Source organism: Mus musculus, chromosome 6 (assembly GCF_000001635.26).
Source record: "Mus musculus strain C57BL/6J chromosome 6, GRCm38.p6 C57BL/6J".
NCBI classification, from domain to species: Eukaryota; Metazoa; Chordata; class Mammalia; order Rodentia; family Muridae; genus Mus; species Mus musculus.
The window spans coordinates 132667575-132739663 of NC_000072.6; the positions used below are offsets into that span (position 1 = coordinate 132667575).

Below are 72089 nucleotides of genomic sequence, written 5' to 3' on the forward strand. Positions count from 1 at the left end.
CTCCAGTTTGGGTGCACCTCCCTCACTGGGAAATAGAAGACTTCTTCTCATGGCTGAGCTTTGAGAAGAAGTTTCTGGTATGCTATTTCATGGGCTAATACTGTACCAGCTCCATTTCAATCATCTTGGTAAATTATGTAGGTCATCATTTGTATAGGCAGACCAAATTGTGCTCTCTTGCCTCAGCTAATATTCATCCTTCTTGTTCTTCTGTAAACCTTCCTGATTTGACAAAATTTACCAATTTAACCCCAGTCTTGTTTCTGGAGATTCATTTTTGGTATTTTTATTCAGAATAGTGATTCAATAATAGCTTCATAGGGATTTTTTTTTACTGTATTGCTTTTCTTTTAAAATTGATTATCTTTTTTATTTACAACCCAAAATGTTGTCGCTATTTCCTGGTCCCCCTTCCCAGAATGCATCTCTCCTGCCCCCTTTACTTCACCTCTGAGAATTCCTTGGCATTCTTCCAACCTGGGGAATCAAGTCTCTACAGGATTAGGTACATTCTCTCCCATTGAGGTCAACAAGGTGGTCCTCTACTATATATTTGCCTGGGGCCTTGGAACAGCCAATGTATGCTCTTTGGTTGGTCACTTAGTCCTAGGATCTCCCAGAGGTCCACACTGTTGGTCTCCCAAAAAGGTTACTATCCCTTTCAATTACTACAAGCCTTTCCCTAATCCTTCCTTTGGGCTTCCACCCTCTGTCAAATGCATTGCTGTGAGTATCTGTTTCTGTCTCAGTCAGCTACTGATAGATCCTCTTGGAGAAAAACCAAGCTAGATTTCTGCCTTCAAGTACAATATTCTATCAGTAATAGTGTCAGGGTTTGGTGCCTTCACATGGATGGATCCCAAGTTAGGCTGGTTAGCAGTAGGCCATTCATTCTGTTTTGCTCCTTTTTATTCATGCATTTGTTTTAGACAAAAATAATGTTAGGTTGAAACTTTTGAAGGCAAGTTGGTGTTCCCACATTCTGGGGGGCCAGTCTAACGACAGGAAGTTTTCTCTTCAGGTTCCATATCCCAATTGTTTGGCATTTTGACTAACGTCACCCAAATTTAATCCTGTGAGCCTACCCCATCACAGGTCTCTGAGACTTTATAGAGGTTCCACCCAGTCCAACCCCTGGGAACTGTGTATTTCTATTCACTCTCCTGGCCTTCTGGGCTTCTCTTCTGTCTCTACCCACATACAAGATTCTGTTCCCCTTTTATCCTCCCCTCTGCTCTCTTATTAAGGACCCTGCCTCCTAACTGAGATTGAAGCATCCTCATTTGGGCCTTCTTTCTTGTTTAATTTCTTAGGGTCTATGGAGTTATCATGGGTAACTTTTTACTTTTTGGCTAATGTCCATTTATCATTGAATACATGCTTTTGAGTCTGGCAAAGCCCACACTTGACAAAACTGGAAAATCTTGATGAAATGGGGGGTTTTCTAGATGGAGAGCAAGCACCAAATTAGATCACAATTAGGTAAACTATCTAAACAGTTTCATATATCATAAGAAAACAGAAGAAGTCATTAAAAACTTTCCAAACAGAAGGACCAGGGTAAGATGGCTTTCACTAAGAATTCTACCAGACTTTCAAGGAAGAGGTAATACCAATACTCCTCAACTATTCCACATTATAGAAACAAAAGGAATACTACCTAATTCATTCTATGCACCAACAGTTACTCTAGCACTTGAACCACACAAAGATAAAACAAAACAAGAAAGCTCCTGACAAATTTCTCTTAAGAAAATTAATGCAAATTTATTCAATAAAATGCTTTTCAACCAAATCCAAGGACAGATAGAAAAACATCATTCATCATGATTAAATAGGCTTAATCCAAGGAATGCAGAGATGGTTCATTATACAAAATCTGTCAATGTAATCCACTATATAAACAAAATTAATTGAAAATTTCACATGATCATCTCATTAGATGCTGAAAAATCTATGACAAAATCTTACACCCTTTCATGTTAAAAGTCTTAAAGTGATGAGGAATTCATGGCACATACTTAAACATAGTAGAAAGCAATATGGAACAAATCAACAGCCAACATTCAATTAAATGGAGAGAAAGTTGAAGCAATCTCACTAAAATCAGTGACAAGATGATAAGACTGCTACTCTCTGTGTATCTATTCAATATAATACTTGAAGTTCTAGCTAGAGCTACAACTAAAGGATCTGAAGGAGACTGAAATTGGAAAGGAAGAAGTCAAGGTATCAGTATTTGCACATGATATGATAATATACACAAAAAACCCCACAAAATTCTACCAGAGAAATCCTATAGCTGATAAAAAACTTCAGCATAGTGACAAGATATAAAATTAACTCAAACAAATCAGTAGTTTTCCATTAAACAAATGCTATACAGGCTGAGAAAGAAATTAGGGGAACAAAATCTTTCATAATTGCAAGAAGTAATACAAAATTTCTTGCTTAACTCTAACTAACCAAGTGAAAAATCCAAATGACAAGAACTATGAGTCCCTGAAGAAAGAAATCGAAGAAGACCTCAGAAGATGGAAAGCTTTCCCATGGTCATGGATCAGTAGGATTAAATAGTGAAAATGACCATCCAAACAAAAACAATCTACAGATTTTGTGTAATTCCCATCAAAATTCGGCCACAATTATTCAAGGACATAGAAAGAGCTATTCGTAACTTTATATGGCAAAACAAACAAACAATCAAACAAAAAGCCAGGATAGCCAAAACAATTCAAAACAATAAAAGAACTTCTGGAAGAATCACCATCCCTCATCTCAAGCTGTACTACCAAGTAATAGTGATAAAAACCACATGGTATTGGCACAGAAATAGACAAGTCGATCGCTGGAATAGAATTGAAGACCCAGAAATAAACCACAGATGTCTGCACACTTGTTCTTTGACAAATTAGCCAAAACCATACAGTGGTAAAAGGAAAGAATCTTCAACAAATGGTACTGTTCAAAATGTAGAAGAATGGAAATTAATCTATACTTATCATTCTGCACAAGACTCAAATCCAAGTGGATTAGATATTTAGAAAATATATCAGAATATGGTTTTAAAGGGGAAGCCATTTTCTAACTAAACATGAAGAAATTCAAATTCCATTTTTCTATGTAAGATATGTGTCTTAGTCAGAGTTTCTATTCCTGGACAAACATCATGACCAAGAAGCAAGTTGGGGAGGAAAAGGTTTATTCAGCTTACAGTTCCATACTGCTATTTATCACCAAGGAAGTCAGTACTGTAGCTCAAACAGGTAAAGAAGCAGGAGCTGATGCAGAGGCCATGGAGGGATGTTCTCTACTGGCTTGCTTCCCTTGGCTTGCTCAGCCTGCTCTCTTATAGAACCAAGACTACCAGCTCAGAGATGGTCCCACCCACAAGGGGCCTTTCCCCTTTGATCATTAATTGAGAAAATGCCTTACAGTTGGATCTCATGGAGGCATTTCCTCAACTGAAACTCCTTTTTCTGTGATAACTCCAGCTATGTCAAGTTGAACACAAAACTAGCCAGTACAATATGCAAATAGTATCTTAGCATACATGGAAGAAATTTGGGTTTTGTCAAATATCCACATGCCCCCTATTACAGTCAGTTTCTCTAGATTGACAGAACTTTCGGAATGTCTCTATATACTAAAGAAATTAATTGTATTGACCTTCACTCTGCATTCCACCTAACCCAATAATGGCAGCTACAAATGGAAATCCTAAGAGTCTAGTAGTTTCTAAGTCCCATGAGGTTAGTTTCAGCTGACCTATATAACCTGGAATCCTGAACAAGTAGATTCCAACATATTAGCTGGCAGGTAACTGCAAGCAACCAAAGAAGAATGAAGCCTTCCCTGTTTCATTGTCTTTATCTAAACCTGCAGCAGACAGTATGCCCAAGATTAAAGGTGACTATCACTACAGCTGGACCAAAGATTTTCTTTACTCAGAACTTGCTCTTATCCAGGCTGGCACTGAATTCAGAGATCTGCTTTTCTCTCTCTACTAGAATTAAAGGCATGCATTGCTTTGCTTGGGCCTAAGCTTTCCATGGACATTGTGCCTCAAGATAAGGATCAAAAGCATGTGTCAACCCATGTCAAATCTAGATCAAAAAGCCTGTCTTCTAGCCTCAAGATCTGGATCACTGGTATGCCCTCAATTTCTAAGCTTTTTATGGCCTCTATGCCTCAAGATTTCCATATCAAGATTCAGGTCAGAAACTTGTACCCTCCAATCTCAAGATCCGGATCATGGGTAAGAACTCCAATTCCGAATTGTAGTTCATTCCAGATATAGCCAAGTTGACAACCAGGAATAGCCATTATAAACTGTTAATTATTAAAATAAAGATGGTTGTAAATTTAGAGCTTATAGTTTTATCAAAAATCCTCAATGAGAGAGGTCAAAATAGAACAGATCTAAATAGAAAAAGTCTGCAAAATTGAACCATTCTATAATCTTAATGACTTCGTATTGCTGGACAAAAGGCATGCTACATTGGGAGGGAAGCTCTATATTTGTTGTTAACAGGAAAGTAAAAGGGCTTATTATTCCAAAGTAATAAGGATCCAGTTAGAGTCCCGGGCGTGGTGGAGCATGCCTTTAATCCCAGCACTTGGGAGGCAGAGGAAGGTGGATTTCTGAGTTCAAGACCAGCCTGGTCTACAGAGTGAGTTCCAGGACAGCCAGGACTATACAGAGAAACCCTGTCTCGAAAAAAAAAAAATTAAAAAAATAAAGGATCCAATTAGATAGAGGAAGAGTCTCTGAAAATGTTGGCTGCACACAGGAAGAAAGAAATCAAGAGGACCAAAAAGTACAAGTAACATGATTTATTGATCCTTCTGCATGGTAACAGCTCTAAACCGGCTAAGACATAAAAATGTATCTAACCAAAACGTCAGCTATGCGTAGCCAATGTATCTTGATGGCTAAAGAGTCCTCAAGACTCATCATACCATCCTTCCTTTTTTTTTAACTTTTTAAAATTAATTGTTTTATTTATTTATATTCCAGGTGTTGCTCCCCTCCACTCCCCTATCCTTTCATGTGGCAAGAATAGAGATTTATATTATAGTTTGGTTACATAATCAAACTAACTCATAAATAAAGACAGTTGTCTTTAACCTGCTCACACAAGGAGGAAAAGTATCATCTTTAACACATTCTCTACATTATGTTAATATAGAAATATATATTACCTCTAAAAGCTATGTGTTGATAGAAAAAAAAAATCAAAAATTCTGCCATGACAGGACTAATCCTTGAGAATGCTGCGATGATGCTGAGACCGGCTGTTACAGCTCCCTGATCGATGTTGCCTCACACTGTTTCAAGAGATATGCCATGTCACATAATATTTATTCCTTCTAATGTCTCTGATGGGGCTGAAAACTTAGATAGTCATAGTCTTACTATATATAAGCTTTACTTGCTTAGGATTTTAAAAAGTTTAAGAAGACGTTTTTTAGTTCAATAATACAAATTAGGATAACAACCGATTTACATATGGAACTCTAGACTCACCAACATGGGATAGACAATAAAACATTTAAGCTACCAAATATAAATAGAGTGGATATTATAAATATATATCATACCTTATCATTTTGATAACTGTTTTCAATTTCTATCTGAGAACAAAAGAGCACTTTATTGGACTAAAATTGGGAATTGTTGATTGGGATTGTTTTTTGCTTTGTATTGTAATGCTAACTACTGGCCCTCAAGGCCTGACTGTACCTAAGGATGAGAGAATCTCCATGCAAATCCAAGTGCCTCTATAAGAATTTGCCCCACCCACTCACGAAAGACATCATGATTGGATAGCCTATAGCTAGACAGAATTGAGATAGAAGGGGTTGGGTTTCCTGAGCTTCAGGTCTGAGGAGAACCATGAGGAGAAGTGAGAAAGATCAAAAGGAGGAATTCACCATGGAGTAGGTGACTTCTGAATACATGCCATAAGGTTTTGGAAAACTGTGGTTAACAGCAGCCCAGATGGAATGTTGTAGTTGTCCAGCAGCTTATGGTCAAGCAAGTTTCACCTGAAAGGAGGGTTGTAATGAAAAGGACCTGGTGGTGGGGGTGGGGTACAGCTGAGTGGGGGCCCAAGAGAAGAAGTCAAAACAAGGTTCTGATCAAGGCTGTAAGTTTAATTCTGTAGCTGAAGCTTATACGCACTTCAGCAAACAAAGGTCTTCTTGAGAAAGTTTCTCTACAGACTAAACATAGATAGGAGTTACTCTTGGCTGAACACACTACTCTCTGACCTTGGCTACACACACTGCTCTCATGGCCTTGGCTATACAAACTGTTCTCATGGCAGTACTCTGACTTTTCACAGAATGTAGTAAATTATAACTCAGGATTATCAGTAGAAAAATAGCATAAAGGGTAGACATCTGCCAAGATCTAGTGTTGATTAAAGCTTATTATAAATGTAAAGGTTGGGTGTTCTTTTATCTGGGAACTATGATCAAAATCAGAATACAAGGCCTTGATTGAGATAAAATATTTATACAACAGCTTGGGCTTTTGAAACCACCAAGAAACACTCCAGTGACACATCTCCAACAAAAGGGCCACAATTCACAATTCCTTTTTTTTTTTTTTTTTTTTTTTTTGTTGTTGTTGTTTTTCGAAACAGGGTTTCTCTGTATAGTTCCTGGCTGTCCTGGAACTCACTCTGTAGACCAGGCTGTCCTCGAACTCAGAAATCTGCCTGCTTCTGCCTCTGGATTAAAGGCATGTGCCACCACCGCCCGGAGAGGGCCACAATTCCTAATCCTTCCCAAACACGTCCACATGCTATGAACCAAGCATTCAAATACATAAGTTATGTAGGCCTTTTTCACTCAAATCATCACATTTGACACATCTGTATTGACTTTGTTGCTGTGAATTATATTTCTTTACAATATCTTTATTTTTACTCAAAATATTATATATAAATGGTTTCCTATCTCAGTCCAATACTAATTTCTTAAATTTATCACATCATTGCTGTCACTTTTCTTTTAGTTTTTCATATTTTCTATACTGTTGTGTTTTTGTTGTAGTACTGGAAATTTATTCTCGGGCCTCATAGACACTAAGCAGAAGATCAACCACTCAGGTATATTTCCCCATACTAATTGTAGTTCTTACAAATTAAATTTATTACTATAATTTTCACATTTCCTTCTTGGTGTTTCCTTTGGCACATTAACTTTCCTTTTAATTCTTAGTAATTGTCATTAAAATGTGCTGTACTTAAAACAATCATTTCACAGAATTATCATCATAGCATGTGTGTACTCATGTGTTTAATAGGTTTAAACATATATGTAAATATGTATAGAGGCCAGAGGGCAATTTCAGGTGTCATTCCCCAGGGTATTATCTGCCTTGATCTTTGAGAGAGTTCTCAAAGGCCTGGAACTTGAATATCTGGCTGGGCTGGCTGCTTAGAAATACACAGGTTTTTCCCTCTTTTCCACACATTGTTACCCAACACTGGATATTTCATGTGGCCATCACCATGCCTGTCTTGTTACTTTCTGATCTATTTTTTTTGGGGGGGGGTAGGGGGAAGAGGGCTTGAACACTGACCTTATACATTCATGGCAAGTATTTTACAGCTCTATTGATCTTCTCTTCATAAACCTTATGATTTCTAGGTATGTTCTTGTGTTCGTTCATATACTCATTAACTGCATGTTAAAATCATTCTACATGATCATGTTCTAGAAATGGAATCTGTTGGTTAATATATTTTTTATTATTTTACCTTTTTGCACTCCAGGCATTGTTCTCCGTACGGGACAACGCTCTCACAGTTCCTCATCCCATTCCTCGTCCCCCTTGCTTCAGAAAGGGAGTTCCCCACCCACTAGGCCTTCCCCTTCTGTGGGGCCTCAAGTCTCTCAAGGATTAAGCACATATCCTACATAGGGAAAACCAGGTCGAACTCTGCTATATATGTGCCATTGGCTTCAGACTGGCCCATGTTTGCTCCTTGTTGGACTCCTGCTCAGTCTCTGGGAGCTTTCTGGGATCTGGGTTAGTTGAGACTGCAGGTATTCCTATGGTGTCACTGTCTCCTTCAGCTTCTTCAATCCTTCCCCTAATTCAACCATAGGGGGCCCCGACTTCAGTCCAATGGTTGCTTGTAAGTATCTTTGTCTGTCTCATTCAAATGCTGGTAGCTCCTCTTGGAGAACAAGCATCCCAGACTCCCTTCTGAGAGCACATCATAGCATTAGTAATATTTTCAGGCGTCGGTGCCCTCAATCACTATGAGATGGAACCCAAATTGGACTGGCCATTGGACTACCTTTCTTTCAGTCTTTTTTCCATTTGGCACCTGCAGTTCTTTGAAATAATTCTGAATGAGAAATTTTGACTGTGAGTTAGGAACCCAGTCCCTCTACTTGAGGACCTCTCTATCTACTGGAGGTGGACTCTTTGAATTCTCTCTCCCCAATGTTAGGCATGTCGCCTAAAGTCACCCCTATTGATTCCTAATAGTCTGTCAACTCCTGGGTACTTTTACAAGGGTTCTCTCAACTCCCCATCCCCTGATTATTTCCATTAACGCCTCCGGCCCCCCTGGACTTCTCTTCTGTCCTGCCCATGCACACACACACACACACACACACACACACACACACACACAGAGAGAGAGAGAGAGAGAGAGAGAGAGAGAGAGAGAGAGAGAGCCCTACATGAACCGTTTTTCCCATCCCATTCCCCTTCCCCTCTCCAACCCTGGTTCCCCTGCTCCCTATGCTTCCTAATATTATTTTCATCCTCCTTCTAAGTGGGGTTGAAGCACTTGAGAGTTTATGTTGTTACACATCTTATGGTCTGTGAGTTGTAGCCTAGGTATTCTCTACATTTTGGCTAATACCCACATATCTGTGAGTATATACCATTAATGTCTTTTTGAGTCTGACATAACTCACTCATGATGATATTTTCTAATTGCACCCATTTACCTGCAATAATTCATGATGTCCTTGTTCTATTGTATAAAGGAAATACATTTTCTGTATCCATTCTTCAGTTAGTGTACATCTGGGTTGTTTATAGCTTCTAGGTTTTACAAATAAAGCTGCTATAAACATAGTGGAATATGTGTCCTTTTGATATAGTAGTGTACCTTTTGGATATATGCCAAAGAGAGGTATAGTTGGGTCTTCAGCTAGTACGCCCACCACAGCAAGTCCTGGATACCCCAACACCCCCCCCCCCAAAAAAAAAAGACAGGGGTTTAAAATCATATCTCATGATGGTGGTAGAAGAATTTAAGAAGGGCATTAATAACTCACTTAAAGAAATACAGGAGAACACTGCTAAACAGCTAGAAGCCCTTAAAGAGGAATCACAAAAAAATAATTACAGGAGAACACTGCTAAAGTGATAGAAGTCCTTAAAGAAGAAACACAAAAATGCCTTAAAGAATTACAGGAAAACACAAACAAACAGGGGATGGAATTGAACAAAACCATCCAAGATCTAAAAATGCAAGTAGAAACAATGAAGAGAACCCAAAGGGAGACAACTCTGGAGATAGAAAACCTAGGAAAGAAATAAGGAACCATAGATGTGATCATCAGCAACAGAATACAAGATATGGAAGAGAGAATCTCAGGTGCAGAAGATTCCATAGAGAACAAGGGCACAACTATCAAAGAAAATGCAAAAAGATCCTAACTCAAAACATCCACGAAATCCAGGACACAATGAGAAGACCAAAACTCCGGATAACAGGAGTAGATGAGAGTGAAGATTTTCAACTTAAAAGGCAAGCAAATATCTTCAACAAAATTATAGAAGAAAACTTCCCATACCTAAAGAAAGAGATGTCCATGAACATACAATAAGCATACAGAACTCCAAATAAACTCGACCAGAAAAGAAATTCCTCCCAACACATAATAATCAGAACAACAAATTCACTAAATAAAGACAGAATATTAAAAGCAGTAAAGGAAAAAGGTCAAGTAACATATAAAGGCAGGCCTACAAGAATTACTCCAGACTTTTCACCGGAGACTATGAAAGCCAGAAGATCCTGGACAGATGTTATACAGACACTAAGAGAACACAAATGCAAGCCCAGGCTACCATACTCAGCAAAACTCTCAATAACCATAGATAGAGAAACCGAAATATTCCATGACAAAACCAAATTCACACAATATCTTCCCACGAATCCAGTCCTTCAAAGGATAATAAAGCGAAAACACCAACACAAAGATGGAAACTACACTCTAGAAAAAGAAAGTTATCCTTCAACAAAACTTAAAGAACATCCACAAGAACAGAATCCCAACTTTAACAACAAAATTACAGGAAGCAACGATTACTTATCTTTGATTTCTCTTAACATCAATGGACTCAGTTCCCCCAATAAAAAGATATAGACTAATAGACTGGCTACACAAACAAGACACAACATTTTGCTACTTACAGGAAACCCACTTCAGGGACAAAGAGAGACACTACCTCAAAGTAAAATGCTGTCAAACAAATTTCCAAGAAAATAGTCTGAAGAAAAATTCTGGAATAGCCATTCTAATATCGAATAAAATTGACTTCCAACCCAAAGTTATCAAAAAAGACATGGAGAGGCACTTCATACTCATCAAAGGTAAAAATGTACCAAGATGAACTCTCAATACTAAATATCTATGCTCCAAATGCAATCGAAGTCACATTTATTAAAGAAACTTTAGTAAAGCTCAAAGCACACATTGCACCTCACACAATAATAGTGGAAGACTTCAACACCCCACTCTCACCAGCGGACAGATCCTGGAAACAGAAACTAAACAAAGACAAATGGACACCAACAGAAAATATGGAACAAATGGATTTAACAGATATCCACAGAACATCTATCCTAAAACAAAAGGATATACCTTCTTCTAAGCACCTCATGGTACCTCCTCCAAAAGTGACCATAGAATCGTTCACAAAACAGGCTTTAACAGATACAAAAATATTGAAATTATCCCATGCATCCTATCAGATCACCAGGGACTAAGGCTGATCTTCAATAACAGCATAAATAGTAGAAAGACAACATTCACATGGAAAATGAACAACACTCTATTCAATGTTACCTTGGTCAAGGAAGAAAGAAAGAAATTAAAGACTTTGTAGAGTTTAATGAAAATGAAGCCACAGCATACCCAAACTTATGGGACACAATGAAAGCAGTCCCAAGAGGAAAACTCATAGCCATGAGTGCCTCCAAAAAGAAATGAGAGAGAGCATACACTAGCAGTCTGACAGCACACCTAGAAGCTCTGGAATGCAAGAAAGCAAATTCATCCAAGAGAAGTAAATGGCTGGAAATAATCAAACTTGGGGCTGAAATTAACCAAGTGGAAATAAAAAGAACTATTCAAAGAATCAACCAAACCAGGAGGTGATTCTTTGAGAAAATCAACAGAGATAGATAAACCCTTACCCAGACTAACTAGAGGGCACAGGGACAGTATTCTACTTAACAAATCAGAAATGAAAAAGGAGACATAACAACATATCCTGAGGAAATGCAAAACATCATCAGATCCCACTACAAAAGGCTATACTCAACAAAACTGTAAAACCTGGATTAAATGGACAACTTCCTAGACAGATACTAGGTACCAAAGTTAAATCAGGATCTTTTTAACAATCTTAACAGTCCCATTTCCCCTAAGGTAATAGAATCAGTCATTAATAGTCTTCCAACCAAAAAAAAAAAAATGGGAACCAGATAGATTTAGTGCAGAGATCTATCAGACCTTCAAAGAAGGCCTAATATCAATACTCTTCAAACTATTCCACAAAATCGAAACAGAAGGTTCTCTACCCAATTCATTCTATGAAGCCACAATTACTCTGATATGTAACCACACAAAGATATAACAAAGAAATAGAACTTTAGACCAAGGTCCCTTATGAATATCAATGCAAATATACTCAATAAAATCCTCACAAACGGAATCCAAGAACACAACAAAATGATTATCGATCATGACCAAGTAAGCTTCCTCCCAGGGATGCAGGGATGGTTTAATGTACAGAAATACATCAATGTAATCCACCATATAACCAAACTCAAAGACAAAAATCACATGTTCATCTCATTAGATGCTGAGAAAGCATTTGACAAATGCAACACCCCTTCATGATAAAAGACTTAAAAAGACTTAAAAAGAATTCAAGGCCCATTCCTGAACATAATAAAAGCAATATGCAGCAAGCCAGCAGCCAACATCAAAATAAATGGAGATAAACTTGAAGCAATCCCCCTAAAATTAGGTACTAGACAAGGCTGCCCACTTTTTCCCTACCTATTCAATATAGTACTTGAAGTCCTAGCCAGAGCAATTTGCAACAAAGGGAGACCAAGGGGATACAAACTGGAAAGGAAGAAGTCAAAATATCACTATTTGCAGATGATATGATAGTATACATCAGTGACCCTAAAAATTCCACCAGAGAACTCCTAAACCTGATAAACAGCTTCAGTGCAGTAGCTGGATATAAAGTTAGCTTTAAAAAAATCCACCCGCCTCTGCCTCCCAAGTGCTGGGATTAAAGGCCTGTGCCACCATGCCCAGCTCAAAGTACTCTTTCTAAAGAGTTCCACAACCCCTTGTCCTACTTAACATCTTCTCGTCCCTTCCTTTGGATGGTGGGCTAAAAGGGGTTTTGAAGCATTTGAGAACCCTTACTAAACGTAGGTTTAAAAAAAAATCAATGACAGGTCACAGGACTAGAAAACCAAATCATATACATTTGGGGAGAGGAGACAAAAACAATTAACTTACTAATTTTTAAAATGTAGAACCGTTCATATATATATATATATATGTATATATATATATATATATATATATATATATATATGCATATATATATATATATATATATATATATATAAACACAGATAATTCATACCATAATCTTTCACATATTTTATTTTTCTTCTGGTTAGCCTTTATCCAATATATCAATGCAGTTTTAAAAAGAATTATTCTGTTTTCTTGTGCATATGCTAAACTAAATTCTCTCCTATTTACAATTTTATTTGTAAATGAAAATTTCTATATCCAATGCAAGTAATATAGAACTAATTTTATTTTTCTTTAAAACAAGTAGATATTTTGAACTTCTCAACAGGAGAGAATGAGAGAAAGGGGAGTAGGTAAAAGGGATGGTTGTGCCCAATGTCATAGCACATGTCTTTAGTTTCAGCAATCAGGGAAAAGTTAAGTGAGTCTCTGTGAGATTTAAGCCAGTTAGGTTTACAGAATTGATTCCAGGATAGCTAGGTCTACACAGAGAGACACTGTTTCAAAAAGGCAGGTAGGGTAGATAGTAGATGAAATGTCTCTTTTCTTCCTCCTCTTTTCCCTGGAGAGCTTCATTAGGCCTGAACACAGTACAGAGAGAATTCTTGTCTCTTTGCCCACATCAGCTGCTCCAGCATACAAACAAACCCATCCTCATTTCCTCCCATGAAATCAAAAGAAATAGATGCCCAGGTGGGTACAAATGTACCAGATCATGAGAAAAAGTCTTTGACAGCACACTGTCTACAAAGGGATAAGTCAAGACCACCATCAGAATGTTGCTTACCCTATATTTAATAAAGAAGAGTAAAAATGAACCTTAATTTTTACAGCTTTCTTAGAGGCCTTAGTTTTCAGATGCTTAGAATAAGTGTCCTTTTGCTTCATTCTCCTGGTGTGGCTACATAGAAGAAAAACAAAATTCAGATACACAACAAAAGGATGATAAAAATCATATTAAGAAAGGGATATGCTAAGAAAACATTTAGAGATTCCATAAAATAAAATGTCAAGTTTTCATTTTTGACAATTCTTAAATATACTTAGTAGCCAATTTTCCCGTGAAAATCAGAAACAGTGTCAAACAGATTATTGTTATTGAGATAATAACAAGAAATACCCTTTTAATTCATTGTCTATTACACACACACACACACACACACACACACACACACACACATGCGCACAAAGGCGTTCAATGAGTTGCTTATATTAAGGCAATAGAAGACACCGAGGAAAGTGGTGCAAACTGTGAAACAATATGTAGATTCTGGTGAGAAGATTTTAAATTAAGAACACTATTGGGCTGAAATATTTTTGCATAACTTGCATCAAAAGAGATGCACACAATTATTGTACACAGAAAACTGATTCTAGAGATAGCAAGGCAGGTGGAAATAGAGTCAACTCTGGAACTCTTCTGACTCCTGCCCCAGGCAATGTTGCATTTTCATAAAATAATGAACTTTATGAAGTTTAGAAGAATTAACGATTTTACAGAATTATTTGATTTATATAATTTCAGGACATTAGAGTACTTGTTAGAAATTTTAAGGAGATGGTTTAATTTTTTGATTAAAATTAAAGTAATCAAAAGTAAAGTTCAACGTACCCCTTCATCATAGAATAATAGAAAACACTGGATAGGTTATTAAAGGAGTTCAATGAGATTTTGTAAATTTCAAGTGCATAAATTACACTAGGAAGATAAATAGATTTGGACAGATTTGTTATGAAGGATAAACACTCATTCTAGGTCAGGTACAAGGATGATGTCACAGGTGTGCACCACGATAAAGGTCATGAACAAATAAAACTATTGCTTTGAACTTAAAATGAGCTTATAGAATGAGTAATAAATAAAGCAGCTGTTTTGAATTTATAATTAGCAATCCTGCTGTAACTGCCCTTCATGTAACATCTTATCTCTTTTTGAATAAAGTGATAATTCCTTTTTTTCCACACAGAGAACCTTGTCATAGGAGTTATAAAAAGGAAAAAAGAAAAGAATAAAGTTGTTGGAATCAGCTTATTGGAACCATCCACCAAATGTGTGTGTGTGTTTGTTTGTGTGTGTGTGTGTGTGTGTGTGTGTGTGTGTGTGTGTGTGTGTGTGTGTGTGTCTGTGTGTGTCTATGTGTGTATCTGGATATTTGTATAAAGTTATTAGAGTTCCTTCTGGTCAGTGCCAGCTCCAGGCCACCTTGGGTGCAAACTCAGCGGACAGTCCTATGGTCCCCAGAGGACTCTCCAGGCCTCAGGCACCCTAGCATGCCCAGGATCTTAGAATCACTGATGAGTGGAAGACAAGATCTGTTCCAAACCAATCTTGACAGATCTATGCCAGCATTAGGGACACAGGAAACCTGCCTGACCAGGGGCTCATGTCCCTTCTAGTCCACACCAGCTCCTGGCCACCTTGGGCACAAACTTGATGGATGATCCCACAGTCCCCAGAGGACTCTCCACAGGAGCTCTAGCATGGATCTTAGAATCACTGGTGAGTGTAACACATCTCTTCCAAACCAATCGTCATGGGCTTGTGCTACCAGCAAGGACACAGGAAACCTGTCTGACTGCCAAGAACTCTGACACACACAGAATCTCAGGTTCACAGGATCCCAGAATCACAGGGTCACAGAGAAAGTTGGTCACTGAAGAGTCCTGAATCTACCTGGATTATAGAAAGGACAGTCTCCAATCAGGTATACTGATGGCAGCAAGCACTTAAGATATTCAGATGGCAGGAGGCAAGCTTAAGAACAGAAGCAACAGAAACCAAGGTTACTTGGCTCATCAGAACCAAACTCTCATACCATAGTAAGTCCTGGAAACACCATCACACAAGAAAAGCAAGATATAATTCTAAAGTCACTTCTCATAATGATGATGATGGAGGACTTTATGAAGGAAATAAATAACTCCATTAAAGAAATACAAGAAAAAAAAAACAGGTAAACAGCTATAAGCCTTTAAGACAAAACACAAAAATCCCATAAAGTGTTACAGGAAAACAGTACCAAACAGGTGAAAGAATTGAATAAAACCATCCACTATCTAAAAATGGAAGTAGAACAATAAAGAAATCACAAAGGGAGACAACTCTAGAGGTAGAAATCCTAGGAAAGAAATCAGGAGCCACAAATGTGAGCATCAGCAACTGATTACAAGGTATGGAAGACAGAATCTAAGGTGCAGAAGATTCCATGGAAAACATGGACACAACAATTAAAGAAAATGCAAAATGCAAAAAGATCCTAACTCAAAACATCCAGGAAATCCAGGACAGAAGGAGAAGACCACACCTAAGGATAATAGCCATAGATGAAAATAAAGACTTTCAACTTAAGTGGCCAGTAAATATCTTCAACAAAATTATAGAAGAAAACTTCCCTAACATAAAGAGAGAGATGCCCATGAACAAACAAGGGGCCTAAAGAACTCCAAATAGACTGGACCAAAAATGAAATTCCTCCTGACATATAATATTCAGAACAATAAATGCCCTAAATACAGAATATTAAAAGCAGTAAGGGGAAAAGTTCAAGTAACATATAAAGGCAGTCCTATTTGAATTACACCACACTTTTCACCAGAAACTATGAAAGCCAGAAGATCTGTCCAGCAGACAGACCTGTCCAGCAGGTCCAGTTACTCATGGGTCTCAAGGGGACTGCTCCTGAAAACCAAATGGGAGGCAAGAGAGAAAGGGAGACCAAGCACAGAAAAGACACGGAATCAATCTGGATCTTGTCAAAGTCTCGTTGTATTCAGCAAAACTTGTAGTTTTTTATACAAAAAGATGAAAGGGGAAATAACCCTTACACAGAAGGGCAGGGGGAGCAGTGGTAATTTTCCTTGGTGACTACAAGGGGAGCTATGATGTCTAAAAGTACATCTTGTGGTTATGACATCTGCTGTTTGTATCAGTCAGTTCTGGAATCATCTTGTGGTAATTCTCGAAACAGTCCATTGGTGACCTTCATCTTGACTTAGTCAGCTTGGGGAGGAGGTCCAACTGGAACAGTCCGTTGGTGACCTTTGTCTGGACTCAGTCAGCTTGGGGAGGAGGTCCAGCTTTATGTCTTAAGACTTGATAGTCATCTTTTTCACTTGGATTATTATAAAGAATTTAGTTTTGGCTCCCAACATCTCCCCCGTCTGTAATAATATAGTAAGGCCAAGTCCACTCAGGGTGATGGAATAGTTTGTTCATCTTGTGATGAATGGGCTTTGACCACGGCTGGGGGAGCATTGACCTGATTACCCCGTGGGTGCTGTCATGACCCACACTTGTGGCTCTTGGTACCTTTTGGGGAGGCGGGGCAGAGCCATGGGAATTTAGAACTCCCATTGCATCAGAACAGAAGACCAGATCACAACCAAGTTTAGATACCAACCCCTTTTTAATCAGGTATGACTCTCAGGGAACTCAGAAGTGGTCAAATTGGACCTTCCCTTGCGGTGCTTAGCCTCGTAGCCAGCTGGTGCCCATGCTGTGTTCGTGTCATTATGAACCAGCATGCACAGTTCTGAGTTCTGTGCAGCCCCTAAAGGGGGTCCTCATCAACCCTAGAGTTTAGCTAGGCCTGGATGTAAAAACGCTAAAAGCCAAATCAAGGACAGAGGGGTCTTAAGGTCAGCTCGAATTATTTTAAGAGGTTATGGAAGTTGAGACTCTCTCCCCAAGGTGAGGGCCCACATGATGTGGTCACAGCTGGAGGTTCTTCTTTGTTGGTCTCAGTGTCCAGATGATGATAATGAACTGAAACAGATTTATCAGAAAGAGCAGAATCTATCTGTGATTTAACCAGACAAGTTAATCGTTGAAAAGCCCAAGGACCAAAAGAAATTAATAGTAAGAATCCCACAAGGGTCCCAAAATGGAAGGCAATAAGGTGGATAGCCAGGGTGAGGTGGAGAACCAATTCTCATATCAAGACGCTTGTTGTTCTCATTCTCGTTTTCTTTTGTAAAGGCTAGCCTTTACCTTGGCAAGGCTATCTTTCACTAATCCTCTCTTGTCCACATATACACAACACTCTTCTCTGAGAAGAGTGCACACAATCCTCCCTGCTGTAAAAGGAGTAAATCTAATCCCCTTCTATTTTGTAACACTACTTCAGAAAGGCATGCCAAAGAATCTGTTAACTGATCTATACCTTCTCTTAAATCTTCTAAATCTTGACTAATAGCTACATTAAGCTCATGATAGCGCTGCACATTTTGCTGGGAAGTAACTAAGGAAGCAATGCCAGTGTGTGTCCCTGTAGCCCCCAATCCCAAAAGGACCGCGACGGTCACTGCAGTGTCAGGCTCTCTTTTTCTCCTGCAGGGCAATTCTGTGCCCCTTTCCCAAAACCCTAACAAATCATCTGAGTCATGAATCCAAAGACTGGGAAACAATTGGACCAAAACACAATAATCTTTTCTCTTTATAAAATCTTCATTGACTAAATATCTGGTTAAGCCTGAGGAACATGCTAAATAAGTATCATTATATTTATAAGTATTATTTACCACAATGGTATCATTGCATATATTTTGAAGTTGGAGGGGCAGGATCATATGAGGCCCCACAGCACAATTTCCGATTCCAGAAACTTCAGTTAGGGTAATTTGTATGGGCTCAAAGAGTAATTGTTCTGCATCATTAAGAAGGGTAAAATTATTGAACAGGGCTATTCCCTCATAGAAAGGAGGGGTGGCGGAGAAACACATCCAACACTCCTCAAAATCAGGGGAACCATCCTGCTGTCTTTTATCTATTAGGGCAAGGGCTGAGGCATTTAAAATGGGAAGCAATAATTCAGTAGACGGCTTAGGGCCAGGAAGCATGGTAGGCTGATAAGGAGTGCTCATCTGAACATGCGGGGTAGTTGATTCCACTGTGGAGGGGGGCAACCTAGCTTTTGGTTGCTGCTTGGCTGGGGGGTTATGTAATTGGGGGTTGGGTCCTATGGATGCCTTATGTTTATTAGGAACTTCTTTTAATAATTTTATCTGAAAAATAAGGCCAGGATCTTTACATCCGACTTCCATAACATCACATTTTCGATGTAAGAGCCCCCATTCTCCTCCTATATTCCAATGGGTGTATCATTTTCCCGCCTCCATAAATTTAATAAGGAGTGGGACACACCAGCCATCTTTGCACAGGGTCTTAAGAGCCCATCCAGTGGTTGGTTATTCCTAGCATCTGTTGTAAATATAAGGGATGGTACATCCGTCTAACGGTGATAAGGTCCCAAGAGGAGGTGGGTTTCTAATGTTCATCTCCTGTAGTTTCACAGCTCCATGACTTACAAAAATATGAATCACAAGAGCTACATTTATACTGGAGGGATTTATCACGATGTTTTCCTGGACACACATAGGATCCACTGGCATGGTCAGCCATAGAGGCTTGTTTAATATATGAATTACAAGCCACAAGATGTCTAATATAGTCAGGATCGGGGCTATTAATAGGCTTAGATTGAGGGAAAAATATGAGGGTGTGCCCCAGGCAGCATCTGCACCAAGTGCAAGGACACAGACATCTACTTCTAGATCATGACAATGGGGCATGGCATCAATTTTGGAGCTGGAATTAACTATGTCTCCAGCATGATTTTGAATAACCCAGGTGTAATTAAAAACTTGATAGGCCTGATTATTGGTGGTCTTCACGATGGAGAACAGGAATAGTATCCAGGCCAAGACCATCAGGTTCATCATGGTCACTGTCCGATACTTCCTCCTGTAAGAGAAAATAATTCTTTCTCAGGCATTACCCTGGAATTTATTATAAGGCTTTATTAATCTTTCAGGGAGCCATCTTGTTCCCTCTTCTTTTGTATTATAGACACAAGCTGAGCCCTTAGCCCAGATAATAACTGGATCCAGTCCATTCCACATTCCCGTTAAGGGATCTTTCCACAAAACTTGAGCATAGCTTTAACTTGCCTTAGGGTGCAACATCGATCAGCTACGGAGCGCCCTGACATATCAAGGCTCAAGAAATTTAGCACAAAGAGTGCATGAGACAATAACAATTTTGAATTTTCTTTAAAGGAATAGATAGTTTCCTGAGTAGCCAGCTTGATTAAGGTATTTTTTAAAGTCTGATGTGCTCTTTCGACAATTCCTTGTCCTTGAGGATTATAAGGGATGCCTGTAATATGCTTGATCTGTAATTGTGAGCAAAATTGTTGAAACTTTTGGCTAGTATATCCAGGACCATTTTTCTGTTTTAATCATCTTTGGCTGTGCCATTACTGAAAATACATATAATAAATAATTGGTGACATCTTTAGTGGCTTCTCCCATATGGGCAGAGGCGCAAATAAAACCAGTGAAGGTATCAATGGTAACATGTACAAATCTTAACTTTCCAAAGGATTGGACATGTGTAACATCCATCTGCCACAATTCACCAGATATAAGTCCCCTGGGGTTGACACCCAGATGAGGTTCTCGAAGAAGTGTAAGGCAGTTCTTATATTGTTTTACAATTTGTCTGGCTTGCTCTCTAGTTATCTTATAACTGAGTCTTAATGTATGAGCATTGAGGTGATGGAGGACATGGGCTCTTTGTGCTTCTGAGAGGGGATCAGAGAGGGAAGCAAGGCACACCAGCCGAGTAGCTTGATCAGCTAAATCATTTCCTTCAGTTAATGGGCCAGGTAGACCGGAGTGTGCTCAACTATGACCTACAAAAAAGGTATGAGCATGAGCTCTAATGAGCATCTGAATCCTAAAAAACATCTGAAAGGTGGCAGTTAAGGGTTGGATAATAGCGATCACCTCCAAAACTTGAAGGGCCTTGACCACATAGGGGCTATCTGAATAAAGATTAAATGGTAATGCAACAAGCTCAAACACCTTTAACACTCCACAAAGTTCAACTAACTGTGCAGAAGTATAGGTAGTATCAATGACTTGAATTTGCCCATGAAGGACCACAGTGGCTTTTCCATTTTTTTGACCCATCTATAAACACAGTTAATGCCTCTGAAATAGCATCTGAATGAGTAACTTTGGGAAACACAGAAGGAGTCACCTGTCAAAATTGTAACAACCTGTTACTGGGGAGATGGGTATCAAAAGTCCCTTGGTAGATGGACAGCAATATGGTCCAATCATTAAACAGGGACTATAACCAAGCAAGGTGCTTGGAGGAATAAAGAGAATTAATTACATCAGGATCTCGGCCAAAATGGCGGGTGACCATTTTAAACCTAAAAATATCACCTGGCACACCAAGAGTGGAAAGGTAGGGAAAACCTTAAAGGGGGTGGCTGGTAAATGGATCCAGAAGAGGGAGCTGTATTTTTGCTGGAGAAGGCCTGTGGGTGTAAAAGTGGTTGAAAAGATGATCAGGAATAAAGGCTGTATGGGGTAAAAATAACCCATAACCTGGTGACTAATGGCCTGTTCAACTCGGGCCAGTGATCTTTGTGCTTCTGGATTCAGACTTCAGGGGGAGGTGGGATCAGAATCACCCCGCAAGACATCAAACAAGGGCTTTAATTCTCCTGTTGTTAACTTAAAGTATGGACTAGCCAATTAATATCTCCCAATAATTTTTGAAAATCATTTAAGGTCTTCAGATGAGACATTCGAATGGCCAGTTTTTGTGAGTGAACAGTTGCAGGTTCTAGTTGGAAGCCCAAGAACATGAAAGGATATTGAACCTCTATTTTTTTCTGGGGCTATTACAAAACCTCTCTTTTGTAGGGAAGCAACTACTATTTGGGCAATCTCATAGTTTGTGGTAAATCTTTGGTAGCTATTAGTAAATCATCCATGCAATGCACAATATAGGCAGTGGGAAAGCACCCTCTTATTGGATCAATGATCTGAGCCACATATTTTTGGCACAAGGTGGGGCTATTAGCCATTCCTTGTGGCAAAACCCACCACTGGAAGCAAGGATTTGGTCCCACATGATTTACAATTGGAATGGAAAAGGCAAATCGGACACAATCTTGAGGATGAAGGGGAATAGAGAAAAAACAATCTTTAATATCTGTAACAATTTTGAAACAGCCCTTAGGTATGGCAATGGGAGAGGGTAGACCAGGCTGTAGGACACCCATTGGCACCATAGTCTTATTAACAGCTCTGAGATCTTGTAATAACCTTCAAGTCCCATTTTTCTTTTTTATAACAAATATAGGTGTATTCCACGGGGAGATGGATGGTTCAAGGTGCAACAGCCTCAATTGTTCCTGCACTAACTGTAAGGCTGCCTGGACCTTTTCTTGAGGTGTAGACCACTGGTCAACCCAGACTGGATCATTAGTTTTCCAAGATATTTTATCTGCCTGGAGTGCAAGAGGAGCAGTGGTATCTAGGAAAAAAGGTCTGCTCCCAGACCCTTTTTGTCTCTTTTGGGTCCAGGGACAAAGGGATAAACAATCCCTTGTTCATTTTTCCCTAGACCTTTTCCAGGGAGATACCCTGTTTTTAGCATTAAATTTGTGACAGTCTCATTGGGACTATATATTATAACTCACATCTGAGAGAATATATCTCTTCCCCATAAATTAACAGGAAGGCCCCTGACTACAAAGAGCTGGACAGTTCCAGTATTATTTTCCTTATCTGACCATGTTAACAATTTTGAACTTTGTAAAGTATCCTGAGTTTGGCCTATCCCCTTTAAATGGGTAGCCGTAGGTTCTAAAGGCCAAGCAGTGGTCCAGTGCTATGAAGAAATTACCGTTGCATCTGCCCCAGTATCTAGAAGTCCCTGAAATTGTTTGCCATCTAAAAACAGGGCCAACGTGGGTCGGGAGTCAGTTAAACTTTATACCCAATAAACATCCGAGGACCCTGGGGAGGATAGCCCCGATTTTTTCTAATATGTGGAAATTGTCCAATTAACTGGAGTGGCAGCGGTTGGGCGATGTGCTCTCCTACTCTCAATGTAAGGGTCCCTCATGTGGCTGTAACCAGAATTTTTATTTCTCCTTGGTAGTCAGCATTGACCACAGTGGGGGTTACCATGAGTCCCTGTAGGGAACCTGATGCTCGACCAATAATAAGAAAAACACATATGTTGGAGTGGGGGTCCGAATTACCCTGTCTCAATAACTAACGTCCCTTCCTCGGGAGTAATCCTGGTGGTGGAAGAACACAAGTCCCATCCTGTGCTCCCTGCACTCCCTTCTGTTGGGGAGAATGGAGGGAATCAGTGATGGATTGTTTAGGGTGCTATCAGAGGAAGTGGGCCCCACGCAGGAGCTCCCTGGTAGTTTCCCTCGACCACAGTAAGGGGGCGACCATTTACATCAGACTTTGATCTGCAATCTTGTGCCCAGTGGCGACCTCTCTTACATTTAGGGCAGAGGCCAGGAGGCATGGCTCCCTGTGTAACTTGGCCCTTGCCTGGTTGGGTGGCAGACTTGCCTGGTCTGGTGGACAGGCATTCACGGGCAAAATGTTCCAAGAGTCCACATCTGAAACACACTCTCTGCTGAGGCTGGCTAGTTCCACCAGCTTTTTGGAAGACCACTCCAATGGCCAGGTTAATAGATTTTGAGACTTGATGTGAAAATGTATCTACCTCACTGCAGAGCTTTATCATTCCTGTGAGGTCTAAGCCTCTAGTCTTACCCCTCAGGGCAGCCTTGCAAGCAGAATTAGCATTCTCCAAGGCAAGTTGTCTAACTAAAAGCCCTTCATTTTAATGGGGGCCAAGAATTCTTTCAGCGGCTTCTTGTAGTCTAGCAACAAATTGGGCAAGGGATTCTTGGGAGCCCTGAATAATTTTAGTCAACGGGATGGTGAGGGCTCCTGTCGCTAGTACAACTCTCAAGGCTGCTAAGGCCGCCTGGGCGGTCTGCACAAGCACCCCAGGAGAAAGCCCCAATCGTTTCTTATTAGAGGAGAACGGACCTTTACCGCATATTTTATCAGAAGTCCAAGAAAAAGTCTCACTGAGGGTTTTTTTTTTTTTTTCTATTAATAGCAGCTTAGGTTTCAGCTCTATCTACAAATTCAGATTTCCAAGTTAAAAGCTGCCCTCTAGTGAGGACTGACTGTACCACTTTGCTCCATTCATTGGGTGTTAGGTAACCATCTCCTGCTAGTCCCTCCAAGATTGATACAGTAAAGGGGGCATTAACCCCATAATTTTTAACAGCTGAATGCAATTCTTTAATATGTTTGATCTTTAATTTCTTATAAACAGGCTGTGAAGCCTCATAATCACTTTCATCTTTTATCACCTCATCTTCCTCGGAGTCAGAGGCTAATTGATCGATTTTTTTCATCACTTTCCTTTTCCTCTTTTGCCTGTCTCGAGGTATCTGGCGCTCGTTCATCATTAGTTGGCTCAGGGTCATAACTTATCTGTTTGGAGCGTGCCTGAGTCAGGACTGGGAAGGCCAATTTTTTATGTGCCTTGTCCTTGGCTGAATATTTATGTTTAATCTTCTCCATAGAGACTGGAGGAGAAACCTCCTTTATGATTTTAGGGTGCTACGACTGTTTCTTGACAATTGGGGCTCCAGAGAGGGCCCCCTGTAAATTTTGAATTTCTAAAGTGAGGTCTCCTAATTCTTTTTGCAAGTATAAAACCTCTTTTATACCAGAAATGTAGGCCATCAGAGCGTCCTTTGTGTGGAGCAAATGATGGACAGTTGTCCCTGGTAAGGGAGCAGGAGGCGGAAGGTTGAGGGAAGGATAGAGGTGCAGAGAGGGAAAGGGAGGGGGGTATGGAGGAGGGTACCTAGGGCTGGATTTTGTTGTTAGAAACACAAAGCATATGGTCCTGAGCCAGCACCACATCTTTCCACCTCATATTTAGCAGTCTTCTCCTCTAGTTCTGCCTCAGAGGACGGGTGAAGGGGAGCATTACAGTCTTTTAAGACTGGATAAATATTCTTTGGTCTAACAATTTTCTCTGATTCATCCAGGAGCCCCTTCAGGCTTAGTGGGGAGAGAGGAGCAGGCAAACGACTTGTAGGATCTCACATGTTTATGATGATTGCAGAGGAGCTTGAACCATCATTTAGGTCCTTTTTAGTTTCACTTTTACCCCATGGTGAGCAAGAAGCTGCAAAAAAAATCTTCATTGAGTGCCAGCAGTCTGGCTCCCTCCCCTCCTTGTTCTGCATCTTTTAAGAGGTCTCTAATGATGCCATAATAACTGAAAAAAAAAGGTTCAGGGATATGTTCACTCTTCTTTATTAAATCATTAATATTTTTGCCAACTTTATTCCATGTAAGTAGGTGAATCTCAGGTCCACTCAAAACTAACCATGGACATTTAGTGTCCACGAAGCAGAAAAATTTAATCAAATCTTTTTTCTTGACTCTTATTCCTCTCTCCCTAAGTAAACTCTTTAACTCTTTTATAAAAATCGTTTCCTTTGAAACCTTTATCTCTTTTATAAAAATTGTTTCCTTTGAAAGTGCTTTCCCCATGGTGAATGGGATGATCTTGTAACGTCTAGACTTACCCCAAGACTCCCCACACTGTACAAGTGATGCCTTCTGAGGAGGTCTCTACCCTGGCTGACGGTACCTCAATCTTATCGTTGTCCAGAGGTTGGTCTTACCTCGAGCCCCACGTTGGGTGCCACTTGACCCATCCAGCAGGTCCAGTTATTCGTGGGTCTCGAGGGGACTGATCCTGAAAACCAAATGGGGGGTGAGAGAGAAAGGGGGACCAAGCACAGAAATGACACAGAGTCAACCTGGATCTTATCTTATTCACCAAAACTTGTAGTTTTTATACAAAAAGATCAAAGGGGAAATAACCCTTACACAGAAGGGCAGGGGGAGCAGTGGTAATTTTCCTTGGTGACTACAAGGGGAGCTATGATATCTAAAAGTACATCTTGTGGTTATGACATCTGCTGTTTGCGTCAGTCGGGTCTGGAATCATCTTGTGGTAATTCTCGAAACAGTCCATTGGTGACCTTCATCTTGACTTAGTCAGCTTGGGGAGGAGGTCCAACTGGAACAGTCCGTTGGTGACCTTTGTCTGGATTTAGTCAGCTTGGGGAGGAGTTCCAGCTTTATGTCTTAAGACTTGATAGTCATCTTTTTCACTTGGATTATTATAAAGAATTTAGTTTTGGCTCCCAACACTGGACAGATGTTATACAGACACTAAGAGAACACAAATGGCAGCCCAGGATACTATACCCAGCAAAACTCTCAATTACCATAGATGGAGAAACCAAAGTATTCCATGACAAAACCCAATTTATACGATATCTTTCCATAAATCCAGCCCTTCAAAGGATAATAAAGGGAAAGCTCCAACTCAAGGAGGGACATGACTCCCTAGAAAAAGCAAGAGAGTAGTTCTTCAACAAACCTACAAAAAAAAAAAAAAATACATGCAAGAACAGAATCCCAACTCTAACAACAAAAATAATAGGAAGCAACAATTACTTTTCATTAATATCCCTTAATACCAATGGACTCAATTCCTCAATAAAAAGACATAGACTAACAGACTAGCTACATAAACAGGACCCACCATTTTGCTGCATACAGAAAACCCACCTCAGGGACAAAGATACCACTACCTCAAAGTAAAAGGTTGTCAAACAATTTTCCAAACAAACGGTCCAAAGAAACAAGGTGGAGTAGCCATTCTAATATCGAATAAAATCAACTTCCAACCCATCATTCTCCAAAAAAGACAAGGAATGTCACTTCATACTCATCAAAGGTAAAATCTTCCAAGATGAACTCTCAATGCTACAAATGCAAGGGCAGCCACATTTAATAAAGAAACTTTAGTACAAGTCAAATCACACATTACACTGCACACAATAATAGTGGGGGACATTAACACCCCACTCTTTGAATGGACAGATACTGGAAACAGAAACTAAACAGGCACAGTGAAGCTAAGAGAAGCTATGAGACAAATGGATTTAACAGATATCTATAGAACAATTTATATTCAAAAAGCAGATATACCTTCTTCTCAGCATCTCATTGTACCTTCTCCAACATTGAACATATAATCTGTCACAATACAGGCCTCAACAGATAAAAAAATATTGAAATTATTCCATGCATCCTATTGGATCACCATGGACAAAGGCTGATCTTCAATAACAACATAAATAATAAAGAGCCAAAATTCACTTGGAAGCTGAACAACACTCTACTTAATGATAACTTGTTCAAGGAAGAAATAAAAAAAATAAATTAAGGATCTTTTAAAGTTTAATGAAAATGAAGCCACAAAATACCCAAAGTTATGGGACACAATGAAAGCATTCCTAAGAGGAATTCTCATAGCTTTGAGTGCCGCCAAAAGAAAACTAGAGAGAAGAAACACTTACAGCTTTAAAGCACACCAAAAACCTCTAGAACAAAAAGAAAAAAAAATTACCCAAGAGGAGTAGAAGGCAGGATATTATCACTCTCAGGGCTGAAATCAACCAAGTCAAAACAAAAAGAACTATAAAAAGAATCAACCAAATCAGGAGCTGGTTCTTTATGAAAATCAACAAGATAGATAAACCCTTAGCCAGACTAACTAGAGGGCATAGAGGCAGTATCCTAATTAACAAAATCAGAAATCAAAAGGGAGACATAACAACAGAACCTGAAGAAATCCAAAACATCATCAGATCCTACTACAAAAGGTTATACTCAACAAAACTGGAAAACCTTGACAAAATGGACAATTTTCTAGACAGATACCATGTATCAAAGTTATATCAGGATCAGATTAAAGATCTAGACAGTTTCATGTCCCCTGAGGAAATAGAAGCATTTATTAATAATCTCCCAATCAAAAAAAAAAAAAAAAAAAAAAAAAAGCCCAGAACCAGATGGGTTTAGTGCAGAATTCTATCAGACTTTCAAAGAAGAACAAATCTAATTCTCCTTAAACTATTTCACAAAATAGAAACAGAAGGTACTCTACTCTACACAATTCATTCTATGAAGCCATAATTACTCTGATACCTAAACCACATAAAGACCCAACAAAGAAAGAGAACTTTGATGATAATTTCCCTTAAGAATATCTATGCAAAAATACTCAGTAAAATTCTCACAAACTGAATCCAAGAACACATCAAAACGATCATCCATTATGATCAAGTAAGCTTCATCTCAGGGATGTAGGGATTGTTTAATATATGGAAATTCGTCAACATAATCCACTATATTAAAAAACTCAAAGAAAAAAACCACATGATCATCTCGTTATTTGCTAGGAAAACATTTGAAAAAATCTAACACCCCTTCATGATAAAAGTCTTGGAAAGATCAGGAATTCAAGGCCCATACCCAAACATAATAAAAGCAATATACAGCAAACCAGCAACCAACATCAAAGTAAACGGGGAGAAACTTGAAGCAACCCCACTAAAATCAGGGACTAGACAAGGCTGCACACTTCCTCCCTTCCTATTCAATATAGTACTTGAAGTACTAGCCAAAGCAATTAGACTACAAAAAAGAGATCAAGTGGATAAAAAATTGGAAAGGAAGAAATCAAAATATCACTATTTGCAGATGATATGATTGTGTGTGTGTGTGTGTGTGTGAGTGTGTGTGTGTGTGTGTGTGTGTGTGTGTGTGTGTGTGTGTATCCCAAAAAAAGTCCACCAGAGAACTCCTAAACCTGGTAAACATCTTCAGTGAAGTACCTGGATATAAACTTTACTCAAACAAATCAGTGGCCTTTCTCTACACAAGGGATAAACAGGCTGAGAAAGAAATTAGGGAAACAACACCCTTCACAATAGTCACAAATAATATAAAATACCTTGGTGTGACTCTAAGAAAGTGAGAGATCTGTATGATAAGTACTTCAAGTCTCACAAGAAAGAAATCAGAGATCTGAGAAGATGGAAAGATTTCCCATGCTCATAGATTGGAAGGATTAAATATAGTAAAAATGGCTATCCTGCTAAAAGCTATCTACAGATTCAATGCAATCCCTATCAAAATTCCAACTCAATTCTTCACAGAGTTAGAAAGGGCAATTTGCAAATTCATCTGGAAAAACAAAAAAAACTTAGGATAGCAAAAACTATTCTCAACAGTAAAAGAACCTCTGGTGGAATCACCCTGCCTGACCTCAAGCTGTACTACAGAGCAACTGTGATAAAAACTGCTTGGTACTGGTACAATGACAGACAGGTAAATCAATAAAATAGAATTGAAGACCCAGAAATGAATCCACATACCTATGGTCACTTGATCTTTGACAAGGGAGCTAAAACCATCCAGTGGAAAAAGGACAGCATTTTTAACAAATGGTGCTGGTACAACTGGCCATCACAGTGTAGAAGAATGCAAATTGATACATTCTTATCTCCTTGTACAAAGCTCAAGTCTTAGTGGATCAAGAAACTCCACATAAAACCAGAAACACTGAAACTTATAGAGGAGAAAGTGGGGAAAAACCTTGAAAACATGGGCACAGAGGAAAAATTCCTAAACAGAACACCAATGGCTTGTGCTGTAAGATCAACAATCAATAAATGGGATCTCATAAAATTGCAAAGCTTCTTTAAGGCAAAAGACACTGACAATAATACAAAAAGGCCACCAACAAAAGAGAAACTCTCCTCCATTGCTGGTAGGATTGCAAGCTGGTACGGTTTGAGGGTTCCTCAGAAAATTGGGCATAGTACTACCAGAAGTCAAGGAATACCGTTCCTGGGCATATACCCAGAAGATGTTCCAACTTGTAATGAGGACTCATGCTCCACTATGTTCATAGCAGCCTTATTTATAATAGACAGAACCTGGAAAGAACCAAGATGTTGCTCGACAGAAGAATGGATCCAGAAAAAGTGGTACATTTACACAATGTACTACTACTCAGCTATTAAAAAAATGAATTTATTAAATTCTTAGGCAAATGGATGGATCTGGAGGATACCATCCTGAGTGAGTTAACCCAGTCACAAAAGAACACCATGATATGCAATCAATGATAAGTGGGTATTAGCCCAGAAGCTCACAATACCCAAGATACAATTTGAAAAACACATGAAACTCAAGAAGAAGGAAGACCACAGTGTGGATACTTTTTTCCTCTTAGAATGGGGAACAAATGTGGATAGCATTGGAAATGTAAATGAGGAAAATACCTAATTAAAAAAAAAAGAAGCGGGGGAAAAAATAAAAGAGAATGGGGAACAAAATAACCATGGAAGTAGTTACAGAGACAAAGTTCGAAGTAGAACCTGAAGGAATGATCATCCAGAGACTTCCGCTCTTGGGGATCCATCTCATAAGAAACCACCAAACCCAGACACTAGGTAGATGCCAACAAAAGTCTGCTGATAGGAGCCTGATACAGCTTTGTTCTGTGAAGCTCAAGGCTCAGACCCAGAGTGGTAGTGGGTGGGTTGGGGAGCAGGGGGAGAGGGGAGGAGATAGGGGATTTTCAGAGTGGAAACTAGGAAGGGGAAAACACTTGAAATGTAAATAATAATAAGAAAATCAAGATCAATTTAGCCGAAACTGAAGCATAGATGTGGTAGGAAATCTGCAGGCACCACCTCTTACTGAGGAGATATCACCAACTGAAAGCAGCTGAGGAAGGGAAATACATTTCTTTGAGGGTATGGCCACTGAGAGTATTCCTCCCATGATTCTGCAGGTGAGTCAACATCCATGCACATAAAAAGCATGAATCAAATGTAGTGGGTTACCTAAAAAGGAAGATGTGAAATTAAGAAGTGATGTTGTAAATGAGAGAGTTGGAGGGGAAAATAGGGGTATATGTGAGTATGTTTCATCATACACATGTATGAAACTCTAGATGAATTTGAAAATGAAAAAAAAATGTCAAATGATGAATGTGTATACAGAAGCCACCACTCTCAGTATGTGGAATATATGCTCCTTTTGAAGAGTGTTGGTGTTGGAAGCAGTTGGAAGAAGCTTTGTCATTATGAAGAAATACAAATCCCACTCTGGTCAAGGGCCAAGATCAGCAACCACCATTAGTCATGTAAACATCATGTCCTCTTTCATGATTTGATAAAAGTGACCCTTTCCAAGAATTCTTAACCTTAGTCAAATAGAGTGAAAGCCAGAGAGTTCCCTGCTGCTCACAGCCTGTGATTGGTTGTGGAAAGGATGGATCAAAATAGGCAGAAGGCTACATCTGCCTGAACTCTTTACCATTGACTTTCTCTTCTTCAACCTTCCCTCTGGGGTGCTGGGGAAATTTCACCCTACCAGATCCCATTTATTTTTGTTCCTTATAAGAGTTATACTGTATCAAATGTGTCCCCTTTTAAATTCATTAGAAGAAAATCCTAAACATACATTCTCAGTACAACTTGAAACTGCCACAATCATCAGAAATTTTGAGAGATCATCCCATCCCAGAGAAACACAGGCGATTGAGGAAATCCAAAGCAGTGTGTCCCTCAGAATTTTCTGGAGTGGCAAACATATTCAGGAAAAGTAAATGAGTAAACTGTGCCCTGGAATTAAAAAAGTATCAACATTTATTGAAAAAATAATAAAGTCTCCACAGAGCTTGAAAAACAAAAAGTTGTTAGAATTGTAGGAGCCAGCTCATCAGAGTTTCTTGCCATCCACCAGTTGTGTGTGTATATATGTAAATACATATGTCATCATGTATATATGTATGCAAATCTGTGTGTGAAATTTTTGGTGCTTGCTTGTTGAAATTTGCTTGTTAGGGCCTGCTTTGCTTATCCAGTGTGTGCCTCTGTGTGTGTGTGTGTGTGTGTGTGTGTGTGTGTGTGTGTGTGTACATGATTTTCTCTCTTTTTTTTTTCTCCAGCTCCTAAAGAGTCTGGAGCTTTGCTCCTATCAGAACTACTAGTGCTGAACCTGTAAATGATCTGCTGTAGTCAGCAGTGGCCTCTGTCAGCTGCTAGCAGCACTGTCCCCAGTAGCTGACTTCAAACTTGTTGCCTTCCTATGTTTACCTAAGGTGTCAAGACTAGCTTTTGACAAAATCTTATTTAAATAGTAAAATACATACCTATTTTTAAAAGAATATCAATAAATGGTTTTAAAAGTAAACATTTTGTTGTCTTGGTACTCTTAGCACTGGTTACATTTTACAGACAAATTTTACATTGGCTATTTATGCCAGGTTTTTAATTGAATCTAGGGATTTAGAATCATATCCTGAAGCTTGCAACAAAGCACTTTACTAAGCCATCCCCTAGGACCTACATACAGTCTAATTTCTAATAACCACATGTGTTTAGCTTTTGTAATTTCAATTGCCATTAAGTTTATTTAAATTTTCTAATTTACTTTTAAAACAATATAAGAAAGCATAAGAGATTGTTTCAGTGTGTGAAAATCTTGCTTATGCCTTCAGTGACAGAGATTTCAGATAACTCACAACAGGATGAAAATTAAAATCTTTATTGCACAGCTATCAGCTGGGTCTCTCTTTGCCCCTAAGTCTAGATCTAAATATATATGTAGCATCCTACTTACTTTTCAGTTATCAGGGGTATGTTATCATGCCTGAACTATATTAATAAAATTGAATTGTTACAATCATGTACAAGATCACACTACTGTAGCATTCTTCTAAATATGTGAGTGATTTATCAAATACAGAAGAGTCACAAAATTATATATTTTCTAAGGTTAATGTTTGCCTAGGGCTTTACCACTGAGTAGTATCATATACCTAGTAGCACGTGGTTTGGCTGCCTTATGGAATAGTGAAATTCTAATGCTTTTGCCCACATTTAAGATATGTCATCACCCAAAGACTGGCTTGCCTTAAATTAGAATGTCCCAAAATTAAGATAAATGAGTGGCTTGAAGGGTAGAAAAGCCCAACAGTTATGCTAAACATAAGACCCAGTCGTGTTTTATGTGCCATGGGAATCAATGATAGAAAAAAAGATATGAAGTAAGTGGCATAGAGTAAGAGGAAGGAGACCATAATTCTCAAGGCATTCACATGGGCTTTAGTGCTGGGGTCTCGTTCCCCTCTAGAATTGAGATGCATTTTCTGTAGATGTTTCCACAAGGAGAAGATTAACAGGATGAAGGAGACCAGGGCCACTGTGAATGGTGTTACAGAGAACACAATCATCTCCAATAAGACCAGATTTGAAAACCCTGCAAAGTCACTCACTCTAGAACTCCAAGTTATATTTCTCTCATATTGATACATCCAGTGTTCTATATGTTTGTTTATTTGTAATATGTTGAGCATCAAGAAGATCAAATTTCCCAGAAGGACAATCAGAAGCACTTTCTTCTCTCTCCACTTCAAATAGAGAAAAACCGGTTTGGAGAAACTGGCTATTTTGAGCAAATAAAAGATGCTGAGAATAGTGGCAAGCCAGAGACTGAAGTGATTGGAAATTACCCAGGTAAACATGATACCCCGTAATTCTGTTCCAGTCACAAATGAAAATGAATACTTCATATATTTTATCCATGTTATTAACATTTCCCATATCAACACCATTCTTGAAATGGCCAAGAAAAGCAGGATCCAACCAATGGAAGAAAGAGTTCCTTTCCTGACCCAATCAATGCAGTTTATCAGCACTATGAATCCATTGCTCATATTTCCAAATACAAACTCTGCAATCATAACCATAGTTAAGATACCATACACATTGCTTCCCATGTCCAGACAAAGAAGACTCACTGCTTCTCATTTGGCAAGGTGAAATGTCCCTGTAGTCTCAAAAACTAAGATAAGCTTTCATTCAAGTCCTTCTTATGTAGTGACTGACCTAATGTCGATGAGTATATTAAAATTTTGCTAATGGCTCTGTACATTCTTGTGAAATCCTTCTTTCTGATATCTTTCAAGACTAAGGTTTTATATATATATATATATATATATATATATATATATATATATATCCTTCTAAAGACTGAACTAGATTGCAGAAAATCATGAAGTGCATCCAGCTGTCATTTGCTAACATGCAAATAAAGATATATTCTCTTTCACTGTTATATCAATTTGCATTGTCTCTGCTAAAGAAAATTTGATTCTATCAGCTTATGTTCTAGAGCACAAAGGTGACAACAATATGATTCATCCAAAATTTACCTAAATGACATCTTTTGGGTCTGTCAATATTAATCCTGGTGAATTGGAGAGCAGAGACTGCTCTGTGACACTCTGTGTTCTTAGTTTTATATGTAGTTATCCAAATTTTTCAGCAGTTGAATTGGAAGAAGCTCATGTCCAAAACAGAACATTTGGTTCTGCTTTGTTGCCTTTTAATACACAGGGATCCTTGGATGCCTGGGAATGGCATGCTTTCATATTTTATATACTCCCCACAATATGTAGCTTTGTTTCTGAACATACTTGAAAATGACAAATGTAAACATGCTATCAATAGCTAGTAGAACAACTATTGTCTTCAAAAGAGTATTATTTAACTAATATTAGATCATGGAATTTGTAAGATGGCACAGGGAATAAGATCACTTGAAGCTCTTGATAGGGATCAATTTTCAGTTGTAAGAATCCAAATGGGTGCTCACTATCAACTGTAGCACAAATACCAAAACAGTCAATGTTCCCTCTTGGCCTTTATAGGCATTGCCTGCACTACAAATATGTGGTGGGCAAAAATATATTTAGTCATGCACTCATAGACAAAAAAATAAATGTAAATAAAATCTTAATTAAAACACTTGGCTCTGGCATTTTTCTGCTCAACTGCCTTTACATTCTTTAAGTTTCAAACATAAAGAACCAAGTCCTTCCAATGCCTTTAATATCTGATGTTATATCATCTCCCTTCTCTTTGTATGTTCTCATCTCCCTTGGTTTTTCTCCATGCCTCTGCATCAACTACCATGATTTTCTTGCTCTTCTACAAATTTAATTACAACATTTGCACATTTGTTCCTTGCTAGTTCTATTTTTAGGATGTATTTTCTTCAAGGATTTTTTTCACTTTTAGTATACTTTATAAGTATAGTGTAGGTTTTATATGAATAGGATCTATAACCACTTTTTAAAAAAGGCTTATTTTACACAAAATGTCAATTGTTCAATTTTGCCAATAATCACATGGGAGTCAGATGTTAGGGTGAAAACCTGCTATCTCACAGAGGAAGCTGACCTTCCTCCTTTGCCAAGATCCCAAAAGAATGGCTCTCTTTCTCCACACCATCTCAGAAAACCTTCAAGTCAGTACTCCCCCTTTCTAATTCTGGTAAGTCTTTCTATTTCTGCTCCATAATTCCTTTTACTCTGGGTTCTTTTTCCTATGTCCACTCCCCATCATTTACTCCATGCTCTACTTCTTGGACTATTGTTGACTTCATTTAATCCTGTTTACATTATTCAATGCAAAATCTCTTGGATTATAGGTGTGTGCTAGGGCTAAGCAACACAGAAACTAGAAACAAGATTTTCAGTGAATAACACAATCTCAAGGTTCACAGTGTGGTCAAATATCTTTCCATAAAGATTCATTTATGAAATTCTCAAAATATAAAACTAAACAAATAATAATAATGGAAGATTTATTTTTATATTTCAATAGATAGTATCAGTTTTCAGGATCAAGAGACAATTTTGGTTGACCTTAGACATATATGGTAATTATTTCACCACTTGGGATTATGTGCCAAAATGATGATATTGGGCTCAACACCAGCCTGGACTACATGATAAGCTGACACCTTAAACAATCAATAAACAAAAATAAACCTTAAAAGAACATGTATGAAATATAAACCTACAAATATAATGAACAGAATACTAAGATACAATTTTATAAATAGACTTAAATATGATCAACTGGTCTTCAATAAATATTAAGTTGAATCAGTAGTAAAGACAATTGTTGCAGCAAATTGTACTGGGAAAATTTTGTATCTGCATTTAAAAACACAGTGTTATCTTTTATTTTAAAAACCAATCTTAGATAGTTTCCTTTATATATTCAAAACAGAATTCTGGTTGTCAACTTAAATATAAAATCTAAAAACAAGAACCTGAAAGGTCTATGGAAGATTATTTTCTTAACATGGATTGTCCATAAACTTATACAAGAAGGTTAAAGTTGATCAATTTCATTATTGGAGCTCTTTGAAAGATATAAATATAATGAATAGGAAGCCAAAAGCAGGGAGAAAATAAATTTGGAAAAACAAATATGCAGGATGCATACTGACAAGTTAATACTCAATAATATTGTCAAAGTAAACCAAATAAAAGAACCTGCATATCCCCCTGAAAATAGTTTATAAAGACTAAACACAAAAGAAATATTAATCATTATTCTCTAAGGTGAATATATTAATTAAAAGCCTAACACAGTCTTAAGACTATGAGGGCTGTTCCGTGGTTGTAGCAGATCTCCTGGAAGCCTTTAGACAGTGGTGTCTTCAGAGGGGTAGACAAGCTGCTGATAAGTCACAGCCAGAAGGCACAGGCCAGAAGGGAGGTAAGTTCCAGCAGAGGGGATGGGTTCTGGATCTGCAGAATTCACCAGGGTTCTCTGATGTTGTGGTTATTTGTGGGAGTTCTTTACCTGATGCCCTGGGTGGAGCAGATCTACTGGGAAACTTTCAGACTATGGGGTCTTCAGAGGGCCAGACAAGCTAAAGATGTGCCCCAGTGAAAGGCACATTTATGGGCACTTGATCATTGATAACGAAGCCAAAAATATACAATGGAAAAAAAAAGAAAGCATCTTCAATAAATGGTGCTTGTTTAAGTGACGTTCAGCATGTAGAAAATTAAAATTGATCCATATTTGTCACGTTGAACAAAGATCAAGAGGAAGTGGATCAAGGACCTCAACATAAAACCAGATACACTGAATATAATAGAAGAGAAAGTGGGAGAAAGACTTGAACTCATTGGCAGAGGGCAGGGATGGGATTTCCTAAACAGAATTCCAATGGGTCTGGCTCTATAAGGCAAAGGACATAGTCAATAGAACAAACAGGTAACCTACAGATTGGGAAAGAATCTTCACTATCTTCACATCCAATAGAGGGTTAATATCCAAAATATATAAAAGTTCAAGTGGCTAACCTCCAGAATCCAAACAACTCAAATAAAAAATGAGGTTTATAGCTAACCCAAGAATTCACAACAGCAATCTGGAATGGCAGAGAAACACTTAAAGAAATGTTCAAAATCCTTAGTCATTAGGGAAATGTAAATAAAAATGACCCAAAAATTCCACCTAACACCAATAAGAATAGCTAAAATAAAAAAACTGAGGTGACAGAGCATATTGGCATGGATGTGGAGAAAGAGAACACTCCCCCAATTCTGGTGGTGTTGCAAACTGGTAGAACTACTCTAGAAATCAATCTGAAGCTACCTCAGAAAATTGGAAATAGATCTACCTGAAGACCCAGCTATATCACTCTTGAGAATATATACTCTAAAGATACCTATCATATCACAGTGGCACGTGTTCCACTATGTTCATAGCAGCCTTATCTGTGACAACCAGAAGCTGGAAACAACCCAGATGTGCCAAAATGGATGGACTAATACAGAATATGTGATTCATTTACACAATAGAGTACTATTCAGTTATTTAGAACAAAAATATCATAAGTTTTTCAGGCAAATGAATGGAACTAGAAAACATTGCATTGAGTGAGGTAACTCAGTTCCAAAAGGACATGCCTAGCATGTACTCACTAATAAGTGATTATAGCCAAAAAAAGTACAGAATACCTAGGATAAAATCCACAGAACTCAAGAAGGTTAAGAAGCTGAAGATCCAAAGTGAGGATGCTTCAGTCCCTATAGGGAGGGAGAAGAAAGCAACCAAAGAAGGTAGAGGGAGGGAGGTACCTGGGTGGAAGAGGGGAGGGGGAGGGGAAAGGGGTGGACATGATCAGGTATGGGCTGATCTCCCTTCAGTGGGAGAAGTAGTGCCTAACCCTCTAGAGACATAATGACCCAGAGAATGGGGAGGCCTGGTTGCGATGGGGTGTGTTGGGGTCATCCTCTTGGAGATGCTGGAGGAGGAATGGAATGAGGAACTGTGGGAGGGTAGATATGGAGGGGAATAATGACTGGACTGTAAAAACCAAAAACAATAAAACATTCCGACTCTGCATGAACAGATGACATTCTGGATGCCCTGTGATGGTCCTTATCAAAGAAAATTTCTCCTCATTGTTATAATATAGACAATCTATAAAAAATGATTGCTTTCACTGTTACTTTTTCAAGCATGTGTGTTATATATTGATAATACTCACCACACACTATACTCTTCTCATTGCTGCCTGCCCTTTCCCTCTCTCTGTTGACCTTTTCCTAAATTAGTTTGTGTGAATATTCTAGATATTGATCATGTGTGCAAAACATTTATCTCTGAAACAGGCTTGTTTAACTTAATGAAAAATTTTCAAATTCTATTTCCCTAAGAATAACATCATTCTTTGAAGATGTTAAATCGTCTGTCATGGGTATTCAAACTAAAACTATCACAAAACCTTATTTGGTCAACACAGATCAACATTAGAGATGCTTGTAAACAAGTATGAGGGTAAAACACATGCAGAAATAGGAAAGACAAGACTATATGGAGGAGCAGTTATGTTTGCAACCTGTTGTTTTATTCAATTGTGCCGACTCTGGTTGACTGTGCACTTTTAATACTTCTCTCTCCTGAAAAATGATACTATTGGCACTTTAGGCCCAGCACTTTTGTATTGTACTTCTTAACACATTATGCTGGATGCCTGCTTTCTAGCACGTATCACTTTAGGAAACCAATCATTTTATATATCAAAAACTTGCAGCTAAAATTCATGATGCTCAGTTCTACTTGAATTTTAGATAATCAACAAGTAATTGCATATCAAATTATTAATTGTGTTAGACTCAAAATATGCCTTCCAAATCATGGCTATAATACAACCTTCTTATAATTATCCAAGATTTATAATATAAAATAACAAAAACAAAACAAAGGACCCATCATCAACAAAAACCTGTTTTAAAGTAACTATTTCTTTTTTTTCCATTTTTATTAGGTATTTAGCTCATTTACATTTCCAATGCTATACCAAAAGTCCCCCATACCCACCCACCGCCACTCCCCTACCCACCCACTCCCCCTTTTTGGCCCTGGCGTTCCCCTGTACTGGGGCGTATAAAGTTTGCGTGTTCAGTGGGCCTCTCTTTCCAGTGATGGCCGACTAGGCCATCTTTTGATACATATGCAGCTAGAATCAAGAGCTCTGGGGTACTGGTTAGTTCATAATGTTGTTCCACCTATAGGGTTGCAGATCCCTTTAGCTTCTTGGGTACTTTTTCTAGCTCCTCCATTGGGAGCCCTGTGATCCATCCATTAGCTGACTGTGAGCATCCACTTCTGTGTTTGCTAGGCCCTGGCATAGTCTCACAAGAGACAGCTACATCTGGGTCCTTTCGATAAAATCTTGCTAGTGTATGCAATGGTGTCTGCATTTGGATGCTGATTATGGGGTGGATCCCTGGATATGGCAGTCTCTACATGGTCCATCCTTTCATCTCAGCTCCAAACTTTGTCTCTGTAACTCCTTCCATGGGTGTTTTGTTCCCAATTCTAAGGAGGGGCATAGTGTCCACACTTCAGTCTTCATTCTTCTTGAGTTTCATGTGTTTAGCAAATTGTATCTTATATCTTGGGTATCCTAGGTTTGGGGCTAATATCCACTTATCAGTGAGTACATATTGTGTGAGTTCCTTTGTGAATGTGTTACCTCACTCAGGATGATGCCCTCCAGGTCCATCCATTTGGCTAGGAATTTCATAAATTCATACTTTTTAATAGCTGAGTAGTACTCCATTGTGTAGATGTACCACATTTTTTGTATCCATTCCTCTGTTGAGGGGCATCTGGGTTCTTTCCAGCTTCTGGCTATTATAAATACGGCTGCTATGAACATAGTGGAGCATGACCTCTGGTGGAATCACCATGCCTGACCTAAAGCTTTACTACAGAGCAATTGTGATAAAAACTGCATGGTACTGGTATAGAGACAGACAAGTAGACCAATGGAATAGAATTAAAGACGCAGAAATGAACCCACGCACCTATGGTCACTTGATCTTCGACAAGGGAGCTAAAACCATCCAGTGGAAGAAAGTCAGCATTTTCAACAATTGGTGCTGGCACAACTGGTTGTTATCATGTAGAAGAATGTGAATCGATCCATACTTATCTCCTTGTACTAAGGTCAAATCTAAGTGGATCAAGGAACTTCACATAAAACCAGAGACTGAAACTTATAGAAGAGAAAGTGGGGGAAAGCCTTGAAGATATGGGCACAGGGGAAAAATTCCTGAACAGAACAGCAATGGCTTGTGCTGTAAGATCGAGAATTGACAAATGGGACCTAATGAAACTCCAAAGTTTCTGCAAGGCAAAAGACACCGTCAATAAGACAAAAAGACCACCAACAGATTGGAAAAGGATCTTTACCTATCCTAAATCAGATAGGGGACTAATATCCAATATATATAAAGAACTCAAGAAGGTGGACTTCAGAAAATCAAATAACCCCATTAAAAAATGGGGCTCAGAACTGAACAAAGAATTCTCGCCTGAGGAATACCAAATGGCAGAGAAGCACCTGAAAAATGTTCAACATCCTTAATCATCAGGGAAATGCAAATCAAAACAACCCTGAGATTCCACCTCACACCAGTCAGAATGGCTAAGATCAAAAATTCAGGTGACAGCAGATGCTGCCGTGGATGTGGAGAAAGAGGAACACTCCTCCATTGTTGGTGGGATTGCAGGCTTGTACAACCACTCTGGAAATCAGTCTGGCGGTTCCTCAGAAAATTGGACATAGTACTACTGGAGGATCCAGCAATACCTCTCCTGTGCATGTATCCAGAAGATGCCCCAACTGGTAAAGTAACTATTTCTGTGCACTGCACTCCCATGACCTGTACTCTTAATATTGTTTCTCGGTTATTTTCAAGATCTCCTTATTTATGTTAGGACCTCAATGGTATCATTGAAAGTTTAATTTTTCATCCTAATACCATATAAGTAAAATAACTATATTTTCTGGAACATTGAAGATTGATATACTGAGTTTACTCTAGAAAATTATGTAATTTCTTTGGAGCAGCTTCTAAAACACCTTGCAAAAATCACTCTCCAAATTCATACTGCTACAATTAATAAATAATATCATTAAATACTTTAAAATGTGCTGGTTTGTATTTTAACTTTAGCTCTGCTTTATCTGTTTCATAAGTTATTTTCATGCAGGTGTTGGAAAGAATCAATGAGTTTCCATAGTTTACCCAATGAGTGTATGAAAAGCCAACTGTATTTTGTGAAGACGAATCATCATTATTGTGAATGTTAATTAATCTGTATTCAGGGGGATTTTTCTGTTCTTTTCTTCTTTTGAACCATTCTCTTATTTCTGTGTAGTAGCTTTCTTCAGTGAAGTCCGGTCTGTGCTCTAATGACTCCAAAGAACATTGGTCACTTTTCATCCATGTTCTCCATATTTGAATACATAAATGGTTCCATCTAGGTCTTTACATTCCTTATGTAGTTATTTCAATAGATGTTTGGTAAATTAATTTCAAATTATGATTATCAGGTTGTATTTTTATGATACATTTTTATAGTTATAGTGTCCCCTTGTTTTATGAAGATACTCTTAGGATTGGTCTCAAATTTGTAAAGAATTCTTCATGACATTTCTTTTCAATGATAAGATTTTATTCTGTAAAATAAAGTTTCATAAAACTGTAAATTTAAATGGTTACTTGAATGGTGGTACTGGTAACAACTAATTGACTTTTTTTTCAATGTTTATTTTTTAATTAGTTTTCTTTTATTTACATTTCAAATTTTATCCCCTTTCCTTATTTCCCCTCTAAAAACTTCCCTATCCCACCACCCCACCCCATTCACTAACCCATCCACTCTGGCTTCCCTGTTCTAGTATTCCCCTACACAATGGCCTCTCCTCTCATGGATGTCCAACAAAGCCATCCTCTGCTGCATATGCACCTGAAGCTTTGAGTCCCTCCTTGTGTACTCTTTGGTTGTTTGTTTACTCCCTGCTAATTGACAATTTTAGAATGGATATTTTAAAGTTCATTTGAAGAACTTAATGATTGTATTTATATGCACAGATATTTATATCTACATATATATTACAAATGATCATATGTCAAAATTTTAATGTAATTGTATTCTATTTTGTTTTACTGTTACCAATCACAATAAAATTTAAATTATTTTGTAGGGTTAATGTGTAATTTAAAGTATTTTCCCACTGTATCATGATGTTAAAGAATATTTATAGCCGGGCCATGGTAGTGCATGCCTTTAATCCCAGCACTTGGGAGGCAGAGGCAAGCAGATTTCTGAGTTCAAGGCCAGCCTGGTCTACAGAGTGAGTCCAGGAGAGCCGGGGCTACACAGAGAAACCCTGTCTCGAAAAATAAAATTACATCTAAAAACAAATAATGTTGAACCTTTTCTCTTTTCTATTTATTTAATATTTAACATTATTTTATTTATTAAAATCTCAAATGGTGTTCCCCCTCCCAGAGTTCTTTACCCCATGTCTCCTCCCTTAAGTATTTTAGAAGTTGCTCCCCCACCACATGCCTGGGCATCCCCCTTCCCTGGGGAATCAAATCTCTACAGATCAGGCACATCTCCCACTGATGCCAGACAAGGTTGTTCTGGGGCCTCTGAACTGCCTGAGTATTCTCCGTAGTTTTTGGCTTAGACTTTGGGAGCTCCTTGGTGTCTAGGTTAGTTGACATTGTTAGTCTTCCAATGGGGTTGTCATCCCTCTCAGCTCCTTCAGTCCTTCCCCTAACTCTTCCATAGGGGCCACAACCTCATTCCAATGCTTGGCTGCAAGTACCTGCATCTGTCTCAGGCAGCTGCTGGTAGAGCATCTCAGAGGACAGTCATGCTAAGCTCCTCTCTTCAAGCAAAACAAAGCATCAGTAACAGTGTCTGAGTTTGGTGCCTGCCCATTGGATGGAACCCAAGTTGGGCTAGTCACCAGATAGCCTCTTCTTCAGGCTCTACTCCATTGTTTTTTCTACGTTTCTTTTTGACAGGAACCATTCTGGGTGAAAAATTTTGATAGTGGGTTATTGACCTCATCCCTCCACTGAGGACCATGTCTGTCTAGTAAAGGTGGTCTCCTCAGGTTCCATCTCTACACTGTTGAGCATTTCAACTAAGGTCTGCTGCATTGCATCCTGAGAGCCTTTCACATCCCAAGCCTCTGGTATTTTCTAAAGGTTCTCCCCCTCTACCAACCCCAATCCCTGGCAGCTGCATATTTCCATTAACTCTACTGGCTCTCTGGGCTTCTTTTTTGTCTCCCCCCATATCTGATCCTATACCCATTTCTCCTCATCCTCCATTCTCCCATCAAGTTCTTCCCTTCCTCTGCCTCCTAGGACTATTTTGTACCCTCTCTAAGTTGGATTGAAACATCCTTTCCTCATGTTAAAAATGACTGGATTTAGTCAACAATTCTTAATAGCATGCTAAGGACAGAATGACAGAGCAGATGATCTGAAAAGGAATATATTTCTCCTCTTTATTCCTTGTTCCATTTTTCTTACCTTAGAAATCCATCAGTTATATTGAGTGTATTTACTGAAATCAAGAATAACCTCCACAATGACACACCAGCTTTCTCAATACATGCTGGAATGTCCATTTCAATTTGCTGTTCCATAAAACCAGAAGAAAAGGATGAACAGATAAATACAGAAATATTAGGTTATAAGAGAAAATTTGTGCAACCACATTGTCAAGAATGGAGCTTGCCACAATAAGCATAATGTTGCTAATATAATATATGATGAAGAACAAAAGGAATGACATCATAGTTTTCATAGCTTTTATGTGTGCTTCTGTGCTTATGTCTTTGGTATGTATGCCCTGTAGTTTCATCCTCCTAAGGTGGCTCCATAAAGAGAAGATTAAAAGAAGAAATGAGGTCAGAGACACTATAAAAAAGAAAATGAGAATCCCATTGTAGAGGCTATGGTAGACTAAGAAACCACTTAGAGTATCTAAAACAGGGAATGTTGTGTTTTGTTCCAATTTTGTCCATTTGTAGATAAAATTATTAGCTATCATTTTCATAAAAATGAGAAATAAAATGAAATACATGAGTGTGCCTAGGACAATAGCCAGAAGTACTGCATGAATTCTCTGTTTAATCCAGAAGAAAATGGAATTAGAAAAGTTGGCAATCTTGAACAAGTAGAAGACACTGATGCACGTTGTACAGGCTATGCATAAATAGTTGGATCCTGTCCAGATAATGTCAAAACAAAATTTGAAATTCTTAGAGTAACTTAACGTCTTGTAGAATTTCCTGAGAGAGGCACCAGCAATTGTTGTCCATAGAACACACATTCTGGAGATGGCCAACCAAGTAAGAATGAAATCAATTACAGAGATTTTCTGATTCTTGAACCAAGAAGTACTGTTTATCAGGACAATAAATCCATTTCCCAAAGTTCCTATTATGAATTCTACAACCGAAATGATCACAAAGAAAATCTCCAGTAGGCTCGACATGTCGTTTAATAGGCAGTCTCTACCTTATTTCATCATGGGAAAATGGATTACAGCCACATTGATGTAGATGTGTGAATCCAAATCTTAAATGGGCAATGAATACCTCTGTAAAACCCTAAATGTATGCTCTCAACTGAGTTCCCAATTAAATGTTAAAGTATACACCCATTTTTCTTGAGCAAACCAACAATTATCAAGGCTATCATTTTGTTCTCTGCTGGGTTTTATAATGTTTATATTTTAAATTTGAAACATTGTGCTGGTATTTGAATATGTATTTGCTAAAATTTAAATAGTGATACATATTCTAATGTTATCCTTTGCATGAAATTATTCATTTTGACATGTTTTTGCATCTGACACATTCACCATTCATTCTGCTATTAGAACTGAGTAAAATTTCAGATGTTTCATGTCACTTGATTTTATAGTGTTTATCCTTGTTATGAATCTTATGAATCCACATTATTTGGTAACAATAAGTCTAAGAAAATGAAAGATACTTCTTTTATGTTTTAATACGTTTATTAAATGCTTTTATGTTGCCATAAATATACACCATGCCAAAAATAGAACTGGTAAAGAGAGGGTTTTGTTTGATTTATCGTGCCTGAAAGGATACAGGACATAATGGAAGAAAAAGATTGGCAGCAGGCACAAAAGGCTGGACTAACCATCAGGAAGTAGCAGTCTAACCACATTTTATCTGTATACTGGAAGTAAGTAGAGAGGGCGAATAAAAAGTCCGGGACAAAAACTATTAGGAAATAACTAGCTTGGTAAGACTCTATCATTTACAGGGTCCATAACTTTACCAAGCAGAGCCACAACATGGAAATCATAGATTCCAACACATGAGTTTGTGAGGAACATTTTATACACATACCAGGACAAAATTCCAATCTTTTATACTTGTGACAGTTTTAATATATAACATCATTTATTCTTTTTCTCTGGACACTTGGAATGTATGTCTTCTCTTATTGAATCTAACATGTTTGATAGCTTTAACTAAAACGAAACATTTTAAAGCTAAATCGTATAATATTGTGTGGTTATTTGATAGCTAACAGGAACATTTGCTCCTTAAATACTAATACCAAGGAAGTGAAAGATTTCTATAATAAGGACATAAAGTCTCTGAAGAAAGAAATCAAAGATCTCAGAAGATGGAAAGATCTCCTATACTCATGGACTGGAATGATTAATATAACAAAAATGGCCATGTTGCTGAAAGCAATCTACAGATTCAATGTGATCACCATCAAAATTCCAACTCAGTTCTTCATAGAGTTAGACCAATTTGCAAACTCATTTGGAATAAAAAGAAACACAACATTGTGAAAGATATTCTCGATGATAAAAGAACTTCTTGGGAATCACCATCCCCGACCTCAAGTTGTATGACAAAACAATAGTGATTAAAAACTGTGTGGTATTGGTACAGATACAACCAGGCTGATAAATAGAATAGAATTGAAAACCCAGAAATGAACCCACACACCTACGGTCACTTAATCTTTGACAAAGAAGGTAAAATCATCTACTGGAAAAAATACAGCATTTTCAACAAATGCTGGTTCAACTGGTGGTCAGCTAATAGAAGAATACACATCTATCCATTCTTATCTCCTTGTGTAACGCTCAAGTCCCAGGGGATCAAGGACATCCACAAAAAAGCAGATACACTGAAACTAGCAGAAGAGAAAGTGGGGAAGAGTCTTTAACACATGGGCACATGGGAAAATTTCCTGGACAGAACACCAATAGCTTATGCCTTAAGATCGAAAATATACAAATGGGACCTTATAAAATCGAAAAGTATCTGTAAGGCAAATGACAGTGTCAATAGAACAATATGGCAACCAGGAGTTTGGAAAAAGATCTTTACTAACCCTATATCTGATAGAGGGCAAATCTCCAATATATACAATGATCTCAATAAGTTACACTCCAGAGAACCAAATAGCCCTATTAAAATTGGGGTACAGAACTCTACAAGCTCTTCTCAAATGGGGAATATCAAATGGTTGAGTAGCACCTAAAGCAATGTTCAACATTCTTAGTCATCAGGTAAATACAAATCTAAACAACCCTGAGATTCCACTTCACATCATTCAGAATGGCTAAGTTCAAAAACTCAGGTGAGAGCAGATGCTGGTGGGAATGTAGAGAAAGCAGAAGACTCGCCCATTGCTGGTGGGATTGCAAGCTGGTACAACCACTCTGGAAAGCAGACTGGCAGCTCCTCTGAAATTTGGACATACTATTATCTGGGGATCCTGCTATATTAGTCCTGGGCATTTACATAAAGCATTCGCCAACATAATACAAGGACACATGCTCTACTACGTTCATATCAGCCTTATTTATAATAGGCTGATACTGGAAAGAATCCAGATGTCCTCCAACAAAGGAATAGATACAGAAAATATGATACATTTGCACAACAGAGTATTACTCAGGTATTAAAAACATTGATTTTGTGAAATTCTTAGGCAAATGGATGGAACTAGAAAAAAAAATCATCCTATGTGAGGTGACCCAGTCACAAAAAAACACATATGGTATGTACTCACTGATAAGTGGCTATTTGCCCAGAAGCTCAGAATACCCAAAATAAGTTTCACAGACCACATGAAGCTAAAGAAGAAGGAAGACCTTAGAAGTGGGAACAAAATATTCACGGGGGGCAATAAACATAGACAGAGTGTGGAGTAGAGACTAAACAAAAGGCCATCCAGAGACTAACCCACCTGTGTATTCATCCCATACGCAGTCACCAAACCCAGAAGTCATTGTGGATGCCAAGAAGTGCTTGGTGACAGGAGCCTAATATAGCTCTCCCCTGAGAGGCTCTTCCAGAGCCTGACAAATAAAGAGGCATATGCTATCAGACAACCATTGAACTGAGCTGGGGGTCCCCAATGGAGGAGTTAGAGAAAGGACTGAAGGAGCTGGAGGGTTTTGCAACCCCATATGAAGAACAACATTATCAAACAACTCGATCCCCCAGAACTCCCAGAGACTGAACCTCCAACCAAAGTGTACACGTGGAGGGACCGATGCTACAGCCACTTATGTAGCAGAGAATTGACTTGTCATGTGTCAATGGCAGGAGAGGCCCTTATTCCTGTAAAGGGTCGATGCCCCAGTATAGGGGAATGCCGGGGCAGGGAGGCAGGCCTTGGTGTGTGAGTGGGTAGGAGAACACTCTCATAGAGGCAGTGGTAGAGCAGATGGCATAGGGTGTTTCCACGGGTAAATGTGGTAAAGTGTATAACGTTTGAAATGTAAATAAATAAAATATTCAATAAAAATAAAATAAAATGTAGTGATAAAAAAGAATTATAAATCATCTTTAAAGAAAAGTAAAATCATGAACTGTTCAGGTAAGTGTATGGTACTGTTAAAATGTATACTGACTCAGATCACTTAAACCCCATCAAACAAATCCTTCACGTTCTGTTCTCTTTCCTATGTCCCAGATTCAAATACATTATGGGTGTTTGTGTGTGTGAGTTGCAATCTTCTCACCTGACGAGCAAGTGGTCCTTGAGTCAGAGAGAAAAGACACCAGCACTTACTAGCACATTATAGTAAGCAAAACAAAACCAGCATTTATAAGAGAGAGTTACAAGAACAAGGCTTGTCAGTCTTTGGCCTTCATTCAATTGTGTGTCCCACCTTCATATCATTTATTCTAAGGGCCAGGAAGGCCCCCTGCACTTTACCCTCTTCTTTTTCTGTATGTACTCCTTCCTCCACCATAATTAGAGATGCTGTTTTTCATATTTCCCAATCATTAGTACCTTTTTTTTCTCTTCTCTGTTGCTCAAACTCCTGTATTCTGGAAATGACACCTTTTTTTTTTGTGTGTGTGTGTTTTTTTTTCCATTTTTATTAGGTATTTAGCTCATTTACATTTCCAATGCTATACTAAAAGTCCCCCATACCCACCCACCCCCACTCCCCTACCCACCCACTCCCCCTTTTTGGCCCTGGCGTTCCCCTGTACTGGGGCATATAAAGTTTGCGTGTCCAATGGGCCTCTCTTTCCAGTGATGGCCGACTAGGCCATCTTTTGATACATATGCAGCTAGAGTCAAGAGCTCCGGGGTACTGGTTAGTTCATAATGTTGTTCCACCTATAGGGTTGCAGATCCCTTTAGCTCCTTGGGTACTTTCTCTAGCTCCTCCATTGGGAGCCCTGTGATCCATCCATTAGCTGACTGTGAGCATCCACTTCTGTGTTTGCTAGGCCCCGGCATAGTCTCACAAGAGACAGCTACATCTGGATCCTTTCGATAAAATCTTGCTAGTATATGCAATGGTGTCAGCGTTTGGATGCTGATTATGGGGTGGATCCCTGGATATGGCAGTCTCGTCAATAAGACAAAAAGACCAACAACAGATTGGGAAAGGATCTTTACCTATCCTAAATCAGATAGGGGACTAATATCCAACATATATAAAGAACTCAAGAAGGTGGACTTCAGAAAATCAAATAACCCCATTTAAAAATGGGGCTCAGAACTGAACAAAGAATTCTCACCTGAGGAATACCGAATGGCAGAGAAGCACCTGAAAAAATGTTCAACATCCTTAATCATCAGGGAAATGCAAATCAAAACAACCCTGAGATTCCACCTCACACCAGTCACAATGGCTAAGATCAAAAATTCAGGTGACAGCAGATGCTGCCGTGGATGTGGAGAAAGAGGAACACTCCTCCATTGTTGGTGGGATTGCAGGCTTGTACAACCACTCTGGAAATCAGTCTGGCGGTTCCTCAGAAAATTGGACATAGTACTACCGGAGGATCCAGCAATACCTCTCCTGGGCATATATCCAGAAGATGCCCCAACTGGTAAGAAGGACACATGCTCCACTATGTTCATAGCAGCCTTATTTATAATAGCCAGAAGCTGGAAAGAACCCAGATGCCCCTCAACAGAGGAATGGATACAGAAAATGTGGTACATCTACACAATGGAGTACTACTCAGCTATTAAAAAGAATGAATTTATGAAATGACACCTTTTTACTTTTCAGATTTTCTGCTCTAATTCTAGGATATGTATGTTTGAAGAGTTGAAATTAGGAACCTTAGATGAGAAAAATGTGTGACATTTGTCTTTCCGAGTCTGAATTACCTCACTCAGTATAATCTCTTCTAGTCCCAACCATTTACTTTCAATGTTCAGGATTTTATTTTTATTTACAGCTGAATAGTATTCCACGCAGTATGTACCATATTTCCCTTATCCATTCATTTTCTGAAGAGAATTTAGATTGTTTCTATTTCCTAGATATTGTGATTAGAGCTGTTACAAACACAATGGGGATATCTGTGGAATAGGATGGCAAGTCTCTAGGACATATGAGTAATATCAATGGATTGTGGGATTTTATTATGATTATTAACTTTATTATTATTATTATTATTATACATATGCAGTGGTGCATGTACCTACAGGTACCTGCAGAAGCTAGATACACTGAATCCTCTGGAACTTGAGCTACAGTTGGTTGTGATCCAACCTACCTGGGTACTAGGAAGTAAACTTGGGTCCTCTTAGTACTATGTGCTCTGAAATGCTGGCCTATTTTCATAACTTTTACAAAAGTCCATAGGTTTGTGTGCTGCATATTCATATAATGTTCATTTTCATCAAAGTTTCTTTTATCCGTTTGTTTTACAATCACTTTACTACATGTTTAAACTCATTTATGCAAGTATTTTCCCTCTCTACTTTCATTTTGCATATATAGTATTACATATATTACATATATCTCTTGATGCATTGTCCTTACTCACAGAGACCCACTTCAGTTTTTTTGATTCTACATGAATGCTTGAACTCTCTCTCTCTCTCTCTCTCTCTCTCTCTCTCTCTCTCTCACACACACACACACACACACACACACACACATACACACACTCATACACACACTCCTGTCAGGCCCGACCACCTGTCTTGTCAAATCCATATGTGTTCATGCATACTTAAATACATACTATATACTTACATATGTATTTATATACATACATAAAGAAACACACACACACTTGGTGGATAGTGCTGAGCCCCCAATTTTACATTTTATTCCTTCTTTCTGGCTTTCTTATATCTTTTTAGACAAAATTCTTTTTTTTTTAAGAAAATAACCTCATAGATAAAACATTAGACAAAAAAGGAGATATAGAAGAATATTGATAATAAAATCAAAGCAGTGTTTTATTCTATAAGCTCATCATAAGTTCAAAGCAACAGCTTCATATGGCCTCACTTTATCATAGTGCATACATGTGGCTTCATCCTTGGATCTGACCTAGAATGAATGTTTTTATCGTGATAACGAATTTGTCCCAAGATTATTTTTCATTTCAATGTATTTGTGAAAGCTCCTTGCATTCCTTATTAGCAGCCTTTACTTACTATTCTATGAGAATTTGGTACATTCCATTCTTGATACTAATTCAATTACATCGTTCTGGCAAAACAACTAAAACATTTCCCTAAACAACTAAAATTTTGTTCCTAACATCATTTGAATCACATCAAGAATTATATAAGTCATTAATTCATCTAAACTGGGTTGATTCCTAAAAATTAACAGTCATCTTGATCTGTAGGGAATTTTATCAATTGAATGGGCTAATTCTCAGGAATCATTAGGCTATGTAATAGTGACAGTAAAGCCATAGCAATAGTAAGAAAAAATCCTGGAATTAAGTCTCTAAGGGCCTTACATTGTTAGAGCTCACCTCTCACAGGCCATGCAGAATAATGGGCCATCTCCAGAAAATTCATTTGCATGCTTTAACCTTTCCTAGATGACACCTTACAGTAAAACAACAGTGAGGACATCTGAAAAAGGAATCATACTATTGTACATCTACCTAAATAGATCCTATAATGCATGTAAGTTTGTGTATAACTATGCATATACAGTTTAAATGGAAATTTTCCCATCTGGTTGACAGTTCTCCCTCCAAGATTGAAAGGCAATCTAATAAACACCCATCTAAGCACTCAAAGCCCTCTTTTGAATTTTTGGTCATGGTTACCTAAGAAATTTTCAAAATATTACAATGTATTGCTATTGTCATTGGTTACCCCCATAGTTTAGAACCCCAGTCTGCATTAATGAAGACACCATGAACTTTAGAGCCAGAGCCCAGAGACACCAGAGCTGGAACTGACCTGAATGACTCCTTCCTTAGAACTAACTTTCATACCAGAAGGTTGTATTTATATATTTAGAAATATATATGCACATACATAAAATAATTAATGAAAGCAGAGTTCATGAATTTGAGAGTATTGGGAAATGTATAACATTTAAAAAGTAATTAAGTAAAAAATATAAGTAAGGAGTTTTAAAATAGTGCATTGTACAGTTCTTCCTCCATCTTTGCTCTGACACTCATAACTTTTCCTTTTGTTAGGTTAATTTTTCGCTGTTGCAAATGTTTATAAGTAGCATATGCAGACATCCCCCTTCATTTCTTCTATTTGTTTTTGAGATAATAATATAATTGTATTAAGTCCCCTTTTCTTCCTCCAAATCCCTCTTTGCTCTCTTTCAAATTCATGGATTCTAAACTTCTTGCCATAGTAGAATGGGAACCAGATTTCAGACTCCCAGAACCCACGCAAATGCTGGGTATGTGTGGCTCTTTGATGTGCTTCTGGCATCAAAAGGTGTTATGATTCCTCTAAGACTGAAATATCCTATCCTGCTGTGGCCTCTTTGAGACAAAAAGAAAGTTATATGTATATGTATATGTATATGTATGTATGTGTGTGTGTGTGTGTATATATATATATATGTATATGTATGTGTATGTGTATGAGTATGTGTATGTGTATGTGTATGTGTATGTGTATGTGTATGTGTATGTGTATGTGTATGTGTATGTATATGTATATGTATATGTATATGTATATATGTATACATTAAGACCCTGACTAGATTCACTATGACACTTCCTCCCAGAGTAAGCACTCTGTTGAGGGGCACTCTGAGACAAGCCAAACTGCAAAGAAAAATGAGGCCAAACCAGCTGCCTAGAAGAAGCAGAAACTAGTTGAACAAACAGGAATTGGTTTCAACCAACTGAATGACCGAGAAAGGATACTCTCCAACCTGCTGAGCTGTCTGAAGGTTGTGCAGGTTACTTCAGTTTCCCAGATTTTGTGAACTTTCACATGTACTGATGATGTAGCTATCTATTAGTCATTTCCATTCCTGTAAGTAATTCTAATAGAACTCATTAGTTCACCAAGTTGGAGTTTTTAGTATCCATACTTTGATCTACTATCTGATGTGTGTGGACATGTGTGCAAAATCTTCCTTGGAAAAGTTTTGTCACTAAATAGAGGGCAATTATATGGGATTTCCCGAGCAAGCAGACTAGTGAGATAAATGGATTTGCTACAAATAAAACTTTGATCTATTAACAGTACTTGTGAGTTTATGTGCACATGCATGCATGTGCAGGCACACATGCACACACATACACATGCATAAATATAGGAACATGAACACACATACACACATGTACATATGCATGTATACACACACACACACACACACACACACATACACACTACTGGGGTTGAGGATTAGATGTCCTGAATGATGAACAAACTCAACTTTCAAAGGATGCTAAAAATGATTAACACATCCTAATTTAAGTTTCTGAATTTAGAGAGTTTGTGAGAAGGCAAGTGGAGCACAATAGTAAATAAGACTGACAGATATTGTAGATGTAAAACATATTTATTTATGTTCCAAACTCCAATAGATTCTGTTAATTAATTCTTCTGAGGTTGGTCTTCTGTGCAACAAATGAATCTGGAGAGCAAACTGCAGCACTTTCTATAACATGCTAGGTATTTAATCAAATTTATGTAAGACATGATAATCTTTACAATATTTCTCCAAGTTCTACTCTGTGAAAGATGTATTACAAAGTGGAATGAAGATATCTGCAGTTGGTCACTTTTCACTGCTAATTATTAAGTTTTTTGTTTTCTTCAAGATTATAACACAAATATTCAGTATGGCTATACCTTTTGATTCTAAGTGGATTACTTGTGCAAACATAAGTTTTAAATAAGCATTCTCAATTTGACAATTGACAGAAAAATCTTCATTATAAAATAACTAATTTATCAGGGAACTTATTGAATTACTAAATATCACAAATTACAAGTTTTTTTGAAGAAAGTATTTTAGTTTCACTAAGTTTAAACAATTATAGTTCATCTTTCTATGATGATATGGTTAACAAATTTATTTACTATTGTGAATTTTTTCTTACTGTGAGGATAGAGGAAAGAAGAAGCAAGGAGAGCAAACACAGGTGCACTGGACAGGGATCTGAAACCTGGTCCTTCAGTATATGATTTAATTGCATTTCAACAACATAGCTGTTTCCTTATATGCTGTTATTAGTAAGATATAATAGTTTATATTCATCATCACCATCATCATTATCATCACTGTCTCATCATCATCATCTTGAAAGTTTGTAGGAACACACCACAGGTATAACTTGGACCACTGTTTGTGGAAAATATTCTAGATAATGAAGACTTAGGAAGTCCCACTCTACAAATGGGTGGCATCACTGCCTAGAATGATTTACCAACTTAATAAAACAGGCAAATTGAGCTAATATCAAGAATCCATCTCTGTCTGCTTCTATTTGTGGATTCTGTATTCCATGCCAGCCTTCAGCCTATAACACCAGTCTCGCACCACTATGGTAGACTGCACTTCCTGAAGATAAAACCTATAACTAAGAAACCTTTAGACTGTTTTTTTTCCTTTTGTTTTTGTTTGCTGGTTTATTTGTTTCATGATAGCAAGTAAAGTTTCCAATGCAAAATCAAAATTAAAAATCAGTTTAAAACCTATTAATCAAAGCAAGCTTAAAAATAAAGTCAACTTCCATTCTCATATGCATGAAGCAGATTTAATTCTAAGTGTAACATCTTTGATAAATTGTCTGCACTTGAGAAACTGAGAGGGATAGGGCAAACAAGATGCCTTAAGACAGGATAGTGGATAGAAGTTCCCTTGTAAGTATCATGACTCACATGCATATTATAAATTATATATAACATTATACACCAATTTTAAAATCTGAAAAATTAAAACATTATCAAACTCATATTTTACTTACTGTAATGATTTCTTATGTTTAAGTATGATTTGTTAATATTCTTGACAAAGTTGACATATACAACAAAGAACCAAGGTTTATACAGTAATTTTTCCTAAACAGACTTTGGTCAAAATTTAATATTAAAAAAACTATATATAAAATTCAAGTCTCTCTTACACATTGATTTTCCTATAAAATATCTGTGCTGATCTCTGATGTGGAGTGGAACACAACAATCCCTTCTCTGACCTGTATTTCAACCACTGCAACACAGAATGCCAGGCCTATCTCAGTTTTTACTATTTCCCAGAATCAGAACACAGGAGTGAACATCAGGAAAAGTTGTTAGAATAGCCTTTGCAAACAAGATGATTTGTTGTGTATCTAGATGTCCAAAGTACTGTAAGGGTGGACAGAAATAAAGCATGATGATGGCCATTTGCAAGGCCTTTATGTAGGCTGTGTTTCTGGTGTCCCTGCATTTTTTGTCATTGTGTTGCATTTCTCTTCACATGTCTCCACAAGGAGAAGATGAGCAGGAGAAAAAGCTATCAGGGACACAGTGAAGGAGATGAATGTAAGTGTAAAGCTTTGGAATAAGAGAAACACAAAGAAATGTAGGAAATTCCTCACAATGGAAATACAGGGTGTGCTTCTTTTTGATTCATCAGTTATGGTATCAGTGCTGGAGCAGAGATAATAACAATGCCACAGAAACCACTTTTTATTTTATATTTTTATAATTTTTTTATTAGGTATTTTCTTAATTTACATTTCCAGTACTATCCCAAAAGTCCCCCATACCCTCCCTCCCCCACTCACCTACCCACCCACTCCCACTTCTTGGCCCTGGCGTTCCCCTATATTAAGGCATATAAAGTTTGCAAGACCAATGGGCCTCTCTTTTCACTGATAGCCGACAAGGCCATCTTCTGATACATATGCAGCTAGAGACACGAGCTCCGGGGTACTGGTTAGTTCATATTGTTGTTCCACCTATAGGGTTGCAGATCCCTTTAGCTCCTTGGATACTTTCACTTGGTCCTCCACTGGGGGCCCTATCTTCACTTAAGGTAGAGGAACATAGAGAAAATAGCTATCTTGAGAAAATAAAAGATGATGAAATGATTAGTCACTGTCCAGGTAATATAATAATTATTATGATATATCCTTTAATTAAAGAAACTGACCAAACTACAGAAACCCACCATTATAGGACCATTCTTTGTCCAGAACAGAACCAGGTCAATCAGGACTTGTTCAACTAAAGCTATCTTTCCTCACTTGACCAAGTCCATGATGTTACTGCAGCTATGAATCCATTACCCAAACTTCTAACTATGAATTCCCTAATAAAAATTAATATGTGTGATTTTTAGTTTCAGACTCATTCTCAATATGATGCTCAAATACCAGTTTTCATGGCTGACTCCTTCAAATTTATCTAAAATATTGCAAATATATCATTCATAAAATTTCAGTAATATTCTCAAAGATACCACAAAGCAGGAAAGGACTTGTTTTGTAGGTTTTTTTTTTAACAGATAATGTGCACTACATATAAATTTTGTGTGCTAGCAACAGCAGCTCTGTCTTTTGTCACTGATGATGACACCAGATTAAATGTGCTTCAAGTAAATAAAAATGGGCACATTTGCAAGTCTATTTGCTTATCCCCAATAGCTACATGGCTAACATGACCTCTAGTCTTTCAAGCTTTAATACTGACTATCCAATATGCTATTCTCTATTCTCTGAGCAATAAGCTATTTAAAACTATCACTTTGATCTCATAATGAATTTGTAGAATAAAACACTGCTTTGAACTTCTAATCTACAGGCTGTGGTTACTCCCCTTTGTGTAATATTTTATCTATAAGGTAACTTCTCCTTTTGTAGAAGATTTGTCTAAAATTCTATAAAAAGCTGAAACCAAAAATAAAGGCTCTGTGTAGCCCTATTCTGTTTAATAGAGGATATGTATGCCTGATGTGCTATCTTTCTGTTTTCATTTTTGTCTGGCTCATGAAGAGTTAATAAACTTTGTCCAAAGAGAGGCTATTGAGCCAAAGAGTGAAGAACCCAAGTATCTAAGCTTTTTTTTTTCTCTCCTTCTTCTTAATTTCCTGATGCTATCAGCAGGAGTCCATTGCTAGAAAACATCAGGTTTTGGATCAGCAGGAGTCAATTGCTAGAAGACATCAAGTTTTGGATCCAGAGTAGCAAGAGAGAGTTAAATAGTTAAATGGCTTCTGGCCTGCAGAAAAGTAAGAGAAAGTTAAAGTCCTTTGACTTCCATCTAATGCTGTGACCCAACTCAGTATATGATGTCAGGGTGGTACCCTGGCATCTACCTGCTTAGTAAAGCAATTTATGTATAGTAAGTTTGATTATCCTCTTATAGTCAAAGGTGAAGACCAGCAGCATTAAATTCTACTGAGGCCTCTTTTTCTGGTTTGCCCAGCAGCCACCTTTCCAGAGGCCCATCCTTGGTGTATACCAACGGCATACACAGACTCTTGAGTACTCTCCTCATCTCAAATGGGCAGCATTGTTATTGGATAAAACCTCATCCATTTGGTATTGGATAACCAGTTGGTATGCTCTTCCCTGGATAAGACCATTTCTTCCACTCTCAGCATTTCTTGGTTGCCTGTAGTTCTTTGTCTAGTGTTGAGGCCATATTGTCTTTCCTTGATTCACTTTAGAAAGTGTTTACAGTTGCTCTTGCTCAGTTCATGTTAGGACAGTCATGTTGGTGACACTTTATAAGTGTAGCTTCTGACATTACCAAAACCCACAATCTCATAGACATCTCATTGTCCTCTGGCTCTTATAGTCTTTCTGAGCCCTCTTTCACAAAGATCCTGAGCTGTTGATGCAGAAGTGATTTTCAAGGTTTTTTATGCTGAGTTTTCACACTGTTAATGGAACAAATATGGAGAAAAATTTCATATGTAGCATAAGATATATATACCACATCCTGTTTAAGATTCTTTTGAATTAAAATTTTCCATTCTTACCGAACACATTAACTGCCAATGAATTAAAATCAGTGCTTATTTTAGCTTCTTGCTTACCAAAACCATAACAAACAATTGTCTTATGGGATAAAACAAGAAGGTTGTTGAGCAGAACAGGAACATTTCAATGACAATGTATTCCCTTGAAATTGGTGTAATTATAGACAGAGAGCATGTGATATCTAACAAGAGAAGGGGAGATACTTGCTTGTCCTGCTCTTCATAGGCAGTATCGTGGTGAGATCTTAGGAATTTTTGTTATGTAGCTATATCTCCTTGGGATTCTTACATTAGCAATATTGTCTTCCAATAGAATGAAATTCAGTTAGTCAATTAGCTATCTTCAACATTCATTGCTGAAAATAATAGGACAGCATACACCAATACCGCTAATCACTGCTCAAGTGATAAGAGCATTATTTCTTACAATTTTCTATGTGTATATTAATTGTATAATGCCATGAAAAAAATCTGGAGAAATACAAGTGAGAAAATCTAATGAAGAACCATTTTGTTCTTGCCACTAAACGTAGTTCACTAATGCTATGAACCAATGTCAAAGTTCAAAAAGTAATTTGTGCACTACTAGGATCACAGTGATGAGTTAATTTAGAAAGAGAAGTTTTCAAGCCTAATTTCCTGGTTTTGGCATATTTTCTGACTGAAATTAGTACCAGTGTCTGGTTTTTAAATGGGTTGATATACACTGAAATTCTCACTATAATTTTCTTGCTGTGAGCAATACCAATCAGGAATACTATACAGTACTAAAGGAGAAGTTTTATGGCATTTTCTATGAAAGAAATATGGTCATTCCCTGAATGGCCATATAAAGTAAGTCAGAATAGCTAGTATATTGCATTTTCATAGGAAGAAATCCTTCAGAGATAAATGGAAGTGATACTGAATCCTTACTTGCTAGTATGGAAATGAGAAAGGATTACCTTGCAGGATTTTGCAAGTTTTTTGTTGTACAGGATTTGGTTTTATCAAGTTTGCATGACAGCTAGTAAAATGCTTAAATCTAATACAACCATTTCTAGGGAATGATAGCCAGGGCCACACCATCATATAAAGTTCTTCTACTTTGGTTAAATTTTAATTCCAGAAACTAAAGTAAACTATTTCTCAAAAGAATTTTTAACCTATAAACTCCAAGTAACAGGGTTTCTCTGTGTCACCTTGGCTGTCCTGGAACTCGCTCTGTAGACCAGGCTGGCCTTGAACTCAGAATCTGCCTGCTTTTGCCTCCAAAGTGCTGGGATTAAAGGTGTGTGCCACCATTGTCAGGCTCCAGAGAAGAAATTCTTTAACTGAGTATTCGCTGGTTACTTATAGCAACAGCCAGATGTGTCATGAAAAAAAAAAAAGAAAGAAAGAAAACTTTCCAATTTTCTTCTCACTCTCTACTCTGTCATATAGGCCTGATCTCACATCAGTTTCTCCCATGCTCCTCTCTATTGTCCTGTCTGTCTGTCTATGGCATCATTACCTCTTCTAGTTAATTGTTTATAAAAAGGACAGTCTGTGTCAGCGTTTCCCTTAAACAACAAACATTACATCTTTCAGAAAATATGTAAATCAATAGATGACACTAAATAATATGAAGATTACATGCATCCTATTTTTTTTTGACAGCTAGACTCTATCTTAGCAAAAACATTGGGGAAATTAAGCTTAAAGGAAATTCTTTCTAAATTTTAAACAGCATTCTGTTGAAAGCCTTGAACCTTGAACCTATGAACCTTGGGAAAGTCTAAACTTTTCTATATTTACACATAATGGTAACTTTATTCCTTATAAATGATTAGCATAGCCATATATGTTCATTGCTACTTTACCCATGTTTTCTTTGGATTCTAAAAAATATCAACAAGAGGCTAAAATGAAATATGATTCTACATTTATACATGAAATCCCTTCACTCATGGATTGTACAGAAGAGGAAGCATAAATAATTTAAGAATCAGAGAGTAGATGGAGGGCACTACAAAAACTAGTCTTTCTAGACACAACAGGACAGATGCATGTATAACCTCACAGAAACTGTGGCAACATGCACAGAGCCTGTGGAGGTCTGAGCCAGATGGGCTTCTTGAGCTGAAAGGAAATGTAAATAACATGCCTCTGTCTCTAATAGACGCCATCTTTAATGGACAACCACTTGCAAAATGAAACTTTTTTTTTTTTAACCAATGTTGTCTCAGTAGGGAACTTAAACAATCTTAAAAATAGCCCCTGCACCAGCAGTAAATACTCAACAAAAAATGAACCTAAAACTTTGCTTTATTTTCTTATAAATGACATATTTTACAAATGACATATTTGTAATGACATATTTTACAAAGTGTACAGGTTTTTTTTGTATATATTATGGCTTCCAGTTTTCTGTTTTCCTATATGTGCAAACATGTCTGTCTCTGCATGTATATGTGGTTTTTGTAATTTTTCTTCTGTCATTTTTCTTTTGTTTTCTTTTTTTGTCCTATTCCTATTTGTTTTTTTAATTTATTGTATTATAATTTATTTTATTATTATTTTTTAGATTCCTGTGTAGATTTATCAAGATACAGAAAGTCTCTGTATCCAGATGAAAGGTGAGATGGAGAGGAACTCAAAAGAGAAGAAGGAAAGAAACTGATATCAGATTACATTGAAAAAAAATAATAAATGTTATCTTGTAATTTCTAAAATAAAATAAAAAGCAATTCAGTAAAAACACAACCAAAAATCCAAAACGACAAAAAAGCCAAATTTTAAAGCACATATCAAAAATGGAATCCAATCTTTCAACTGACTTCTGTTTTAATTAAAAATAATTTTTTCATATAATATATTCTCAACAAGTTTTCTTCTATTCTGCCTCCTTACGGTTACTTCCCATCTACCCATGAATTCAACTCTATACCATTTTTCTCTTTCTCTTTAGAAAAGAAACAGGCCAATAAGCAAACAGAAATAAACTAGAATAAAGCAAAGTACATAAAGAATCAGAGAAACAATGAAAAAAAACATGAGAATTACACACACAAATATACACACATGTGAATATGTGCATGTTTATAAATGTATGATCACGCGTGCGCACATCCCCACCTCCACCATAGAAACCTTAGTAGAGAAGTAAAAGAGAAGTAAAGACAGTCCAAACAAAGCTTTACTAAACAAACTATTTCTAGAAATGCCACTGAGTTTGTTTTATGCTAGTCATCCAGGGCTGACACGGGACTTCTTAATGGTGGCTTGCATACCCACTGTTACGCCATTGGAAAAAAAGTAAGTTTTCTTTTGTTAGCAGTTACAGTTGTAGGTAGTTACTGGGTTATAATTGGAGGCTTGTGTCTCCTTCCACTTTCAGCTCTGGAAAACTATCTGACTTGGATCTATGCAGGATCTGTACATGCAGTCATGCTCACAGTCTCTGTTTTCATTTAGAAGGATATTACTCAGTTTTATTTTGTTTTTTATAAAAGCACCCTACTTACTGATATTTAAACCTTTTGTTTAGTTAAAATATTTAGTTTAACTCTAGACATTCAAAAGTCTAATATAGAACTTCATTAGAATTGTATTAGACAAATTATTGTCTGTATTTTCAATTTTTGTTGCTTATGTTTAAGAACACACATGCATATTAAATCATATGAATTTATTCTTTTCTTGGTTTATTCAATACAATTTAATGAATATTTCTGTAAAATATGATGTTACACACATTTCCAAGAAACTGTTACTGTTGCTATTGTAATGATTTAGTTTTCAGTCTTATACTTCCTCTGTATTTATTACTGTTATACTGAATTTATAATCATATTTAGAGAGTTTCTGAAACTTTTCCATTCTATTATTATGCTTCTAATTATTTTTATCTCAATAACATTTTATTTTCTCTACCAATATTTGCATAAGAATTAAAGGCATACCAATCCTGAAAGAGATAATTATACAAATAATATATAAGAATTATTGTATATATAATATACCAATATAAAAATATATAAAAGTCATTCCTGAGATGAGATCTCTGAAGTGCCTGTAATACAGACTTTACCCGTCCTAGTCATGCAAAACTATTGGCCATCTCCAGAAAAGTCACCTTCATGACTTTAGTCTTTCCTAGATGTCTCCTGACACCAGATGGTCCCACTGTGAGTCTAAGTTCCTGGACATGGAACTTTAATATTCAGTATTTTCCTCATGGGTTTTAGTCCTACTTGGGTCTGATCTTTCACTGTTATGCCACTGTTTCAAAATCAAGACATTTACTTTGTGCCATTATAATATTATATAAGGGTGTAGATTTTTAATCTAAAGGTAATTACAGCTAAGAGATGGCCTTACATCTCTGAAGAAATCAATGACTATGGGAATATTGAAATCTAGAATGAAATGCATTTTACAACTTGAGGTGGTCTTGAACCTGTAAAGACCAAGAGAAGATGGTGTTTGAATGTGAAATGACACTGCTATATTTTGTTTAAATATTTCATCTCCTGGTGGCACTGTTCATTGAAACTGTGAAACCTTCAATGGAACTGAAGCAATGGAACTAGAAGAAGTGGATATCTGAAGGAAACTCTTTAAGTTTCAGTGGCCTTCTGTACTTCCTATTTATTCTCTGCCTCCTGAGGGTGGACTCAATATGAAGAACTAAAGTCCTGCTGTTCTACATGCTTTCTTTGTTGACTTTCTAGTCTTTCTGTAGTGTGGAATAATCCTTAGATATATGCCTTCTTTATACAAGTTACTTTTGTCAAGCTATTTAATTATAGCAACTGATTAAAGTAATTAAAATATTTACCAAGCTAAATTACATGTACTATATAAAAATATTCTCTCTTAACATTTCCAAATATCTTCCCTGGATGTGTAGGGAAACTGTCTTTGTACAGATGTTATTCTATAGGTGTTCTGAGTGTCTGTTTTGTACCTGCATTTATTTGATGCTGAGGAACCACCCAATGTCTGTGAAGCTCATAATGAAGAAGCTACCTTGATGCTGTTCAAAGGAAGAAAAGTATCCAGTGAATTTAGTGTTTGAATTTTTGGTAAATAAGCATGCTTGTATAGACGTAGCGTTTTTCTGGTTATTATTGTCTCTAGTAGTATGTATATGTGATTTTCTATGCTCACATTGCTCCTTTACATTTTTATTTTGCCAGTAATTTGTTTCTGTATTTTTTTTTCTTTTTTTTAAATTAGGTATTTTCTTCATTTACATTTTCAGTGCTATCCCCAAAGTCCCCCATACCCTCCCCACCCCCCATTCCCCTACCCACCCACTCCCACTTCTTGGTCCTGGCGTTCCCCTGTACTGAGGCAGATAAAGTTTGCACGACCAATGGGCCTCTCTTTCCACTGATGGACGACTAGGCCATCTTCTGATACATATGCAGCTAGAGACACGAGCTCCAGGGATTATTGGTTAGTTCATATTGTTGTTCCACCTATAGGGTTGCAGATCTCTTTAGCGCCTTGGGTACTTTCTCTGGCTCCTCCATTGGATTTCTCTATTTTTACAAAACTCCACATCTTCACGTTCTATATAAAAGTATCCAGTCAATTATAATTAAAAATACTTGAAAAAGCATATTCATGGAATATGCAGACAGTTTATTTTTTCATTATTGCCTATGAATAGAATAAACAGCTACCTATAATACATTTACATGACATTAGGCTAAAAGTAATGTTGGAGTAGTTTAAATTGTAAGAAAAGATTTGGTTTTATTTTTAGTTGTTGTTTATTTGGTTTATTTTTAGTTGTTAGGAGCTAATTTTATATCCACTAGTATTGGTGTTCATAAAGAGGCTAATAGGCAGTCTTCCAATAACACAATGATTATCTAGATATGAGTATTACAAAGTGATTGATTAAGGTATTTTAAATAATTTGGAACTATTTTAATCTAGTACTTACAGTTGCCATTCATATTTGGTTTTTTCTCTTTCTGTATTTGTGATCTACTTTCCAACTAAGAATACTGATGATCTAAAGCCATCTGTTTACCCAGTAATTAGGCTTCCATAACTCAGATTCTACACATTATTCAGTTTATATGTAATCATTTATTTCTTTCAAACCATGTGACAAAAAATATTGTTTTTCTCTAAACCCAAGCTCTGTCCTTCTTATTTCAAAATCTCCATACACTTGTCAAACTTATATATGTGCCATCCAGATATTTCTTTAGTAGTAAGCAGACATAGTAGGCAAAGTTCATGAAGACAAAATGATTCATTTTGTATAGTCTATTTCATGCAGATCTACAATTATGGCTTTAAAAAAGACTTCAACTTTATTACAATAAGTTCTTATATATTTTCTTCGTAACCTTAACTTTTCATTTTTAAAATGTCATTTTTTCCTCTTTTCTTCTTTCATCTTTGTATGTTTGACATTCTATAATAAGATATCATAGACTGAGTGGCTTAAGCAAAAATATATTTACCTTATTTTGGAAGGTTTGAAGTCTATTTCTATAGAAAGGCTTTGAAATAAAAACAGTTTGGTCAATAATAGAATTTTGAAGTTAGTCCCCTAGTAATATTTCATTGAGTATAAGTCCCCTAGTAATATTTCATTGAGTATAAGTCCCCTAGTAATATTTCATTGAGTATAAGTCCCCTAGTAATATTTCATTGAGTATAGGTCCTAGTCTCTTTTTGTTTGCTATTGCTTTTTCAAAGATTATTTCATGGATTACTTGTTGTTGGGGCTGGCCTGCGGCTCTCATATCCAGGTTCAAGCCTGGGAGGCAGCCTGGATCTGAAAGAGAAGAGGGGACCTAGGCGGGTTGAGAAATAATGGAACCAAGACAACTAGTCTGCTCAAGGTTCTAATGTTTAATGGCAGACATGCTTTATAAAGGAGGGGGGAGGTCCATTCCCACCAGTTCATCCTTGGAGCCCAGCTGCAGGTGACCACGTGAAGGATTGGATGTAGTCTCTGGAATAGCTAGGCCAACTCCTAGCAGGTAGCAGCAGCAACAGTGGCAGAACAATAGAGTGATCTAGGGAGGCAGGCTCTACCCTAGATAATTTCCTTAGTGGCAGCAAAGTCAAAGTCTGGCTCAGCCTGCTTCAGGCTTGTTGGAGGTTACAACTTGTCGCAGTAATTCTTGTAGCCTTTTTTGACCTAGAACTCAGAATGTAGTCTAAGGTGACTGGAACTCATAATTCCCCTCATTCTATCTGTGCTAGGATCACAGGCATATGTCCTTATGCCTGGTTTTATACAGTACTGGATGTGCTGGGTAGTTTTATATCAACATAACACAAGCTGAAGTTATGTGAGTGGGAGAACCCCAATTTTAAAAATATGTCTATAAAATTGGACTATACACAAACCTGTAGGGCATTTTTTAAAATTAGTGGCTGATATGGGAGGTCCAGGTCATTGTGGTTGGTGCCACAATGTCAGGGCTGGTTATACTGTTTTCTCTATGAAAACAAACTTCAGAAATCCTATGTTGGCCTCACAGGCTGAGCATGCTTTGGCAAGCAAAGGGAGTAAGCAGTGCTCATTCATTGTCTCTGTATCAGCTCCTGCCTGCAGGTTCCTTCCCTGCTTGAGTCCTGATGCTCTTGTATTCTTCAATGATGAACAGAGATATGGAGATTTAAGCCAAATAAACTCTTTCCTCACCAAGTTGCTTTGGTCATAGTGTTTTATCATAGCGATAGTAACCCTAACTAAGAAATATCTGGGGATCAAACTTAGGGCATTATGCTTTCTGAGGTAGCACTCTATCAACTAAACCATATTCCCTAGATCATGACTTCAGTCTTTTTTTATTATTATTAGGTGTTTTCCTCATTAACATTTCCACTGCGATCCCAAAAGTCCCCCATAATCTCCCACCCACTTCCCTACCCACCCATTCCCATTTTTTTTTTTTTTTGGCCCTGGCGTTCCCCTGTACTGGGGCATATAAAGTTTGTGTGTCCAATGGGCCTCTCTTTCTAGTGATGACTGACTAGGCCATATTTTGATACATATGCAGCTAGAGTCAAGAGCTCTGGGGTACTGGTTAGTTCATAATGTTGTTCCACCTATAGGGTTGCAGAGCCCTTTAGCTCCTTGGGTACTTTCTCTAGCTCCTCCATTGGGAGCCCTGTGATCCTTCCAATAGCTGACTGTGAGCATCCACTTCTGTGTTTGCTAGGCCCCGGCATAGTCTCACAAGATACAGCTATATCTGGGTCCTTTCAACAAAATCTTGCTAGTGTATGCAATGGTGTCAGCGTTTGGAAGCTGATTATGGGGTGGATCCCTGGATATGGCAGTCTCTAGAAGGTCTATCCTTTCGTTACAGCTCCAAACTTTGTCTCTGTAACTCCTTCCATGGGTGTTTTGTTCCCAATTCTAAGAAGGGGCACAGTGTTCACACTTTGGTCTTTATTGTTCTTGAGTTTCATGCGTTTAGCAAATTGTATCTTATATCTTGGGTATTCTAAGTTTTGGGCTAATATCCACTTATCAGTGAGTACATATTGTGTGAGTTCCTTTGTGATTGTGTTACCTCACTCAGGATGATGCCATCCAGGTCCATCCAGTTGCCGAGGAATTTCATAAATTCATTCTTTTTAATAGCTGAGTAGTACTCCATTGTGTAAATGTACCACATTTTCTGTATCCATTCCTCTGTTGAGGGGCATCTGGGTTCTTTCCAGCTTCTGGCTATTATAAATAAGGCTGCTATGAACATAGTGGAGCATGTGTCCTTCTTACCGGTTGGGACATCTTCTGGTTATATGCCCAGGAGAGGTATTGCTGGATCCAATGGTAGTTCTATGTCCAATTTTCTAAGGAACCGCCAGACTGATTTCCAAAGATCTCCCATGCTCATTGATTGGCAGGATCAACATTGTAAAAATGGCTATCTTGCCAAAAGATTCAATGCAATCCCCATCAAAATTCCAACTCAATTCTTCAAGGAATTAGAAAGAGCAATCTGCAAATTCATCTGGAATAACAAAAAAACCTAGGATAGCAAAAACTCTTCTCAAGGATAAAAGATCCTCTGGTGGAATCACCATGCCTGACCTAAAGCTTTACTACAGCGCAATTGTGATAAAAACTGCATGGTACTGGTATAGAGACAGACAAGTAGACCAATGTAATAGAATTGAAGACCCAGAAATGAACCCACGCACCTATGGTCACTTGATCTTCGACAAGGGAGCTAAAACCATCCAGTGGAAGAAAGACAGCATTTTCAACAATTGGTGCTGACACAACTGGTTGTTATCATGTAGAAAAATGTGAATGGATCCATACTTATCTCCTTGTACTAAGGTCAAATCTAAGTGGATCAAGGAACTTCACATAAAACCAGAGACACTGAAACTTATAGAGGAGAAAGCGGGGGAAAGCCTTGAAGATATGGGCACAGGGGAAAAATTCCTGAACAGAACAGCAATGGCTTGTGCTGTAAGATCAAGAATTGACAAATGGGACCTAATGAAACTCCAAAGTTTCTGCAAGGCAAAAGACACCGTCAATAAGACAAAAAGACCACCAATAGACTGGGAAAGGATCTTTACCTATCCTAAATCAGATAGGGGACTAATATTCAATATATATAAAGAACTCAAGAAGGTGGACTCCAGAAAATCAAATAAACCCATTAAAAATGGGGCTCAGAACTGAACAAAGAATTCTCACCTGAGGAATACCGAATGGCAGAGAAGCACCTGAAAAAATGTTCAACATCCTTAGTCATCAGGGAAATGCAAATCAAAACAACCCTGAGATTCCACAGCACACCAGTCAGAATGGCTAAGATGAAAAATTCAGGTGACAGCAGATGCTGGCGAGGATGTGGAGAAAGAGGAACACTCCTCCATTGTTGGTGGGATTGCAAGCTTGTACAACCACTCTGGAAATCAGTCTGGCGGTTCCTTATAAAATTGGACTTTAGTCTCTTATACTGAAAAGATATTAATTTAATTGCTTAGTATATAGTTTCAGTGTGGTTAGTTACTGCTACATTTTAAGCAGTTTTAAAATACTGATTCATTCTTTTTCACAATGGGAGTCAGTAAAGAGAATATTTCTTTTTTAACAATTTTTATTGGTTAGTTTATTTATTTACATTTCAAATATTATCCTCTTACAGGTTTCCCCTCAGAAATCTTCCTATCCCACCACTGCTGCCTCTATGAGGGTGCTCCCACGCACACCCACTCCTGTCTCACTGCCCTAGCATCCCCCTACACTAGGGCATTGAGCCTTCACAGGACCAAGGGCCTCCCCTGCCATTGATGCCAGATAAGGCCATCCTCTGCTCCATATGCAGCTTGAGCCTTTGGTACCACCAAGTGTGTTCTTTTGTTAGTGGTTTAGTTCCTGGAAGCTCTGGCAGGGCGTCTGGTTGGTTGATTGTGTTGTTTTTCCTATGGGGTTACAAACTCCTTCAGTTCTTCAGTCCTTCCCCTATCTCCTCGATTGGGTGTCCTGTGTAAGCATTCTTATCTGTATTGGCAAGGCTCTGACAGAGCCTCTCAGGAGACATCCATTTCAGGCTCCTGTCAGCAAGCACTTCTTGGCATCAGCAATAGTGACTGAATTTGGTGGCTGCATATGGGATGGATGCCCAGGTGGATGGCCTTTCCTTCAGTCTGTTTTACTCTTTGTCCCTGAATTTCCTTTAGACATGAGCAATTATGGGCTAGATTTTTTCAGATGTGTGGGTGGCTCCATCACTCAACCAGGAGTATGCCTAACCTCTTGGTATAGTCTCTACAGGTTCTGTGTCTCCTTTGTTGGGTATTTCAGCTAATGTCATCCTCATTGGGTCCTGGGAGCCTCTTGCTTTCTTGGCATTTGAGGCTTTCTGTTGCTTACCCACAGTTCCCCAACTCCCATTGCTACACACCCCTTTTCAATTTCCTGACTCTCAGTGAATCTCCCCCACATCCTCCCACACATGATTCTGCCCACCCCCCATTTTTTCTTCTCCCTCTCCTCTCTTCCTGCTAAGTCCCTCCCATTCTCTACCTCCTGTGATTGTTTTAAAGGAAGCATTTCTGAAAAAATAAATTTGATTACTTTAGGGGGCAAATATTACTTGTTATTATTTTGCATACAATTTCTGAATTTCAATTTATCTCTGATTTTGTCAAATGTATACTAATATAAACATATGAATATTCATATTACTTTATTAGATTAATATGAATACATTAAGGAAATGCATTTGTATACAACTGTTAACATTTCTTAAAATATTTGATCAAAGGAGAGGTAACTACACAAGTATCCTAGTAAATAAGGATAGATATTTACTAACTATCAACATATATTTCATTAGAAAAGATAAGTATTTAAATTGAGCAAGTGTTTGCCGCAAAGTTAGAGTCAGCCTTTCACTTACTAGGAAGACTGGAAGAAACTTTAATTTAGCAACAGAGAAGATATTATCACAATTGTCTGATGTTTTGAGTTTTGAGCCATTATGCAACCAACTTCAATAAAATAATAATAATTCACTAGAAACAAGAAATAAAATAAATAAAATAAAACATTATAAATAGTTTTATGAAAAGGACATGATGTTCTACCTGAAAACAACTAGAAAGTGATGCTTAAAAAATGAACTACAGGAATATGCCCTTGAGGATTTTGCTAATTTTTGTAACTGTAATTCACTGCAGAAACATTCAATATGTTTGTTTTACATTGCAGACATTATAAATATTAAAGAAGGATATATAACAAAATAATTACAGGTATATTTACTACTAATAAATCTGGATATAAACCACTAAGTTTGAAGTACATTCGGACAGGTCTATCTGAACAAAATAATTAAAGACTAGAAAATATACAAAAGGCTCAAATTTAAAAATTCAATACTTTCATATGAACCTACACCCCTCTAGAATATTCAAGGTGATGCATACAATGGTCTATGAATCCAAGGTTTTCTCACGCTTGCACCAATACTGTAGCCACTTCAGTACTGAAAGCAAGTCCTGTCTCAACTTATTATGTTTCAAAATGAAAATACAGGAGTGGATGGAAGGAAAAATCATTATAGTAACTTTTGCAAACAGAAGCATCAGACTTTCATCCATTTCAAGTGTTGAAACTTCCACAACTAGAGACAGAAAGAAAGTAGTATATAATAGGAGGAAGGCAACCACAGTCTGCAGGGCTGTGGTGTGGGCCATGGTTCTGACATCTTTGCATCCTTTGGTGTAGTACTGCATCTTCCTTACATGTTTCATAAGGGAAAAGATTAGGAGGAGGAAAGCTATCAAGGATACACCAAAGGGTACTAATGTGAACATTAAACTTGGAATTAAAATAAGCCTGGAAAACTCTGAAAAACTGTTTGAACTCAAACCATTAGTTATGTTTCTTTTGGTTCCATAGATCCAGACATCAATATGTTTGATTTCTAAAAATATATTAAAAAACAAAAGGATCATGGATAGCAGCAGTATCACCAAAACCACCCTTTTAACTCTCCGCTTCAGGTAGAAGAAAAGATAGTTAGAAAAAATGGCTATCTTGAAGAGATAAAAGATGCTGAGGCTGGTAGCAAACCATATACTGAAATGATTGCTTATATTCCAGGCAGTCTGAATCAGTCTTAATGTATTTCTAGTCATCAGTAATGGGGATTGTATAAACAGAAATGAATCTAGAAATAAAACCCATATCAGAGCAAGCCTGGAGATGGCCAGAGCAGTGAGGAAATGATCTGCTGAAGGGAACGTTCTTCTCTTTCGTAAGTCCATGCATTGTACCAGAGCTATGAATCCATTCCCCAGATTTCCAATGAAGAACTCCAAAATGAAAATGATTGTCAGTATGCTACGTAGAACAGCACACATTCTCTAAGTGACTTTAAAGTCTATTCCATTGGTGAATATTTCTTAGTGGTTTTTTTCTAAATTTCAAAAAAAATATGCTGTATTAAAAAATGTCCATATACAGTATTAAAAAAGAAAAATAAAGAAGATTTACCTGTGATTTACTTTTGGTTTTATCATCAGAATTTTGGATTTTTACCTCCAGCTTGGCTGAAATTCTTCCAGGTTCTGTGCACATAAATGTCAATCCATAACTGATTAAGGAAACACTGAATTTCAACGTACTGACAGTCAAATAAAGTTGCTCTCATTTGCACATTTTGCCACTTCTTCCCTTGTCTGTGCAGGTAAACTTGATACTTGATTTGGGGGAATCAGAATTACAAAATCAAAATTACTTGGAACTTTTCCTATAAGCTATGCTGTCTAACAATACTACATTACTTAAAAATTCTGAATATTAAAAAATCTATTATTTATATATATTATATATATTACAAATGCTGAATGGTGCAATATTTATACATATATACATATTAGATTTTAATATGTACAAAGATATGTATATTAATTCTCAAATTCCAAACAAAACATGCAGACACATAAACACACACACATAAATACCTACACACATGCACTCTACTAATCACACTTGGAGCAAAGCCTCTGATTTCACCAATTCTACTAATTCTGATTTCCATGGCTTATTATGCTTTGGCTTCATTCTTAGTACATTTAGTGGTTAAGTAATTGTGCAAAAAACATCCCATGTATGCTACAATCTTAAAGATTCTTGACAATGGAATAAATGCTTTTCAGTGTAGGAAATGGTGATGAGACTTTTGGCTACTTGTGGAAAATGATGTATTGAATATAAAATGCTAAATTACAGTGTGTTTTAAAGCACACCAGATAATGGCATTATTTTCAGAAGTGGTAGAATTTTCCAGAGTTTGGGATGAGTCGGATGATAAAGATCGCAGATAGTACATACACCTCTGGTACTACCTATCTTGTTCCCCAACACTTGCTATTTCTCTTCATACTCTCTTCATGAAGTGAGCTGCTTGTTATCACCACCTTTCCTACCATAAATTCATCCTTGTTTTAATTTCACAGCAATGGATTCAGTTAACCATGGACTGTACCTTCTTATACTATGTCCCAACTGTTTCCCTTTGTATTTTTCATAACAACTAGTTAGTGAATGAAAATAGTTTTTAAGCAGAAAATTGGCATCTTTAGAATTTTGATCATTTGATCGGACCAATATTAGGGTAAAACAATTGGTTGTTATGTCTCATGACATACACAAGGCCAGGTTGTGGTTACACATTCCAGAAATTTCAATTAGCATCTTCCCATTGTAAAAGACACTTAAGTGCTAGGATACTTCACCAACTGTCAAATGTGTGCACTAATGAAAGGCCTGTGTTCACAAATAACACAAGGGATTATAACATCCTTCACTTTATTGTTTGATCCTGTTTTAGGTATTTACAAGAGAAAAATGGAAAATAATGCTAAAAAGGAGTTACAGGCGACTAGGATTTGGGGGAAGGAGAATTTGTATTTTGCCTCATGATTATTCATCTCATATTTGTTTTAAAGCACAAAGAATCCACAACAAAATATACAATATCCTGCAAGCTCTGTTTGGGTCAGCACACTCTAACAATTCTTTGAGTATATTGATGG

At 37.6% G+C, this 72089-nt stretch overlaps 3 protein-coding genes across 3 annotated transcripts; all 3 read right to left on the minus strand.

Annotated features, from left to right (window-relative positions):
* Positions 1 to 32515: 32515 nt before the first annotated feature.
* Tas2r121 (taste receptor, type 2, member 121) lies at positions 32516 to 33433 on the minus strand. Its single transcript, NM_207024.1, has one exon. The coding sequence runs from the start codon at positions 33431 to 33433 to the stop codon at positions 32516 to 32518; it is 918 nt and encodes a 305-aa protein (NP_996907.1).
* Positions 33434 to 43424: 9991 nt separating this feature from the next.
* On the minus strand, positions 43425 to 44354 carry Tas2r122 (taste receptor, type 2, member 122). The gene has a single exon (NM_001039128.1). It carries the CDS (start codon positions 44352 to 44354, stop codon positions 43425 to 43427), a length of 930 nt encoding a protein of 309 aa, NP_001034217.1.
* Positions 44355 to 69479: 25125 nt separating this feature from the next.
* On the minus strand, positions 69480 to 70412 carry Tas2r115 (taste receptor, type 2, member 115). The gene has a single exon (NM_207020.1). The coding sequence runs from the start codon at positions 70410 to 70412 to the stop codon at positions 69480 to 69482; it is 933 nt and encodes a 310-aa protein (NP_996903.1).
* Positions 70413 to 72089: the final 1677 nt, after the last annotated feature.

What these genes read in the sequence shown, in the direction of transcription:
- Tas2r122 (NM_001039128.1), bottom strand. Translation starts at nt 44,354, where the DNA reads ATGTCGAGCCTACTGGAGATTTTCTTTGTGATCATTTCGGTTGTAGAA.
- Tas2r121 (NM_207024.1), bottom strand. Translation starts at nt 33,433, where the DNA reads ATGGGAAGCAATGTGTATGGTATCTTAACTATGGTTATGATTGCAGAG.
- Tas2r115 (NM_207020.1), bottom strand. Translation starts at nt 70,412, where the DNA reads ATGTGTGCTGTTCTACGTAGCATACTGACAATCATTTTCATTTTGGAG.